General features: G+C 42.0%; 1 protein-coding gene across 1 annotated transcript; it reads right to left on the reverse strand.

Annotated features, from left to right (window-relative positions):
* Positions 1 to 11,602: 11,602 nt before the first annotated feature.
* Positions 11,603 to 58,160, reverse strand: slc2a15b (solute carrier family 2 member 15b). Its single transcript, XM_052126045.1, has 12 exons — positions 58,087 to 58,160; positions 38,887 to 38,985; positions 27,341 to 27,501; positions 26,567 to 26,691; positions 24,100 to 24,245; positions 23,815 to 23,947; positions 20,442 to 20,629; positions 19,848 to 19,958; positions 19,434 to 19,535; positions 17,489 to 17,564; positions 16,853 to 16,980; positions 11,603 to 12,775 (listed from the first exon to the last, which is right to left on the reverse strand). Exons 1-12 carry the CDS (start codon positions 58,129 to 58,131, stop codon positions 12,524 to 12,526), a joined length of 1,566 nt encoding a protein of 521 aa, XP_051982005.1. The 5' UTR covers positions 58,132 to 58,160; the 3' UTR covers positions 11,603 to 12,523.
* Positions 58,161 to 58,394: the final 234 nt, after the last annotated feature.

The following is a 58,394-nucleotide window of genomic DNA, read 5'->3' on the forward strand; positions in this document are numbered from 1 at the left end:
TTTATTTTTACATCAATCTCCACTTTCACTTTCACATTTTTCTTATGTTTCTGGCGATTTGCATGTTTTTTTCATATCGCCACCTACTGAGTAGGCGGGAGAATTTATGGACAAATGCACTTAAATATCATATCGCTTCTGAATATATGGATTTAACCACTGGAGTCTTATGGATTACTTATGCTGCCTTTATGTGCATTTTGGCACTTCAAAATGTAGGTACGCATTCACTTGAATTGTATGGACTTACAAAGCTGAAATATTTTTCTAAAAATCTTAGTTTGTGTTCAGCATAAGATAGAAAGTCATACACATTGGGAATGGCACGAAGGTGAGTAAATGATGAGAGATTTTACATTTTGGGTGAACCCCTTTAAAGGAAGACATTTTTTTTTGTTGATCTTTTATATAGATGTTGTAATCATAACATTATTTAACAGGCACAAAATCAATGAAGATCTCAATTAGAGTGATATTAAACAATTAGGCTGACAACTTTAAATTTAACATAGGCCTAAATACAACTTAAGTACAACTAAATACAAATTAAACATTGAATATAAATATACAGTATTTACACTCAGTTCTACAAACAAAAACTAGAAAAGACACTTTTTTATACAGTATAACTGAGATGAAAACAAATTGATAAACAGCCACAACTGACTAAACATTCCAAAAAAAGAAATAATATGCACTGACTTCAGCGCAAGGTATTCAGGTGAATAATTTATTTGAACTGGTTTGCTTCCATAAACTTTAAAAAAATATTGCAGATTACTGTAAGACTACTATAAAATGTAGGCCTTAAATAAGTATTGGCATGGCTATTTTTAGTTATTCCACAGAATGTAGAGTCTGCCATTGTAAATCTTACCTGGTAGTTCTGGTTAAAATTCCTTAAAAATGCTCCTTGATTGTCCAACATTAGTATGTGTATTCCTAGTCTTTTTACCTTAAAGAAGGCATTCTCTTTCCATTAAAGCATATGGTGATTCAAACAATTTTCATGTTTTTTTTTTTTTTTGCTCAAGCACACTTGTGAAGAGAAGAGGATGTTTGTGATGAGATACACTGAGATCTGACATTATAAATCTTACCTGGTGGCTTTAGTTGGTATTTGGTATGACATAGTTTGCTGGCATCCCTAGTCCTCCAGATATCCCATAGTGCATCAGCCTCACTGCAACTGTAAAAGTCACTGTAAAAGTCAGCTATTGCATCATGGAAACAGCACTCCTCTATTCCATGGCCAGCCTGGAGAACTAATCATCAGTCTGTCACTGAGGCAAAGCTGTACATGAGTCTGTGTGGCAAGGGGGTTAAATGTGACCCTAGCTTGGCTGAGACCTCCATCTGAGTGGGGGATAACCACAAGGGTGTTAGGGGACCACAAAACCTACAGAAGCATGTTCCTCTGACCCCCATCTTTTAAACTCCTTCACCTCTTGCCATCTGAGCGACCGCAGCTGTAGTGAGTGCAGTATATACAGTAATTATGAATCTTCTAAAGCTTACTAATGCAATCACCTGCAATATCTGGAAGTGGGTTTTAAATAAAACAGCCTCTGTCGTTTATTATACCATTCACATGTAAATATACAACACAATATTTTTTATATGTGCCGAGCTGGGTCAGAATGGTCTGGAATGCTTTTAAGAATGTTCTGTCGGACACATGAGTACATGAGATTGTTACATTCCAGGGGCATTTCTGCCTCTCTTCAGGCATCTATCAACCCCATTATCTGTACACACACACACACACACACACACACACACACACACACACACACACGCACACACACACACACACACACACGCGTGCACGCACATTGGTGCGGCTATCCTTATGAGGAATCTCCACAGACATATTTATTTTTGTACTGTACAAACATCATGGTTACTGTTGTAACCGCCGTTCCCTAATGGAGGGAACAAGACATTGTGTCGATTGTAGTGACACAATGGCTCTATCTTGAAAGCCTCGCGTACCTCTGGATTTGAGAAAAGGCCAATGAGAAATTGGCAGACAGAATTTGCATGTCCCGCCCCCGGACATACGGGTATAAAGGGATGCGGACGTGTGTCAGGTTTTTGCACTGAGGTGCAAAATAAGAGTAAGGTTCATCTGTTTACAGTGGTTGTTCTAGTGTCATGGCAAGGGGGACACAATGTCTTGTAGGATTATTTACATACACTCACCTAAAGGATTATTAGGAACACCTGTTCAATTTCTCATTAATGCAATTATCTAATCAACCAATCACATGGCAGTTGCTTCAATGCATTTAGGGGTGTGGTCCTGGTCAAGACAATCTCCTGAACTCCAAACTGAATGTCAGAATGGGAAAGAAAGGTGATTTAAGCAATTTTGAGCATGGCATGGTTGTTGGTGCCAGACGGGCCGGTCTGAGTATTTCACAATCTGCTCAGTTACTGGGATTTTCACTCACAACCATTTCTAGGGTTTACAAAGAATGGTGTGAAAAGGGAAAAACATCCAGTATGCGGCAGTCCTGTGGGCGAAAATGCCTTGGGTCAGAGGAGAATGGGCCGACTGATTCAAGCTGATAGAAGAGCAACTTTGCCTGAAATAACCACTCGTTACAACCGAGGTATGCAACAAAGCATTTGTGGGGCCACAACATGCACAACCTTGAGACGGATGGGCTACAACAGCAGAAGACCCCACCGGGTACCACTCATCTCCACTACAAATATGAAAAAGAGGCTACAATTTGCAAGAGCTCACCAAAATTGGACAGTTGAAGACTGGAAAAATGGTGCCTGGTCTGATGAGTCTCGATTTCTGTTGAGACATTCAGATGGTAGAGTCATAATTTGGCATAAACAGAATGAGAACATGGATCCATCATGCCTTGTTACCACTGTGCAGGCTGGTGGTGGTGGTGTAATGGTGTGGGGGATGTTTTCTTGGCACACTTTAGGCCCCTTAGTGCCAATTGGGCATCGTTTATATGCCACGGCCTACCTGAGCATTGTTTCTGACCATGTCCATCCCTTTATGGCCACCATGTACCCATCCTCTGATGGCTACTTCCAGCAGGAGATGGGTACCCATTTAAAAACGGCATGCACTAAACCGTGTTACGTGAGCTGCTGGCACAGGTGCAAGCAAGCTACTGCGTGTTAGAAGCAACTGTATCGGCCACACGTAACCCTCCCCAACACCCCAAAAAAGTAATATACAGTTCTTAGGTGGGGGAACAAGCGCCCTTGATGGGGGAACAAGCGGTATGAATATCTTGGGAGCAAACCGGCCAACCGCAGCCTTTTGTCTCTCTATGTTTCTCGTCATAGAGCATTAACGCTATAGAATGTGTCGGGGAAGGCATTCTTTTCCGTTCCTATTCTTTCAGGGGGAAAAGACATGTGGCCTTTTTCAGGGGGAGGTAACATGTGGCCAATACATCACAAATTCAGATTTCGCAGGCCAGAGGGCTAGGGAGTCGTCATCCAAGGAACTGAGTTATTAGGACATGTTCACCTCAGTGGAGGGGAAAGACGCAGAGTGCAAGCAGTGCACCCAGTCAGTTGTTCCGCGTTACAGAGTTCTACCGGCTCTGACCTGATAAAACACGGGACGAGACAGACTCAACCGTGATATTATAGAGTCTCACAAAGGTATTGGGTGTTGCCCAGCCCGCAGCTCTGCAGATGTCTGCTGGGGAGGTGCTGTTGGCCAGTGCCCAGGAGGATGCCCCACTTCTCGTTGAGTGTTCTCGAACCCGCAAGGGGGTGGACACGGCCTGGTCTGGTAGGCCAGGGCGATGGCGTTCACGACCCAGTGGGCTAACCTCTGTTTGGAGACAGCGTTCCCTTTCTGCTGTCCACCAAAGCAGACAAAGAGCTGCTCAGAACGTCTAAAGCTCTGCATGCGGTCCAAGTAGGTAGGCAAAGCACGTACCGAACACAGCAACGAAAAGGCTGGGTCTGCCTCTTCTTGGGGCAGCGCTTGCAGGTTCATGACCTGGTCCCTGAAGGGGGTCGTAGGAACCTTGGGCACGTAGCCCGGTCGTGGTCTTAGGATGACATGAGTATCTGCCGGACCGAACTCCAGGCAAGTGTCGCTGACAGAGAATGATTGCAGTTCCCCAACCCTCTTGATTGAAGCTAGCACTATCAGGAGGGCCATCTTCAAGGAGAGGGCCTTGAGCTCTACTGAGTCAAGTGGCTCGAAGGGGTTCTCTGAAGGCCCGAGAGGACCACTGAGAGATCCCAGAAGAGGAACAGGCTTGGCTGGGGAGGATTCAGTCTCTGGGTGCCTCTAAGGAACCTGATAACCCATTGTGCCTGTACCGAAGCAAGCCATAATCACTTGCTTAAATGACTGGCGTCCTGTTGCTCAGACCCCCATCATCAGCAAATGCTTTGAGAGGTTAATCAGAGATTACATCTGCTCTGTTCTGCCCCCCCTCTTTGGACCCATTGCAGTTTGCCTACCGCAACAACTGCTCCACTGATGATGCCATTGCATCTACAATACACACTGCTCTCTCCCATCTGGAAAAAAGGAACACATATGTGAGAATGCTGTTTGTAGACTACAGCTCAGCATTCAACACCATAGTGCCCTCCAAGCTTGATGAGAAACTCCGGGCTCTGGGCTTAAACAGCTCGCTGTGCAGCTGGATCCTGGATATCCTGTCAGGCAGACGTCAGGTGGTTAGAATGGGCAGCAACATCTCCTCATCACTGACCCTCAACACTGGAGCCCCGCAGGGCTGTGTTCTCAACCCACTCCTATATTCCCTATATACACATGACTGTGTGGCAACACATAGCTCCAATGCCATCATTAAGTTTGCTGACGATACGATGGTGGTAGGTCTGATCACTGACAATGATGAGAGAGGAGGTGCACACTCTGACACCCTGGTGTCAGGAGCACAACCTCTCCCTCAACGTCAGTAAGACCAAGCTTGTAGTGGACTTCAGGAGGAAAGACAGAGGACACAGCCCCATCACCATTAATGGAGCACCGGTGGAGAGAGTCAGCAGCTTCAAGTTCCTCGGTGTCCACATTACTGAGGAACTCACATGGTCCGTCCACACTGAGGCCGTTGTGAAGAAGGCTCACCAGCACCTCTTCTTCCTGAGACGGCTGAGGAAGTTTGGAATGAACCACCACATCCTCACATGGTTCTACACCAGCACCGTAGAGAGCATCCTGACTGGCTGCATCACCGCCTGGTACGGCAATAGCACCGCCAGAATGGGAAGAACACCAATTTGGAGTTAGAATCGCTGCTGACACCAAAGGAGGAGATTTTGGGCGAGTTGTGACATATGACGAGAGCGCACGCTGCCTTGACGATTTATGTCTGCTTTCGTCGCGATGCTGTCTGAACGGATCAAGACGTGCTTGCCCCGAATGGGAGAAAGCTCTACAGGGCAAGGAATACAGCCAGCAACTAGGTAGTTGATGTTCCAACGCAGTGGGGCCCTGTCCTCGCAAGCGGCTGCATGCCCATTGTACGCAGTGTCCCAGCCCAGTTGAGAGGCATCTGTGGTGACCACGACACGTCTGGACACCTGCTGTAGGGGGACTCCTATCCGCAGAAAACAGAGGTCTGTCAAAGGGTTGAAAGTCTGATGGGAGGAAGGGGTGATTAACACACGGTACTTGCCGTAGAGCTATGCCCATCTTGGGACTCGAGTCTGAAGCTAGTGCTGAAGCGGTCTCATATGCATCTACCCGTGCGCGCGACTGCGGCTGAGGATGCCATATGCCCCAGGAGCCTCTGGAAATGTTTTAGAGGAACTGATGTGCCGGGCTCGAAGAGAGCGAGGCACTTTAGCACCGACTGCGTGCTCTCGTTCGTGAGGCACACTGTCATTTAGACTGAGTCTCAATACTCTGAACCGGGGCGAGCTTGCTTGTTTCCCAGTTGACCTGAAGCCCTAGACCGCTGAGGTGCCTGAGCACCTGGTCCCTGTGAGCGCATAGTAACTCTTGAGAATGAGCTAGAATGAGCCAGTCATCAAGGTAATTGAGTATGCGGATGCCCACTTCCTGTAGCGGGGCAAAGGCTGCCTCTGCGACCTTGGTGAAGACACGAGGGGACAGGGACAGGCCATAGGGGAGGACTTTGTACTGATACGCCTGGCCGTCTAACTCGAACCATAGGAAGGGTCGATGTCGAGGCAAAATGGAGACGTAGAAGTACGCGTCCTTCATGTCTTCAGCAGCGAACCAATCTTGATGCCGGATGCAGGTTAGAATCTGTTTCTGCGTGACCATTTTGAACGGGAGTTTGTGTAAAGCCCGGTTGAGAACTTGCAAGTCCAAGATTGGCCGCAACCCACCACTTTTTTTGGGTACGATGAAGTAAGGGCTGTGGAAACCCTTCATCTCGGCTGGAGGGACAGGCTCTATCGCATCCTTGAGTAGCAGAGTTGTAATCTCTGCACGTAGGGTGCTGGCATTTTTGCCGCACATCGAGGTGGAGCGAATACCACTGAAACGAGGTGGGAGCCTGGCGAATTGAATTGCGTAGCCAGAACTTGTCAGCGGCGGACTGCCGCGGATTGACAGTCGCGGGTCCAGAGGCGAGGTAACTGCGTCAAGGAAACCGGGACTGTGGGATTTTGGTGCTGGGGTGCCGTGAGAATCCAGGAAGTGAGTAACTCGCTCTTTTATTGACAATGTGGGTACGGGGTGCGGCAAAAGAAAATAAGAAATTCCTCCAGCCCTCCACCGTGGGACGGAGTGGTCTTGGTACCAGCTCCGGAGTGGACATCTGACTGCCAGGGTCTTCCATCTCAGGAGTGCTTAGGAGCCTTCCTTGTCCTAGAGGGGGTCCTGGAGATGGGAGGCGTACGCCACCTGAGAGGCGCTCGAAGCTGGGGCTGAGATCTGGGCCCGGGTTGTGGTGGAGCTGCCTGTTGTTTGGATGAAGCTGCAGGGGGACACCCTCGGCGGGCAGACGGGGCGCGGGCTGCGCTGTGGTGGCGGTCTTAGGCACAGGTGGATCACAACCGCTCTATCCACCTGGGGGACCTCCATGTACCCATGGGCCACCCCACCGTCAAGGGTAGTGAGGGCGGACAAGTGATGAGGTCTGTTCTGGTTATTAAAATGTGCCCTCCACAACCTCGTCAGCTCGTCATGAAAAATAATTTCCTCGTAAACCACTCAAACCCGCCCACACACACACACACCCACACACAATCGCTCTGCAGCCCCAGATTGAGGCTGTCAATGTGTTAATCACCTAAGAATGTTTGCACATACACACACACACACACACACATACAGCAGACCCACTAATATATGGGTCACCAAAATTAAAACATTCATAACAATAAGCCCCCCCACCAATAATCAAAACAAGTACAACCCCCACCCACAATATTTATACAAGTAAATGCTTCATGCTGAAACCCCCAATGATCAAGCCAAATCTACGCCCTTTATAACAATAACAGCAATAACCTCCTAATAAGAATAATTATGCTTTTTTTTTTTATTAATTTTATTAAATACTGTGAATGGATTTTCAAAACTCTTCACAATCATCTGTACCAACATTTATACTAGCACAACAGTTAATATTTCATCCATAAAGCCCTACAACTATCACAATACTTCATACATCTCATTTCACCGAAACACTGGCAAACACTTGCTCCCAGTAGAAATACTTTGTCATTAAAAAACACATGACCTAAAAAACACAAACAACAGGAATCATTACAAGATGTTTCATTTTGGCTTACTGTAGGGTATGCTTGACTTTTTACATATGTAAACCAATATTCTGTTACATAGCAAGAGAGGCACTTCACTGAGTAGAATGTACTCCCTTCTACACTAACAGTATGGAATGAATCTCAAATGCTGCAATTTTCTTCTGTGTGCTTTACTGTATTTTCACATATTTGTGCATATGGCACAATAATTACAAAATAACAAAAAAGCTCAAAATGAAAAAAGTTACATAGTCACAGTCAGAAAAATACATGTAAGTAGTTCTGCAATCTCAATTTACAGTACATCATACTAATGTACATAGGTCTGTGAGGTTCACTTGCAGAATGCATAGCTTACCTGTTTATCTGTTGAAATATTTGCATAATGTATGCCACTGTTGAGTGTGTGAGATTTTTCTGCACTGTCAGGCCAGCCTCTCTCAAAGATAGACCATGGTTTATCACGATCACTAGTAGTAGCCCTGATCTCATCATAGGCTATAATTCTTGGTCTTCCCCTCATTGGTCTTCTACCACTTATATGCACTCCTCTCCTTTTCCTGCCAACTCCTCTTTCTCTGTTACATACTTGTTAATCCATGCTTGCAAAAAGAAACTGTTCCAAAAAATTTATTTTATAGAGATGGTAATGGCATAGAAGACAAAACACCTGGGTAGAGTGAGTGACAGAAGTTTTCATGATTTTTGATAGATGTGGTCATTGAATGGATTTTGTGTTAAAGCAATGAAATGAAGCAATGAATCCACAGTTTAGTCCACGTAGACTGATGTTGTGCTGATTGCTGAGTTTTGAAAATGCATTCTCAGTATTGAGAAATGTGTGAAAATGATTGTAAAAAACTGTAAGAGATTACTACAAGAAATAAAAACTAAAAAACATACAGTATATAAATATTTATCAGAGAAACAATGTCATCCTTAAAGGAATATTCCAGGTTCAATACAAGTTAAGATCAATTGACAGCATTTGTGGCATAATATTGATTAACACAAAAATTTATTTTTGACTAGTCCCTCATTTTCTTAAAACAAATAATAAAATAAATAAATAAATCAAATCTGGGTTCCAGTCAAAGTTTCCTATCAAGTCAGTCCACTGACGGCCATCTTTGGAATGCTCTCACAAAGCTATTTCCAGTCATGAAAGTGCAGCTCCTATCTACTTGAATGGGGGAACACCAAAATCTCAAAAACGGTTGGTCAAGATTACGTTCAAAGAACATACAGTATTTCAAATCAGCAGTAAAATCTGACAGCACTGGAATCATAAATTGTGCTTCTTTACCTCAGATTACGCTAGTGCATATGCATATTATAGCTAGTGCATATGCATGTTCTCGAGTTGATTGACAGACGATGACGCTGTATCTAAAAGGTAATTGGCTCTTTTACCTGTAAGGCAAGACCTCCTTTCTACATCTGTTGACCTTTGGAAGTACCAATTTCTCCCATTATTTCTTTATACTGTAAGTGTCATGTCTCTGCTAATTAGACTCAATAGAGTTTACAGTGAGGCACTTACAGGTGAATGAGGCCATCCATAAACATTAAAATACACACTATTTCAAATGTGTTGCCAAAAGACATAATCAATATGTGTTCACATGTGTGATAAAATCACTTTCAAAAATGTTTTGTGTAAAGTTATAGCCAATTTAACAATTTCTTTGCCATGACAACGTAATGTCAACAAAACCTAAAATGACTTTAAAATTACTATTTAAACAACTTTACAGCTCAAATAATACTGTACATAAGTTTTAACATGACCTTTTTTGCACCCTTTCATTTTTGGAACAGGAAAACAAAATCAGAATTGGCTCTGTTCTCCAAGGTTTCCTATGGATGAGATGTAGGATTGGAGATGTCTGCAGTCACAGGAAGCTTAGAGAGGTATGAAAAACATTCTGTGCCATACAGGAGAGATAAGAGAGAAAGAGCTGGAATTCCGTGGCAAGTTTTTCAGAGTGTTGAAAGCACCTGACTGGTATGTGCTGGTACTTTTTTTGACAGTGGAGGGGTGTGTGAGGGGATTTGTGGAGATGGTGTGTGTGTATGTCTGTGTGTGTTTATGGGACTGAAGGGCAGATGGATTGATGTAAGCGATAAGGGCTCAGTGGACACTCAACACAATCTGTCAGTGCATGAGTGTGTGCTTGCATGTCTTTGGAAGGACTGAGGGGAGTGTTCATCGATCAAACACTCTCTATATCTGCCGCTTTGTCACTCAAATCCCAGTAGGGGTTGTGATTGGACACTCTGGCCCAATCTGAGAGTAATGTCAATTGGACAAGGTGATCAGGTGACAACTGTACCACTCCTGTCATTGTATGTGCTGGTAGTTGATTCCACATTTTATTAAAGTTTGGCCTACTTTGTGCTAACTGGGTCAATTGTGAGTACTGTATTTACAATAGGTTCCAAATGTCTGAGACCACTAGTGAAAATGCTTCTATTTTGCATTATTTTTTTCAATTACAAACCATATTATCAGCACAAAACGTTTAGTGAAATGTACACCAATTTCTGAAATTCTCTGCACTCAAGCCATTGACTCTACAAGTTTATGCAAAACCTGATCCATGTTATGCCACCATGATATGAGAATATTCCAATAAGCATCTTGTGTGCAACAATGGATACAAGGATTTTTGACGTTTGTAAAAAGGAGTTAATATGGTCATTGTCACAAATTCATTTTCATTTGAAAAGTGAGCTAGGATACGTGCAGAATCCTAAATGTCTCTTGCTCATTTTACTGCGGAACTCAATGTGGTCTCAGACTTTTGGACCCCATTGTGTGTTTTAAACAAACCTTTCTTTCTTTATTTGGTCATATATATTTATTGCATGCCCTCAGCTATTTTGTCCTGCACATGTCAGACTGTGGTCTGTTATCAATACACATCAGCTATAAATAAATAAAGTCACATGAAATGAAACATGAAATTAACAGGTGCTGTATTAATAATCCAACACAACTTTTAGACAACAGCTTAAACACATTTCAGCTGTATCAGTACAGACAAGTACAGTACACAACATGTTTGTATATACAATGCAGTTTTACATTCATTTGTATATGTACATTGCTTTTCATTAACTTGCATTGTCCTATTGTGTATAATGAATATGTTAATTAAATATATAATAATGTAATCATTTATTTTTATGTGCACCTCATAAAGGCTAGTAGTCCTTAGGCTCTGGAATAATAATACTACTAATGTAGCCAAAAACACGCTCCCTCATTTAAAAGAGAGGAAAGGACAGTTTAAAACAATATGGCATAAAGGGATAGTTTGACCAAAAATTATCATAATTTTCTCACCCTCATGTCATCCCAGATGTGTATGACTATCTTTTTCTGCTGAACACAAACAAAAAAAAAAAAAATTATTTAGTTCTCAGCTCTGTAGGTCTTCAAAATGCAAGTGAATGGTGACCAAAAGTTTGAAGCTCCAAGAGCACATAAAGGCAGCATAAAAGTAATCCATAAAACTCCAGTGAATATACATCTTCAAAAGCAATATAAGTGTGGGTGAGAAAAAGATAAACAAGTAAGACATTTTTTTACTACCAATCTCCACTTTCACATTATTTTTCTTTTGTTTTTGGTGATTCACGTTCTTCATGCATATTGCCACCTAATGGGCAGGGAAGAGAATTAATAGTAAAAAAAAAAAGGCAATTATTGCTCTGTTCCTTACAAACACCTATCATCTCCCTTCTGAAGACATAGATTTTACCACTGGAGTCTTATGGATTACTTTTATGCAGCCTTTATATGCTTTTCGGAGCTTCAAAATTTTGGTCACATTCACTTACATTGTGAGGACCTAAAGAGCTGAAACATTTTTCATTTTTGTGTTCAGCAGATAAAAGAAAGTCATGCACATCTGGGAAAATGACACAATCTAATAAATTCTAGTCCATGTGTATGGTTTTGCATACAGTACATGTACGGTATGTACTTTTTTATATTGATTCAAGTATTGGAGACCACATGCTTTGGTACACTGTGAGAAATGCACCTTAAATGTACCTCACAGGATAGTGTGAGGTCTCAACATAAAAAAACAAAACAACAAACAAAAACTATTTGGATCCGCTCAGCTATGTCAGAATATGTCATAATGACTTATTTTACATGCTACATTTGATCTATGTTCTTCCCCCACATGAGGGGGCAGTTCACCAAATTTATACACTATAATACTTTTAGCCATTTTACACTTGCTGAGTCACAGATCCCCAGCAGGTAGGAGTCGTATATGTCCTCTTTTTCATCTAGAACAAACAAAATTACTCTAAGGGCACAATTGGTGAATATTTGATTGCTTACATCAGGGGTGTCAGAGACATGGATAAACTATTATTTTCTTGGGTTGCATGTTTTAGCTTTAAGAAGAGCAAAAGTTCCCTTTATGGGAACACCCAGGTTTAATAATTAATAAGACTGGCTCGCATGAGGTGACGTTTAGCCCAGTTTAGCGAACGATTATGAGATTGACACCCCTGAAAAAACTAAAATGAGTTGTACTCTCCCTACAAGCTTTGAACCTATAACCCAGCCCAGGTCCCTTAACACTAAACTACACCACCCTCAAAAATTTGCCTCAGCACAGCATATATATATATATATATATATATATATATTGCAGCTTGTAAAATGAAAATTCCTGAGGAATAATCAAAAAAGATCACATTCTCACAGCACTCAGACAATACTGATTTGTTACACCATGACACAGTATAACACAGCATCCCTCCGTCATTACCACTAGTTCTCTATCTTGTCAGTTTTGTCCACATCTACAGCAAGTGTTCCATACCCGTTCATCTTTTTGAGGCTGAGTTGATCAGTGATGGCTAGCGGCAGGTTTTCAATTTCACAACCGTTTCTTGAAGCAAACATATGACTGATCTCCACAAAGGTTTTGTTCTTGGTCTCAGGGATAATGAAGTAGACGTAAGCTGTCACCCCCACACAAACACCACAGAACACCAGGTAACAGAATGCACCAGCTGACATCTGAAAATATATTACAAAATGTTTCCCTTTGAGGTTGCATGATATTCTATGACATGCCAGGTAAAGTGAATTAAAGGTAGTTCACCCAAAAATGAAAATTCTCTCATCATTTACTTATCCTCATGCCATCGCAGATGTGTGTGACTCTCTATCTTCTGCTAAACACACAAATATTTTTAGAAGAATATTTCCTCTCTGAAGGTCCATACAATAAAAGTGAATGGTGGCCAGAATTTTGAAGATCCAAAAAGAATACAAATGCAGCTTAAAATATATCCATAAGACTCCAGTGGTTAAATATATCTCTTTAGAAGCTATATGAAAGGTGTGGGTGAGAAACAGCTTAATATGTAAGTCATTTTTACTATAAATTCTCCTTTCTGTGCAGTAGATGGCAAATAATTCAAATAACCAAAAACAAAAGAACAAGAAAATACAGATTTATAGTAAAAAAGAGCCTAAATACAGAGGTGAGAAGCTTTTCTTAAAATCTTTGTCAAGTCAAGTGGTTTTTATTGTCGTTTCAACCATATACAGTTAGTACAGTACACAGCAAAACGAGACAACGTTCCTTCAGGACCATGGTGCTACATAAAAACAACAAAGGACCAACACAGTACCACATGAGACAACACAACGAAATAAAATACCTATATAAAAAACCTATATATACCTATATAAAGTGCACGTGCAAACATGTGCAAAAAGTACGGGACAGTACAACAAATTTCTGACAATGAACAGGACAATAGACAGTGCAGCGCCGACCAGTACTCAGTAGTGCAAAAAGATGACAGTTTCTAAAAATGTAAACATAACATACTATGAGATAGTGTTCTATGCACATAGCAGTTATTGAGGTAGCAGACAGTTCTAAAGTGACAGTAATTAAAGTGCAACTCAGGACACGTGTGTGTGTGTGTGTCAAACCAGTCTCTGAGTATTGAGGAGTCTGATGGCTTGGGGGAAGAAGCTGTTACACAGTCTGGCCGTGAGGGCCCGAATGCTTCGGTACCTCTTGCCAGACGGGAGGAGGGTAAAGAGTTTGTGTGAGGGGTGTGTGGGGTCGTCCACAATGCTGGTTGCTTTGCGGATACAGTGTTTTTTGTAAATGTCTTTGATGGAGGGAAGAGAGACCCCAATGATCTTCTCAGCTGTCTTCACTATCCTCTGCAGGGCTTTGCGGTCCGAAATGGTGCAAGTCCCAAACCAGGCAGTGATGCAGCTGCTCAGGATGCTCTCAATAGTCCCTCTATAGAATGTAGTGAGGATGGGGGTTGGGAGATGTGCTTTCCTCAGCCTTCTTGGTGATAGAGCTGGTGTTGAGGGACCAGGTGAGGTTCTCCGCCAAGTGAACACCAAGGAATTTGGTGCTTTTGACGATCTCCACAGAGGAGCCGTCGATGTTCAGCGGAGTGTGTTCACCTTGTGCTCTCCTAAAGTCAACAACCATCTCTTTTGTTTTGTCGACATTCAGGGACAGGTTATTGGCTCTACACCAGTTCATCAGCCGCTGCACCTCCTCTCTGTATGCTGACTCGTCGTTCTTGCTGATGAGACCCACCACGGTCGTGTCATCGGCGAACTTGATGATGTGATTCGAGCTGTGCATTGCTGCACAGTCGTGAGTCAGCAGAGTGAACAGCAGTGGACTGAGCACACAGCCCTGGGGGCCCCAGTGCTCAGTGTGGTGGTGGTGGAGATGCTGTTCCCGATCCGGACTGACTGAGGTCTCCCAGTCAGGAAGTCCAGGATCCAGTTGCAGAGGGAGGTGTCCAGGCCCAGCAGGTTCAGCTTTCCAATCAGGTGCTGGGGAATTATTGTGTTGAATGCTGAGCTGAAATCTATGAACAGCATTCGAACGTATGAGTCCTTATTGTCTAGGTGGGTGAGGGCCAGATGGAGGGTTGTGGTGATGGCATCGTCCGCTGAACAGTTTGAACGATACGCAAACTGCAGTGGGTCTAGTGAGGGGGCAGCTGGGTCTTAATCTGCCTCATGACGAGCCTCTCGAAGCACTTCATGATGATGGGTGTAAGTGCGACGGGACGGTAGTCGCTGAGGCAGGACACTGAAGACTTCTTTGGCATGGGGATGATGGTGGTGGCCTTGAAGCACGTTGGAACGACGGCGCTGCTCAGAGAGATGTTGAAGATGTCGGTAAGAACATCTGCTAGCTGGTCTGCACATCCTCTGAGCACTCTGCCAGGAATGTTGTCTGGTCCAGCAGCCTTCCGTGGGTTGACTCTACGTAGAGTTTTCCTCACATCTGCCGTGGTAAGACAAAGCACCTGGTCGCTGGGAGGAGGGGTGGACTTCCTCGCCATCACGCCGTTCTGCACTTCAAACCGAGCGTAGAAGTCGTTCAGCGCATCTGGAAGGGAGGCATCTTTGTCACAGGCAACTGATGTTGTCCTGTAGTTGGTGATGGCCTGGATGCCCTGCCAAATGCGCCGCGTGTCACCGCTGTCCTGGAAGTGACTGTGGATTCTCTGGGCGTAGCGCGCTTTGCCTCTCTGATTGCCCGTGACAGTTTGGCCCTAGCTGTTCTTAGGGCTGCCTTATCGCCTGCTCTGAAGGCGGAGTCTCGGGACCTCAGCAGCGTGCGCACCTCCGCAGTCATCCACGGCTTCTGGTTGGAGCGTGTGGTGATGGTCTTGAGAAAGTGACATCATCAATGCACTTGCTGATGTAGCTGGTCACTGATGCTGTGTATTCCTCCAAGTTGGTAGAATCGCCATATGTTGCAGCCTCCCTGAACATGTGCCAGTCAGTACACTCAAAACAGTCCTGAAGAGCAGAGATGGCTCCTGCTGGCCAGGTTTTCACCTGCTTCTGAAGCGGTTTTGTGCGTCTGACGAGCGGTCTGTATGCTGGAATTAACATAACAGAGATGTGGTCTGAGTAGCCGAGGTGTGGGCGGGGCTCCGCCCGGTACGCGCCTGGGATGTTTGTGTAAACAAGATCAAGCGCGTTCGCCCCTCTCGTTGCAAAGTCCACATACTGATGAAGTTTAGGGAGCACTGTCTTGAGATTTGCATGGTTGAAATCTCCGGCGACAATAAACAGTCCGTCGGGGTGAGCGTTCTGCAGTTCGCTCATAGCCCCATACAGTTCACAGAGCGCTTCCTTAGCGTTAGCGCTGGGGGGAATGTAAACTCCGGTTATGCAAACAGTGGTGAATTCCCGTGGTAGATAAAAAGGTCTGCATCTAACAGTCACAAGCTCCAACAGCGATGAACAGTAACTAGAGACTAGCATAGAGTTCTTGCACCATTCCGTGTTGATGTAAACACACAAGCCACCACCGCGAGTCTTACCGCAGAGAGCTGTATTTCTGTCGGCACGAAACGAGGCGAGCCCGTCTAGCTGAATGGCGGCATCCGGAACTCTGTCGCTGAGCCACGTCTCCGTGAAAACAAAGACGCAGCAGTCTCTAAACTCACGCTGCGTAGCCTGCTGGAGTCGGATATAGTCCAGTTTATTGTCCAGGGAGCAAACATTTGAGAGCAGGATAGACGGGAGAGCCGGCCGGCTAGGGTTTGTTTTTAGCCTAGCATGGACCCCCGCCCTCTTTCCGCGCTTCCGCTTTCTCGCACACCGCTTACGACGTCCTCTCCCCTGGCCACCGGCATCAGGCGACGCCGAGGGCTGGAGGCCTGGTCTCCGCAGCAAGCCGAGTACGCGTAGCGCCTCCTGCAGGTCATCATGCAGCTTGGTTTTTGCACGAGTCTTATATTTCAGTAGTGTCTGGCGATGGTAGACACGAACACCGGTTGCTCCGATGTCCATGTGTTGCAAAAGTCGGGCTTTTTTTTAACAAAAATAGCACCAATAGCACAATTGTTTATGTTCAGCAGAAGAAAGAAAGTAATACACATCTTGGATGGCATGAGGGTGAGTAAATGATGAGAGAACTGTCATTTTGTGGTGAGCAAAATGACAGTTAATTAATAATAGTATTAATAATAATAATATTATAATATCCCTATAATTAATCTCACTGGTAGCATATAGTGCAGCAAATTTTCAGCATTTTCTGCTATATGCAATGTGTTCCTTGACAGACAGGCTTACCTGAAGGAATGGAAAGACAAAGCCCACAGTGAAGTTTGATATCCAGTTGAGAAATCCTCCTACAATGTAGGCAGCAGGTCGATGAGATTGTTTAAAGAGCTCTCCTGTCATGAGGAATGGGACTCCAGCTGTGCAGGAACACAAACATGACAACATCAGTGTATTTATTTAAAGCCATTTCATAATGCAATTGCTATAAATATTAATTAAATGTTATATTTTTAAATATTAAAATTTTTATAATTTCAATTAAAATTCAATTCAATTTTTTTTTCCCCAAAGAGAATTCAAGTGTACTGTTTCACCACCAGGGGGCACTAGTCTCTCATTTTAAATGCTTCATAGCCATACCAACCATAGGCTACATGTAAAAAGTATATAGTGTATTTTTTATTTTTTTAAATAAAGTATAAACTCCATTTACAAATAAAATAAATAAAAATACAAAGTCATATAATTATGCTTATATCATTCAATAAATATAATTTATTTTTATATAATTAACATACACAAAGATAAAGGGCCAGTTTTAAGAGGCAAGGGGCATATTTACATGAAGCACTGAATAATGAAGAGCTGGGTCATAAAGCATGAATGAAAAAGAAAAGAAATGCCTGTTCAGCGAGACATCCTCACCAGGCCCTATGCAGAATCCAGCGATGATTCCAACCACACAGGCCACACTGAAGTAACGCATGAATGCCACATGAGTCTAGAAATAGACAGAAGAACCAGAGACCAAGAGACCAATACATTATCTGATGAATCAATGAATGCTCTACCTGCCATTAGAACATCTTCCTTGAATTACTGCATATTGCACTATTTACTGACCCTCATGTCATTCCAAACCAAATTCCTTTTTTTAAATCTGTAAAACACAAGAGGAGATATTTTAAAGAATGTAACAATCACTGACTTCCATTCAATTGTGACTCACTTAAAGGGTTAGTTCACCCCAAATTTTTAATTTCTCTCATAATTTACACCCTCATGACATCCCAGATGTGTATGACTTTATTTCTTCTGCTGAACACAAACAAAGATTTTTGGAAGAATATCTCAGGTCTGCAGGTCCAAGTGAATGGCGACCAGAAATGTAAAGCTCCAAAAAGCACATAAATATATCACAAAAGTAATCTATAAGACTCCATTGGTTAAATCCATATCTTCAGAAGCTATAGAGGTGTGGGTGAGAAACAGATCAATATTTAAGTCATTTTGTCCTTAAAAAGTTGTATCCTCCTTGCCCATTAGGTGGCAGTACGCACAAAGAATTTAAATCGGCAAAAGCAAAAGAAGAAAAATGTGAAAGTGAAACTGAAAGTGGAGATTTACAAAAAAGGACTTAAATATCAATCTGTTTATCACCCACCCCATCATATCACTTCTTAAGATATGGATTTCACCACTGGAGTCATATGGATTACTTTTATGCTGACTTTATGTCCTTTTTGGACCTTCAAAGATCTTGCCACTATTCAATTGCATTGTATGGACCCACAGAGATGAGATATTCTTCTAAAAATATTCATAAGTCATACACATCTTGGATGGCATGAGAGTGAGTAAATTATTAGATAATTTTCATTTTAGGGTGTACTATTACTTCAAAGCTTTAAAAATCACCCAAAAGTAGTCTACGCAAATTGTGTGTCATATTATACCAAGTTTTCTTAGAGCATAAAATCACTTTGTATGATGAGTTGTTATTCACTCTCTTAAATCAAATATCAAATCATTAATCAACTAAAGTATACAGAGCCCAAACCAAATATGACAACACGTCAATAACATCAAACCTCATTGGTTTTGTGTCATGAAGTTTAGTCATGTGATGCGAAATAGCTAGTGAGTTTAGATATAATTGATGTGTCGCTTTCTTTGACTTGAGCTCTGTATACATTTTGATTGATTTGACAAAATAATGAGTTAAACTCTGATCAGTTCATCAATTCTGATTATACTGTAAATTATTGTATACCTTCGGAAGATTTGGAATAAGAAGCATTCTGCTATATGCAATATGAGTAATATAGACTAATTTTATGAGATTTCGGGTGCTTTTGAAATTTTAATGTGAGTCACTATCCACTGCTATTGTATGGAAAACAGCGTCCACAATTTTTTTTAAAGTATATCCTTTTACGTTTTGCAGAGAAAAGAAAGTCATATGGGATTGAAATGAGTATATAATGTCAGAATTTTCATTTTTGGGGGAATTATTCTTTGAAGTCTATAGTGTACACCTTCAAGACCATATGAATTCAAGATTGTAGTTATTTGTTATTTATGTCCAACCCCAAAAGTCAGCATCAACACAGAAAGAACATTGTAGCTCACATCTCAGCCAACATACAGTTAAAAGAGCAATTTTAGACTCACTCAAATCTATGGTAATAGAGAGTTTGCAGACTTTTAAAGAAACTAAGATTCAAGCTCCCTTGTTTAATTTAGTTCAGTGCTACCAAAATGCATTAAATGACTAATTCTTACTTAAGGGTCAATGATTCACTTGATTTTATTAAGACAAGGATAAGAAGATACTGGATCAGAGAGAAAATGCACAGGTCACACCTACCTGTAATATGAGGGAGAAAGTAATCCCAGCACAGCATATGCCCATGAAGGTAAAACCACCAATCATTAGAGGCCTCCTTCCCACACGCTCAATAGTGAAACACTGGATAAAATTCATAGGATTCATTTTGAATACAATTCTATTAGTAACAGAATGGTGGATTACTGTCTAAAGGGAAACCTTAGAGCATTCTTACAGACCAGTTCATTTTCATTTCAGAGATACTGTAGCAATTCACTTTGAAAGATGTAGTTTACAAACTGCAGCATCAAGAGTTACAGTAATTATAAGTGGGTTCCATTTAAAATTTTAAATGTTTAGTTTAAGAATCAAATATCAGATAGCCTTAGAAATCAGAAATGGATCTGAAACTTCCAAGTCTGTCTGGCTATGTAGCAGTCAATGTGTTCTCACCCCTATGAGTCCAGCGATGACCTCTATGGCTCCGGTGCCCACTGTAGTGTACTGAATCTGATGAGCAGCAATGCCAGCATTCTCGAAGATAGTGTTGGTGTAGAACCAAATCTAGAACAGGATTTCAAAAAACATTATGGCAATTTGAATGGTCACTGTCATTAATGAATGTCATTAATAGTTCACCCAAACATGGAAATTCTGTCTTCATTTACTCATCCTCGCCACCTGCCATATTTGATTTCCACCCTGTTTGTGGACTTTTATTATATGATTTTATTAGAGAGTGAATAATTACTTTAATTGCATTATGTTCTTCATACAAAGTGATTGTAGAATATTTGGCATGTGATGCACAAGTTGCATGTTCTACATTTATGACACTTTAGGTTGCTTTATTAAGCATGAAAGTAATTAGTATTTACTGCCATTGTATTAAATGCTGCCAACAGGACATTAATTAAATTATTTCCTTCTGTGTTCTGCAGAAGAAAGATAGTCATACAGGATTGGAACAACATGAGGGTAAGTACATGATGACAGAATTGTAATTTTTGGGTGAACAATTTCTGTAACTGTTAAAAACGTACACACCGCATCAATTCCAGACAGCTGCATCCCAGCATTAACAACAATGACCGTAACAAGCTGCCAGCGAACAGATGGATCCCTAAAGAGCTGCAGAACAGAGACAGACTCTACAGAGGACAAAGACTGCTGCTCTTCCTGTATCTCCTCCATCTCAGCCTGGATATTAGACTTAGTGCGGTACCACTTCAGTGCTTTAAATGGGAATCAGTTGCACAAAATTTGAGCATTAAAATATCAGAGTATCGGATCATCAGAGAATCATATGTTGGAACACCAGAATCACAGAATCAGCCAAACTAATGATTTATCTAATTCGTCCGGTCATCCTTCAAGATATGTTTAAAAAATAGGACCACAATATTGATGTTAAGCCTCATACTAAAACATTATGCTAGTGGACCGTTTTCACAGCCTGTGACGACACATTTCCACCTTATTTAGCAATGTAAATTAAGCAAACTTTTAATATTTTTTTTTTCTTATGTGGTGAAAATGTATAGTATTAAATTATTGTTGTTACAGTTATATTACCTTAGCATAAAAAAGAAATATATATATATATATATATATATATATATATATATATATATATATATATATATATATATATATATATATATACATACATATACATACACTCACCTAAAGGATTATTAGGAACACCTGTTCAATTTCTCATTAATGCAATTATCTAATCAACCAATCACATGGCAGTTGCTTCAATGCATTTAGGGGTGTGGTCCTGGTCAAGACAATCTCCTGAACTCCAAACTGAATGTCAGAATGGGAAAGAAAGGTGATTTAAGCAATTTTGAGCGTGGCATGGTTGTTGGTGCCAGACGGGCGGTCTGAGTATTTCACAATCTGCTCAGTTACTGGGATTTTCACGCACAACCATTTCTAGGGTTTACAAAGAATGGTGTGAAAAGGGAAAAACATCCAGTATGCGGCAGTCCTGTGGGCGAAAATGCCTTGTTGATGCTAGAGGTCAGAAGAGAACGGGCCGACTGATTCAAGCTGATAGAAGAGCAACTTTGCCTGAAATAACCACTTGTTACAGCCGAGGTATGCAGCAAAGCATTTGTGAAGCCACAACACGCACAACCTTGAGGCGGATGGGCTACAACAGCAGAAGACCCCACCGGGTACCACTCATCTCCACTACAAATAGGAAAAGGAGGCTACAATTTGCAAGAGCTCACCAAAATTGGACAGTTGAAGACTGGAAAAATGTTGCCTGGTCTGATGAGTCTCGATTTCTGTTGAGACATTCAGATGGTAGAGTCATAATTTGGCATAAACAGAATGAGAACATGGATCCATCATGCCTTGTTACCACTGTGCAGGCTGGTGGTGGTGGTGTAATGGTGTGGGGGATGTTTTCTTGGCACACTTTAGGCCCCTTAGTGCCAATTGGGCATCGTTTAAATGCCACGGCCTACCTGAGAATTGTTTCTGACCATGTCCATCCCTTTATGGCCACCATGTACCCATCCTCTGATGGCTACTTCCAGCAGGATAATGCACCATGTCACAAAGCTCGAATCATTTCAAATTGGTTTCTTGAACATGACAATGAGTTCACTGTACTAAAATGGCCCCCACAGTCACCAGATCTCAACCCAATAGAGCATCTTTGGGATGTGGTTCAACGGGAGCTTCGTGCCCTGGATGTGCATCCCACAAATCTCCATCAACTGCAAGATGCTATCCTATCAATATGGGCCAACATTTCTAAAGAATGCTTTCAGCACCTTGTTGAATCAATGCCACGTAGAATTAAGGCAGTTCTGAAGGCGAAAGGGGGTCAAACACAGTATTAGTATGGTGTTCCTAATAATCCTTTAGGTGAGTATATATATACACACATCACCACTGCTGCAATGGGGTTTCAAATACAGCTGCTAAGAAATTGACAGTAAACTTGACATCTTTCTCTCTTCTGATTGCCTTAAAGGTATAGTTCACCCAAAAATGTAAATTCTCTCATTATTTGCTCACCCTCATGCCATCCCAGATGTGCATGACCTTTTTTTTTTCTTCTGCTGAACACAAACAAAGATTTTTAGAAAAATATCTCAGCTCTGTCGGTCCATACAATGCATGTGAATAGTGACAAGAACTTTGAAGATCCATAAAGCAAATAAAAGCAGCATTAAAGTAATCCATATAACTCCATTGGTTAGTCATTTTTACTATAAATATCCACTTTCATTATAACATTCTTATTGTTTTGTTTTTGGCAATTCACATTCTTTGTGCATATCGCCACCTACTGAGCAGGGAAGACTTAAATATTGATCTGTTTCTCACCCACACCAACAGTATCATATTGCTTCTTATGAATTACGTTTATGCTGACTTTATGTGCTTTTAGGACCTTCAAAGTTCTGGCCACCATTCACTTGCATTACATGGACCTACAGAGCTGAGATATTTTTCTAAAAATCGTTGTTTGTGTTCAACAGAAGCAAGAGAGTCACACACTTCTGGGATGGCATGAGGATGAGTAAATGATGAGAGAATTTTAATTTTTGGGTGAACTATACCTTTAATCGACCGCTCTCTGTTTGTTCCCCTTTTGGAAAGTTGTCGAAGCATAATAGTGGATTCTTTTTCTTTTGCTGTAGGAGCAATTTGAAATGCAAAAATTATATTTGCCATGGTCTCCTATTCACCTCAAAAGAAGATTATCTGCTATTGTTTACTTCCCCGTTCCAAACCCAGAAATGTTAAAAGGGTCCATGGCATCATTTATTTGCACACAATACTGTCTGTGTTGTTTTAGCACCTGATTCACTAAAGGATATGTGCAAACAGCACAAACACAATTTGCATGCTAGAATTCCTCATTTAGCTGGCCAAAGTGCTAGGTTATGCAGGAAGTGAAAGATTACCATGGTCTGGGGCATACTTTGTTGGGAGTGTACATCATCGCTCCACCACTGCAATCGAGGCACCTAAATACTGCTACTATACTCTGATTACTGCCACTGCTACTCTCCTCTAATCCTATCACACATTCTTTTACATAGTCGGCATGTTTTCCTTTTATGTGGTCCTAGTAGCTGCTGTATGACTGCCAGGCCTTTGTAGTGTCAGCTAAGAGCTTCTATGAGAATCTGTCCACTAATCTCTCCACCACAGTCAATCAGTCTTAATGTAATTAAATGAGAGGTAAAAATCCTCTGGCATTCACTGAATTCTTTTTTGATGGAAGATTTTATTTAAGTTGCATAATTAACTTTTGCACACATGAACTTTGAATTCCCTTCCAGATAGTACTGTAACTGCCACATAAAAGGTTACAATGAAAATTAGCATTGGTATTTCCAAGTGACATACATTTGTTTTAAGTAGGAAAAAAAGTCTTTACCTGTGATAGTTGCATGAATGTTCCTCTTTTCTATCAACAGGTATCTTGGACTCTCTGGGAACCATGGCAACAACATGAGCTGTATAAATGCAGGCACCACAACTAGAGAGAGAAACAGAGGCCAGTACTCTTCCTGTGTGAGGGCACAAGATGATAAGATGACAAAGCATCCTTACAGAGACAGGCTTGACAACTATGTTGTAAAAAGACTGAGAGCAAATCTTTAAAGGATCTGTTTAACATGGCTAAACAATTATAGTGGAAAACTATATCTGTAAGCACTACCTTGCCCAAGAGCTCATGGAGCCCCAAAATCTGTGCGATAAACACTCCCAAACAGATAAAGATGCTTGGCATGAGTCCCAGGAAGCCTCGAAGATTCTTTGGAGCAATTTCTCCCAGGTACATGGGCACTACGCTGAGTGATATCCCTACAGGAGCACAAAACAGAGGAGCACATGTCAGTACCGCAGAAAAATGCATTGTAAGACATAATTAGTAATGGCACTAGAAATCCAAAGAGAAATTTGTTAGACAGGAAGGATTTTTTAAATTTAAACAAAAAAAGTGACATTAAAATAAAATGGCCATTATAATTCTTTATAATTCCTCGGTTACCATTCACTTGTATTGTATTGAAAAAAGATGCATTGGAAGTGAATGCTGACTGAGGCTAACATTCTGCCTAACATCTCCTTTTGAAAGTCATACGTGTATGGGTTTGGAATATAATGAGGGTGAGAAAACTATAGTTTCTTTTTGGCAGACCTATCCCTTTAAAAAGCCATGGAAATTTCTATAGTAAATATATATTTTTCTAATTATAATCAGCTCGGAAATATTTTATTGGCTAGATATTGCTCTTGTCACGTATTCCCTGTTGTCTTTTTTTTTTTTTTTGTGCTTTTATAAGTTCTTGTTTAGTTGCTGTTTCCTGTTAGGTTTTTGTAGTTCCTTGTAGTTTCATTTTATGATTGGTTTTCCCCTGATTATTTCTCATTCCCTGATTGTTTCCCCAGGTGTTCCTTGTTTTCCCTTGTGTATTTAAGCCCTTGTTTCCCCCAGTTCATTTGTCAGTTCTTCCATGTTTTGTTATGCTCTGTGCCAGGTTCCCTGTGTTTTGATTTATTCTGTGCTTTCTTGTTTACTTTAATAAAGCTGCGTATAGATCCATCTTGGGTCAGTTCTTCTGTGACGAGGCAGGCGAGGATCTATACGCAGCTTTATTAAAGTAAACAAGAAAGCACAGAATAAATCAAAACACAGGGAACCTAGCACAGAGCATAACAAAACATGCAAGAACTGACAAATTAACTGGGGGAAACAAGGGCTTAAATACACAAGGGAAAACAAGGAACACCTGGGGAAACAATCAGGGGAAAACCAATCATAAAATGAAACTACAAGGAACTACAAAAACCTAACAGGAAACAGGAACTAAACAAGAATTTCAACATAAAAGCACAAAAACAAAAGACAACAGGGAATATGTGACAGCTCTTATATAGAGTAAAACTTGCAAGCCATAGTGATGACCGATTTTTGAGTGAACTGAAGTGAATTGTCACTTATCCAACAAAAATAAATAAATAGATAAATACATTTTTTTTTTAGCTACTTGAGAATCGGTCCAACCAGTTAACAAATGGGTCTAAATGATTAATTTGAGAATTGGTTAGAATCTGAATGATTAAAAAAAATAAATAAATCACAAATGTCTGGAAGGAACTGGAAATTAATTTGTTAAAATTTGTGAGAACCATTGTATGAGCTTCACATCATCAATGGGTGAAATATCCCTTTAAGTGTGTTTTTAAAGGTTTCTTGTTTCAGTGGCATTCCCTAAAATTAAAGTCTTATAACTTTAATAAAAAAAGGAGGGTCAAGTGTTCTGTATCATAATATATATATATATATATATATATATATATATATATTTTTTTTTTTTTTTTTACTGATATAGATTATGATACAGCCTAAAAAATAGCTGAAAACCACTATTTATTTATTAGTTTTCCCCAAAAATAACTATTTTTTTATTATTATTTTTCTTATTTGACATTATATATCTCAGGGTGTAAATAAGGTAGCTCTCAGCATTTATTTTGTTCCATATCATGTCACCTGAGAATAACCAAAATATTTGTGTTGATACGACCAAGCAAACAAAAGATATTTCCTAGTGTCCAAAAATGTGTCCAAGTGTCTAAAAGCCTCTCTATACATATAAAAATATAATAATTGTACATAAGAACAAATACAACAATGACTAAAGATATGTTCTCTCTCCAAAGCATGCAGTCACTTGAGTCATCACTGTGTCTGTGTTATGTACTTGGCACCACATCCTGGTGGCCATATGTAATTAGAGTGAACGATCCTCTCTGCCTATATTTGGATGGACAACGTACTTCATTATTTCCGATTAAGTCATCTGATTCGGGAAAGCTAAAGGGTTTTTAGCCAGATACCACATTATGTGCTTTGTGCGTATTATACATTCGATTAATTTGTGTTGGGCTCGTTTTAAAGATAATCAGCTCCTATAAGTAATGGTATAAGATATTTTAAGTTCTCTTTATTTTTTTGTGAAGCTATAAATGAAAATGTGACATATAAGCAACACCTGCTAGCAAATTTCAAAACACCTTTTCAGTTTTGTTTATATTGTCTACATACATATAGACCCATATGAGCTTAAGGGCAAGGGTTAAGGGCAAACTTGTCTTCAATATAATATGAAATGAATTACCTGAATGTATCCCTGTAATAAAGCGACCAATGATGACCATCTCTGGAGATCCACATAACCGGCTGAAGCCCATCAGCCCTCCAGAAATAAACACCAGAATTGTGCTGCGCACCAGGGTCCCTTTTCTACAAATTACACACACACACACACACACACACACACACACACACACACACACACACACACACACACACACACACACACACCTTGAGCCTAATATAATGAGACGTAATTCCAGAAACAATTATTCCTTATTAGAGTATCTGTGTTAAAGGGTATATCCTACAGGGATGTTTCTTTTCACTTAATGTTGTAACTAATGAGCGTACAATCAAAAACATTATTAGGTCACACTTTATATTAGGTAGTCTTAACTACAATGTACTAAAATTAAATACATATAAGACTATGTATTTACTGTGTAACTACATGTTGTTCTGGAAAATTCCCACATTTTCTGCTACTGAGGTTGAGGTAAAGGTAGATTTAGAAGTATGGGTATAGTTAGGGATAGGATAAGGGGTTAGTGTTAATGTTAGGTTCTGGGGTAAGGGTTGGGTGAGAGGTAAATTTAACAGTGTAACTACAAATGTAATTCTGCAAGTACTTTAAATGTAATTACAATGCAACAACATGCATGTACATAATAAGTACATTGTATCAAATAGTTAAGTATTTAGTAGATAAGGCCATCTAATATAAAGTCCCATTATTAAAATGAACATTACAGAGAATTCACAAAAATTCTCCAAGAAGTTAAGGTGCATACTCTACCTCCCAAATTTGGTAACCTGTATTCCCACTGTGAGAGAGCCCAACAGGCCTCCGATGGCAAATATAGATACAGTGACTGAATACATAAGCGTGAGAGCCTCTTCATCCATTCCTGACCCATAACGCCTCAGGGTGGTTTGGTTATAAAAGTCCTTTATGTACTATGGGAAGTAGAAGAACAGAAAACATTAGCCTTTGTAGTACATAAGTAAAATACTGTATGTTTCAACTACCTTGAGTGGATGCAGGCACAAATTATCTTTGCAATATGATGAGATTCAATTACCTAAAACATTTTTGTTTCTACTACCTTGAAGCACACACTTAATGGAATTACAGTAAGTATGGATTGGACTTCAGAAATTCATCTGATAACATTTGAAAATAATCACAGGTGCTAAAAATGAAATAATGGCCATTGAGTCATGATGCAAAAAGGTCAGCAGAGGCTGCTATTCTCCTTTGAAACTTCAGAGGGAATATTATTTACAGTGAGAGTAACAATGATGGAAGGTGGTAAAAACTTGTTCCTTTTTGATAAATTAGAAAATAGGGTTGCAATCCTCTTGTTTTAATGTATGAACGGCAAAATTATTCTTGTGGGTGATTTTAATATGGCCACAGATGACAATTTAGATAGATGGCCTCCTAAGATAGCAAAAGATGGTGTGTCTAACAAGGTGGTTTTTGGGTTATTTTGATGTTTTCCAAAAATGTAACCCCAAACCACAGATATATACATGGCATAATAGTGACATGTTGAAGCAGTCTTGTATAGATTTGTGGTTTCTGTAGGAGGATATGATACACATATCTTTTGAAGAAAGTGTTTGTATTGATCCTCCAGTTCTTACAGGCAGTTCTTACTACATATTAATACTAATAACAGCATGACTAAAATGAGTAGAAGTGAATGCTGGATTTTAAACAATTCTTCATTATTTTAATGAATTATGTAAGAGTGATGATTTGGGGATGATAAAAAAATGACTTTATGCAGGGTTCAATTACCAACCAATACGGGTTGCATTGGGAATTCATGAAATAAACTCATTAATAAAGCTATTAAAATGAGTAAATTGATGGCCAAAGAGCAGTCCATCATCCAATACATTTTTGTCTCTGCTAAACTGGTTAATGGGTCATCTGGTAGATTTTCTCTTTTGAGGGGTATCAGACAAGGCTGTACAATTTCACAGTTTTTTCACACCGGTTCTTTCTTGTTTTGTGCATATGAATTTCTCCCAGGGCATTTTTGGGAACAAATAAAAAATGTGTCTGTTAGCCGATGACACCACTTTGTTTCTTAGAAATGCTGTGGTTAGTAAGGCAATTTGTACCTCAAATGAAATATTAGCAAGTGTGAGTTGTTTCTTCCAAAGAGTGCTAATTTAAATTCAATTTAAGGAATCTCTGTTAAGGAGGTTATTACATCAATCATTATGTCAGTGTGTTAATGGATGATAATAAAGCGCAATAAAGGATAGTGACAAAATAAAAGTGCTGCATAGTTTCTGTAAATTATACTTGCATTTAACATAAGTGCAATCATTATGTTTAAATTAACTTGTGCATGGATGTATGCACTTTAACCAGCAAAGTAAAAAAATATATTATATAGTCCTATCCACTGTAATTTACTCTCAATGACCACTTTATTAGGAACACCTGTACACCTATTATACAGAATGTGGGAAAAATATGATATCAGTAATTTCAGCTGTGGCATGATTGTTGGTGCCAGACAGGCTGGTTTGAGTATTTCTGCAACTGCTGATCTCCTGGGATTTTAATGCACAAAAGTGTCAAGAGTTTACTCAGAATGGTGCCAAAAACATCCAGTGATTGATAGTTCTGCAGATGGAAACACCTTGTTGATGAGAGAAGTCAACAGAGAATGGCCAGACTGGTTCGAGCTGAGAGAAAGGCAACAGTAACTCAGATAAACACTGTACAATTATGTGAGCAGAATAGTATCTCAGAATGCACAACACGTTGAACCTTGAGGCGAATGGGCTACAACAGCAAAAGAACACGTCCAGCACCTTATTAGGAGTATAGTTTTCCTAATAAAGTGCTCAGTGAGTGTATACGCCATTATAATGAATGCCTCTGCCCATCCATTATAATACAATTAAAACAAGTATGACCAATAAAAATAGATCATGATGGAAATTTTACAACAAGATTGATGGATAAAGATTTTTTCTAGTTCAACCTCTGAACATGATGCCTCACACAAACATCCCTAATAATTTAATATGAGCACAAAACACCACTAAAATGATCAATGTTAAAATGCTCAAGTGACCGTGAAAAGCAAACCAGATATATACAGGTGAAACTCGAAAAATTAGAATATCGTGCAAAAGTTCATTAATTTCAGTAATTCAACTTAAAAGGTGAAACTAATATATTATATAGACTCATTACAAGCAAAGTAAGATATTTCAAGCCTTTATTTGATATAATTTTGATGATTATGGCTTACAGCTTATGAAAACCCCAAATTCAGAATCTCAGAAAATTAGAATATTGTGAAAAGGTTCAGTATTGTAGGCTCAAAGTGTCACACTCTAATCAGCTAAACACCTGCAAAGGGTTCCTGAGCCTTTAAATGGTCTCTCAGTCTGGTTCAGTTGAATTCACAACCATGGGGAAGACTGCTGACCTGACAGTTGTGCAGAAAACCATCATTAACACCCTCCACAAGGAGGGAAAGCCTCAAAAGGTAATTGCAAAAGAAGTTGGATGTTCTCAAAGTGCTGTATCAAAGCACATTAATAGAAAGTTAAGTGGAAGGGAAAAGTGTGGAAGAAAAAGGTGCACAAGCAGCAGGGATGACCATAGCCTGGAGAGGATTGTCAGGAAAAGGCCATTCAAATGTGTGGGGGAGCTTCACAAGGAGTGAACTGAGGCTGGAGTTACTGCATCAAGAGCCACCACACACAGACGGGTCCTGGACATGGGCTTCAAATGTCAAACATCTTACCTGGGCTAAAGAAAAGAAGAACTGGTCTGTTGCTCAGTGGTCCAAAGTCTTCTTTTCTGATGAGAGCAAATTTTGCATCTCATTTGGAAACCAAGGTCCCAGAGTCTGGAGGAAGAATGGAGAGGCACACAATCCAAGATGCTTGAAGTCCAGTGTGAAGTTTCCACAGTCTGTGTTGGTTTGGGGAGCCATGTCATCGGCTGGTGTTGGTCCACTGTGCTTTATTAAGTCCAGAGTCAACGCAGCCGTCTACCAGGACATTTTAGAGCACTTCATGCTTCCTTCAGCAGACAAGCTTTATGGAGATGCTGACTTCATTTTCCAGCAGGACTTGGCACATGCCCACACTGCCAAAAGTACCAAAACCTGGTTCAATGACCATGGTATTACTGTGCTTGATTGGCCAGCAAACTCGCCTGACCTGAACCCCATAGAGAATCTATGGGGCATTGCCAAGAGAAAGATGAGAGACATGAGACCAAACAATGCAGAAGAGCTGAAGGCCGCTATTGAAGCATCTTGGCCTTCCATAACACCTCAGCAGTGCCACAGGCTGATAGCATCCATGCCACGCCGCATTGAGGCAGTAATTAATGCAAAAGGGGCCCAAACCAAGTACTGAGTACATATGCATGATTATAATTTTCAGAGGGCCGACATTTCTGTATTTAAAATCCTTTTTTTTATTGATTTCATGTAATATTCTAATTTTCTGAGATTCTGAATTTGGGGTTTTCATAAGCTGTAAGCCATAATCATCAAAATTATATCAAATAAAGGCTTGAAATATCTTACTTTGCTTGTAATGAGTCTATATAATGTATTAGTTTCACCTTTTAAGTTGAATTACTGAAATTAATGAACTTTTGCACGATATTCTAATTTTTCGAGTTTCACCTGTACAAATAGTCAAAGGCTGCAAAACAAACAAAAAAAAACCTTACAATTTTGCAGTTATTGTAATGTAATACAAACCTATGCATCAGCAACTCCTCAAAGAAATGGCCTACAACTCATTAAAATGATGAGCGGTGCACTTTAACTATAATCCAACCAGCAACACATTAGAATAAAATTAACTTTTAAAACTACCAATGAAGTTCCCTTTGCAGGTCTGCGCTCAAGAGTGGTAATGTCAGAGGACCATGTCAGCTTTTGATGGCTACAGGGCAAAGGCAAAGTGCCCCACAGGCTATAATGAAACACTTGTTGCACATGCGGATTACAGTCTCCAGATCTCCCTTGATTAACACAGAGGACGACGGACAACCCCTAAGCATAGCAAATGAGAACGATTAAATGGCTTTTTTGCAACAGAAAGTGGCATAGCTAGACCCTGGCTGAAAAGCCTGAAGCCCCAGATCTTTTGTTAATAGCCCCAAATATGTTTTTGCTTCTTGCAAAAGCAAGAGGGCAGGCTTCAATTCTGGCTTCAAACGTAAATGAATTCAGATCAGTGAGCCCAACTTGCATTAATTGACAGTTCGCACTTTGACTTACATACTGTTCGTGCTCAAGTTCATCATTCATCGTTATGAATGCCTTGTGTGGGAGATTTCTATTTTCTATATCGGGGGTGAAGCCTTTCTGTATCAGAGGCACTACGGTATTATTACGCAAGCCTTTTTTTTTTAATCCCCTTTTCTCCCCAATTTGGAATATCCAATTCCTACTACTTAGTAGGACCTTGTGGTGGCATGGTTACTCACCTTAATCCAGGTGGCAGAGGACATGTCTCAGTTGCCTCCACACCTGAGACTGTCAATCTGCGCATCTAATCACGTGGCTCATTGTGCATGACACTGTGGAGGTTCCCTGCATGTGGAGGCTCATGCTACTCTCCGTGATCCATGCACAACTTTCCATGCCCCCACTGAGAGCGAGAACCACTAATCGCGACCACGAGGAGGTTACCCCATGTGACTCTACCCGGGCCAATTTGGTTGCTATAGGAGACCAGGCTGGAGTGACTCAATACACCCTGGATTCGAACTCCAGGGCTGGTAATCAGCATCAATACTCACTAAGCTAGTGAGTATTGATGTCCTGGTGGTGAGCTTCCCTCTCTCCAGGACATATATACCAGGCGGTGTGTGAAAAAATCTCGGAGGATCATCAGAGACTCCAGCCACCCGAGTCATGGTCTGTTCTCACTGTTACCATCAGGCAGGCGGTATCGCAGCCTCAGGACCCGCACCAGCCGACTACATGACAGCTTCTTCCCCCAAGCAGTCAGACTGTTGAACACTTGATCTATCAGGATCAATAATTAGCACTGCACTTTATTCATCTATAATCTCACACTGGACTGTCAACATATTCTCCTCAATACAACTCGGAACTGCACACAAGAATTTCACCTACTGTTGCACTTGTGTACATGGTAGTGTGACAATAAAGTGATTTGATTTGATTGAGCTATCCAGGCCCCCATGCAAGCCTTATTTCTAAATATATAATCTATAAACCTCATTTCTAATCTTCATTTGTTTTTAACAATCCACACAACAAGTAGATTTTAATGCATGCATATACACTCACCTAAAGGATTATTAGGAACACCATACTAATACCATGTTTGACCCCCTTTCGCCTTCAGAACTGCCTTAATTCTACGTGGCATTGATTCAACAAGGTGCTGAAAGCATTCTTTAGAAATGTTGGCCCATATTGATAGGATAGCATCTTGCAGTTGATGGAGATTTGTGGGATGCACATCCAGGGCACGAAGCTCCCGTTGCACCACATCCCAAAGATGCTCTATTGGGTTGAGATCTGGTGACTGTGGGGGCCATTTTAGTACAGTGAACTCATTGTCATGTTCAAGAAACCAACAACCATGCCACGCTCAAAATTGCTTAAATCACCTTTCTTTCCCATTCTGACATTCAGTTTGGAGTTCAGGAGATTGTCTTGACCAGGACCACACCCCTAAATGCATTGAAGCAACTGCCATGTGATTGTTGATTAGATAATTGCATTAATGAGAAATTGAACAGGTGTTCCTAATAATCCTTTAGATGAGTGTATACAAAATAGCAGCATAGTGAGCAATAAGCATAAATAGCACAATACATAGGTCTTAAAATTATAAAACTGTCACTACCTGTACATGAGCTCTGCTAGTGCTGGTTCACATTTCCCTGTCATGTGTGTAGAGCTAGACTGCTGCGTTTAAATAGCCTCTTTGTGGTGCCTTGATTTTTAAATGGTTTAAAATCGAATGATTATTGTACTTAAGTCTGCACAGGGGAAAAAAAAAACACTCTCTTACCATTTCTCAAGCATTTAAACTTTGCTTTGTTAAAAACAACCTGGAATTATGTTTAATAACAGTCATGAAACCCAATGCAAGTGTTTTGCATTTATAAAAATTTAAGTTTTTATTTTGTAACTTTATTCTGTGATCCCACCATGTCGTTTTATTGCCACATTAAATAAAAAAAGATTTCGATAGTTAAGTCATAATATTTTGTGAATACAAATGACAAGAAAAAAGTTGTAGCATTATGAGATTAAAGTCATTATATTTAGAGAATAAAGTAGTATATTGTGTGAATAAAGTAGAAATATTAGAGAAACAAATCTCAATATTAGGCTAAACAGAGCGTCATTATCACAACGATAGAACGGACGCTGAGCCAGCAGCTTCATTAATACAAGAGATGGATGTGGTGGATGTAGTAAACTCATAATTTAGGATAGGATTATTAGTATCCACACTATGCAGTAAATTTTATTTATTCAGGAGAAAGAGCAGTCCGCTCGGCATTGTTTTGGGGTTTTCCTCTCTAAACAATACTGTAACAGAGGGGGGATATTACCACATATAATATCTTGATATAAACTTATATAATTCACAGCAGTTCCAATTATTTTTCGCTTCACTTGTGTGCGTGCCTATTTCTCGTGCCTCCCTTGACAGACGCACACATGTTGAAAACTCCTGTACTAATGCACACCTCATTCAAGACCCAGATTCTCCACTTTGCTGTTGGCCACCACATCACTTTGATGTTATTTTCTGTCACGATTCACTGTTGTCTGCCCTGTGATTTGCCTCTGTCATCTGTTCCCCATGGACTACACTTCCCATAATCCCCTGCCCTCATCACTGCCAGCTGTCTTCTATTGTCCTCACCTGTGTTTCATTTACTCATTAGTCTTTTTGTATATAATGCCCTGTTGGTTGCTTGTTCTTTGTCAGTTGTTGTATGTACCATGTCTTTTGACCACCTGTTCCCTATCCTTTCCTGTTTTTGCTGTTCCTGTGTTTTTTCCCCATTGTGGATGTTTCTTTTGTTCATTTTATTAAATACTTTAAGCTGCATTCAGATCCTGCTCCTGTGACCTCCTTCGATGTAACAGAAGAAACATCCACGATGGGGGAAAAACACAGGGCAGACAACAGTGAATCGTGATACTTTCCTTTCGATTTTTTCTCAAAATATTGCGACTTTAATCTCATAATTCTTTGACTTTCTTCTTGTTATTTTTACTTTATTCTAAAAATATTATGATAAATAAAAATGGCTAATTTAAATTGTTAAATTACTTTGATTTTATTGTTAGTATTAATTTCCACACAATGAACAAGGAGCCTACAAATTGTAATTCTCGCTTTGATCCTCCGCAATTTAAACTAACAAGTTTGATCCATTTAGTGTGCCTGACATTTGCTTATATAAAGTTCTGAAATGGTGTCAGTGTTGCACTTAATATAGTTATAATTTGACAGGTAGGGTGGTCATTTTTTAAGTCATGGAAGGAAGGATTCGTCTTATTTTTATATTAAAATATGGTCTGTGGGCTAAACCCTGGATTAAAGTCTAGCGACACCCACAGTAACAGACATGAATAATTATAGAATTTCTCAAAATAATTTCTACTTTTGTCTTTTATAATGGACATAAAACAAGTTAAAGATAAAGAAGATATATTGTTTGAAACATTTATTTATGATTATGCCAAGCATAATCGCCACATCTGGTGGGATGCAGCCCCACCCCTAAAGTAGAGATGCCACTGAGCCAGACTAAAGCCATCTTTGCACAGCAAAGGTTGCTCAAAAGCTGCATCTGAATTGTAATAAAGGAAATTTACGTAGATTATTTAATGCTGCCCAGAGGTGAGTCAGAGCAGACATAATTTTGTCTGCCTTTTATGCGGCATTGTGTCTTTACACATAATTTTGAGCAGGCACAGAACAGCCTTAACTCGCCTATGTAAAGACACCTTAAAATATGCCACCTTAGTCCCTAGTATCAAAGGCAGTTCTAATGCTGCTTTGGTTCTGTGTAAATAAAATGCAGTATCAGAGCAGAATTAAACTTTGTTATTGTCATACTAATCATAGATTTCCAAATTTTGTTTCATACTCATTTGATATTTCTGTAATCAAAATTGTATATACAAATCAATAATCTCATAACATTAATAAATTGCTGTGTAGATACACCTACATGCCACTTCAGGTGTTGCTTCTGATCCACCATTGCAGTGTAAAGATGGCCTTTAATATACAGTGGATTTAAAAACACAAATCTACCTGTGCTTTTTTGTTTAAAAAGTAGCTTTGGTAGAAAAACGCACACTCCCTTCAGTTAAAAAACTGCTCCAAAAATTTAAGATAAGTTGTCATTATAAAAAACAAAAAATAAACAGTAGATGAACACTGGAATGATGAAACCCAGCCAGGGAATAGACACAATGTTGAAAACCAGGCTGCGAGATGAGAATCTGACATGCTGCAGTGGGTTCAGAGAGCTGTAGTGCACAGCAGGAGTTTTGGCACTCGGGCGGGGAAGAGGTGAAGTCCAAGAAGGGAGGGGAGTAGTTTACTGGATTGAACATAATCCAGAAAAATCAAGAAAAAACAATAAAGTGGGTGATAAAATGGGCTAAAAAAACACACAGAGCCAGAAACAAGATGCGCCCAACATGGGCGAGACAGCATAAGCAGAACACACAAAATGATCTGGCAAACACACGAGATGGGAAAGCACATTACATAGGGTTACATGGGAAGAAAAACACACATGGAACACCAATTAACACAATGAGGAACAGCCAAAGACTAGATGAGGAGGCTGGTTGACGGCGCTGGAAACCTAGGGGACACCAGCGAATCAGACCCAGAGGGCACCCGTGGAGCAGGAAACGAGCAAAACAGGGTGTGGAGAGGGTCAGGGGTGGCCACATGGGGAAAGTCCAGAACTGCCAGAGGGGAGAGTTGATCGGCTGCAGAAGCAAGGGAAAGGGGTTGGTTGGCAGCGGTCACTGGGTAAAGGGCAGGATCGGCGGCGGCGGCAGGGAAAAAGGACAGGTAGGAGGAAGGACTGTCTCTAAAGCCGCTTAGGGGATAGGGCTGGATTAGCTGCAGGGGAAGAGACTGGCTCTGTGGCCACTTGGGAAAGGTCAGGAATTTGAGGAAACAGAACTGCAGCGGACTCGGGCCGCCTTCAAGGGCAGCTGCGGTGGGAGCAGAGGTCAGTTTCCTGCTCTTCTCTATCAGAGATTGAAGGGTAGGAGATACAAATAAGTTGCAAAAAAAAAAAAAACAGGGATTGTTTAATCAGGGGGTAGGTAAATGAGTGCTGAGGTAGGGCACTCTATGGCTGATAAAATTCCCCAAAAAGGATCCTTGCATATATCCCTGGTCTGTCCAGATGTTGCAGGATATGAAGCAATCCCATGTTGACTGCATCATCCACAGACCTGTTTGCTTGATAAGCAAATTGAAGGGGATCTAGAAAAGGTCCAATTTTGTCCTTCAGGTGGGCCAACACCAGTCTCTCAGATTATTTCATGACCACACACGTCAGAGCAATGGGTCTATTGTCATTAAGTCCTGTGTTTTTGGGTTTCTTTGGGACAGGAATGATGATTGAGCATTTGAAGCAGCATGAGACTTCACAATGCTCCAGTGATCTATTGAAGATCAGTGTGAAGATGTGGGCCAGCTGGTTAGCACAGGATTTTAGACAAGTGGGTGAAACACCATCTGTGCCAAGTGCTTTCCTTGTCTTTTGTTTTTGGAAGACACAGCTCCCATCCTCTTCATAGATCTTAAGTGCAGTTTGAATAGCAGGAGGGGGGAGGATGGGGGTTGCAGGAGGTGTTAATGTTTGTGTGACACTAGAAATATCCCCATAAACCACATTTAAAATCATAATACCATTGTAATTACCAGCTTGTAACCTAAGAAAATTCCTCATAAACCTGCCCACACACACAACAAAGACAAAGATCCCCCATTTAGCCTTAACAGACTGTAGGGGCAAGTGCTGTTAGCGAGCACCTATGAAGGCCAGAACAGTACACGAGGGGGTGGGTGGCCAGCACCACGCCCGACCGCCTTTGTCTCCCCAGTGGCGATGTTTACACACTGCACCAGGTACTCATTTTAGGCTGAGTCAACCTAGGGGAGGCCTGGGACCGGTTCAGATAATCATCACTGGTGTTGGCCATGAGAGGAAATCGAACTCAGGCACACACACACACACACACACACACACACACACACACACACACACACACACACACACACACACACACACACACACACACACACACACACACACACTCTATGTCTAGCCATTCTCCATTATTCTTCTATTAAGCTGTAGTTTATGTATGGTCATGAATGATTGACTCTGTGGCTGAAAATGTACCAATTCACATCTTCACATTTCTCATGAAATTAAAATAGACTTCATAAAAATGTAATGTCAGAGGGGACATTACAGGTACAAACCTAACATGCCACTAAAAGCTAAAAATGTATATGAATCCATATGAAAGTAAAGAAGTGAACACATTTTAGAGTAATTATACTGCATATACAGTATTCATAGTTTTCTTCTTAAATGAAAGTTAAAATAAATAAATAAATAAATAAATCTTGAAACGTTTTGTTGTGTACAATCAATCTTTTTTTTAAAAATAGAGCTTAATTTCCATGTATGTTGGGACAATTTAAATAATTTCTGTTGGCCATAACAAGATGCACATGTGATAAGTTCTCAGCATTGACTGCGTCATGAGTAAATATTTTTAATTAATGCCTTAAAATTAGCATGTATTGCAATATTTGCACTGGTGGTTTTGTGTTTGTGGTCCCTTTGAGTTTTGTGTCATGTGAGTGCATTTCTTTCCGTACACTGTATATGCGATGTTAAGTGCTGTGTGTAGCCATCATTATGTTTTGTGTGGTAGATGTTAATTACCCTGCATGTCTACATCTGCAAAATGTCTTTTCATATTTCTGAGATAACAAGATCGCAGCTTTTTACACTTGCAATAACAAATGTTTGGCAAAAAGTCGAAAAGAGTACAAATGAATTTTTCTCATTATAAATAGCTACAATTATGACTTGAGGACACATTTTTTCCTATTTCATACAGAAAGACTTGATCAAATCCATTAAAATCATTATTTTTTGGTGAAAAATTAGTTCATTGAACGTTTTTAGTTTTTAAGTGAATTAGTTCTCCACAACAAAGTGTTACGTGAGGCTATGTGAATTAACTTGAATTTGTTTATGTTACTCACCTCTGCAGGAGAATTAACTACAGCCAGGTTATAACCATAGAGCAAGGAGCTCCCAAAGGAGGAAAGAAATGCTACTGCTAACAGGGATGAGGTCAGGTGCTGTAGAGACAAGTGACAAACAGTCATGAGTCAGTAAACATTTAAAATATTATTTCTTCATAACAGTTTTTTTGGGGGATTTTAACCTTTTCAGAAGATATCTGGGTGGTAAATTATATACTGTTACTAAGTATGGAGGTTCTTTCATAAGGAAGCTAAATATCAGTATGACAGATCTAGTATGACACCATTCATTCCAGCCTGATGATTTAATGCAACAAACAATATTTTGATAATAGGTTTTTTCTGTTGATTTATTATTTGATTAACAAAATGAGAAAGCCAAATTTAATTTCCTGTATTTTACAACATTATTCTGCATTTTGCTGAATGTTGTCTTCAAACAATGTGCAAATTGAAGACTACAAATAAATCAAAATACAAAATCTTTCAATATAAATTCCATATGCTTTTCACATTATCAAAAAAAAAAAAAAAATATCAATAATAATAATCCACAGTTTTAATGTAGAGGGACATTTTAAACCACAAAATGAACTGATAATATAATTCCATTACAGCTACATGTAAAATTTCAGTTAAACATGGTTCAGTTTAGTGGTAAATTTGACGTTCAACATATCAACAATATTTTATTGTATTCGTAGCGGCATTGGCACACACTCAATAAATTAAGCCATTTTTACTTTATTTTTTTGCCTATTTGAAGAAATAATGACTCGCTTGCTGTTTTGGACAAATTGTTTTGAAAAATGGAAATGGAAACTTGCATGATTTTGATAAATAATAATGTTTACAAATAAGAATAAATCAGTCAAATGTAAGTTTAGAGCTAAGGTTAAACATCTCTCAAGCACATTAAACTCTAGAAGAAATCTGTCAAAGCACCTGACACCCCACACAAAACCATGAGCTTATTAAATGTTTTATATAGTGCTTGGGTTTGGTCTCTTTTCAGATGGAGCTTTGAACCATTTTTAAAATGTAATTTTTCTCATTTAAACATGTTTAAACAACAGTAAAGTGGTAACATTGATGGAGGGTGCAGTGCTAATGCAAAGATATTCAACTTATCATAATTAAATTAATTGTTGATTATTTTCATTTTAGTGGAATTTAGATTTTATTTATTAATTGTTGCATCAATCTGAAAGTTTAGGCATGTAGCTCATCAGATTTTCAAACACTTAATTCACAACAATGAGTTTCAATGTATTCAATGAAAAAAGTAAAACAATATGCTGCAATTAAATAAATATACAATATTTCATAATTATATATAAATTATATTAATTTTGCTCAACTATGAAACACAAATTCCACCACCATGTGTTCAACACATTGTTTCTTTGTTGTAGAGTGTGTTGTATCAGTGGAACACAGTCGTGATTTTAGGAAACCTCTCCAGCACTCTTAAACAATTTAGGAGCTGAGACCAAGTCTCAACACTTATGAAACTTTATGAAACATACTTATTCTTAAGTCTAGGAATAAGAGTAAAATTACTTAATTCTTAAAATTTTGACACACTTAAGACAAAAATGTAACTCTAAGTAGATTTATGCATATGGCCCCATGGCCCATATACCACTAGGAGTCTTTAAAGAGTTACTAGTTAGAAGTTCCCTTTTGTAGGAACTCAAGTTGTATTTGATCGCTATGGGACACTGTGTCACATGGTCTGAAGCCCTTGTACAATCACACCAATTTATTGGCCATTGAGTCATATTTTCTGTTTTTCAGTACACGAATGGTCTTAGCCCATGTTTGTTTCGAGAGACACACGTTGAAGCAAGGATTATTATTTCTCCCTTTTGAGAGGCAAACACATAGGACGTCATCTACACAGTGTAAATTTCAGAGCAATTTTATGTGTTTTTTTCCAAACATTAAAAGGGGCCAACGAGGATAAGGATGCTTTTCAAGGCTCACAATTTCTCATAATGAGGCGTTATCCCCACTTGTTCCAGTTCTATGGCCTCGAGATTTGGAGCTACTGGAGCCATTTGGGATTTCGGCTTTGTGTCTGAAAAGATAGGAGTGCAAACGGATACCGGAATCCTCCTCATGTTTGTCACCCTCCCCTTGAGTGAAAGTGTGAGTCTCATTGGACATACTCTGAGGCCTTGCTTGGCGGCCATTTTCTGACAAACAAAGCATGCATAAGAAATACCATGCGCATTGTGAGCTGTCACCATTAAAAAAATGCTGCATAAGAGAATTCGTCGTTGGAAGTAAGGAAACAAAATAGGCCCTTAGTCCCATTGTCTTTTTTGGTATCGTTCTGGGAGAATGCACATGAATAAGGCAATGGAGAAGCAGCCCTGACCTCTCTCTCCCCTCCCCGTTTGAAGTGAACTGCTCGTGGTGGAGGGGATCATGCACGGACTGGTAAGCCTGGCCACAGAACGAGGGGCTGGAATAAGAGATTATTTCCAAACCTTGGTCAGTATAGGGATGAGTTATACATGCCTCGAACCTCCGATAAATAGAATATGGTTCAGCTTGCTCTGGGGAGCGAACATAAAAAAAACACTTCCCAAATTCATCCTCTGTCTCTATGACCAAGGGTCTCAAGACATGCATAACATAATTCAATGTTCATCAAACACAAGTGTATATAAATCGCACAGTGAACATAAGCACCACACGTTGTTCCCCATAAAGAATGGTGGGGCCGTTTTGGCAAACCTTCTTGTTCTCAATTCCCTCCATGTTCACACATTCTTCCCCATTCTATGCTAGGGAAGATGGTTTATCTGGCGTCCTCTGCTGTAAATACATTTAGAGTGACCTCAATTTATAATTGCCTGATCAAATTTAGCCTGTCTCCATGACCAAATGTCTTGAGTAGGGCTGGGTATTGTTCCAAAAATGTTCGATATTGAAACCGATACCGATACCTTGACTTCGAAACCGGTTCCTAAACGATACTTTTTTCTATACCAATTTTATGAAATCCGTTTTAACAAGATTACAATCATTACACATTACTTGAAAAAAACTTTTGTTTTAATTTGTCAGTTTGTTGTATAACATTAATGTGAAGAGGAAAAAAAACCAAGAAAGCTAAACTGTTAATTCAGCCAACCCAAAGGATAACCCAATATCTAATGTTATATAGGTCCCAGTTTATAGGACTATGTCACCGCACACAGAAACGTTAATTTAACAAGTACACAAGCATGTACCACTACAAGTTAGCCGATTTTGTTTGTTGGATTGTTTGCTTAACGTTAACCTTACCTGTTGGTGACCCAGTCATAGCGCAGCTGCATTCATGAGAAGTTTTGGAGAAGGACTCGTTGTGGGCATGTTGAAGGTAGCTCTGTGGCAGGAGGACGCTGAGAGGATGACTGCACCTTCTCGGTCTTCTTGCAGTCAATGATGGAGCAACTTTCTGCTCTTAAGTTTATTCCATGCACTGTCAAGTGCTTCATCAGATTTGTCGTGTTGCTGGTATTGGCAGCAATAATCTTGTTGCAAACATTGCTTCTCTTTTTGATCTTGTCCACATCTTTTACATCTATGGGGGTTGGGACGCATACACACTACAGCCTCACATGTGAGCCGCGTCTCTGAGCATAACCCGTGTAAAATAATTTTTCCTTGATGCCTTTCACCGCCACTTTTAGATTTGGGCACATCTAGCATGCTAAATGCTTATCACTGATGTTGATGAGATTAACCCCTTAGGTGTCGAAATGTGGTACCGAACAACAAGACATTTTTAGAGGCAATTCAGTCAGTGCCTAAAATGTATCGAACTCGATACCCAGCCCTAGTCTTGAGACATGCGTAAGAGAATTCAAAGTTCATCAAGCACAAGTGTACACAAAACACACAGTGAACAAAAGCACCACATGTTGTCCCCCCATAAAATGCAAGAACCATGCATTTATTTAACTCTCTGCCCATCTATTGGCTTGGCAGCACAAAGGGACAACCACTGAAGGATGCACTTAATCCTTTCAGAGTGACGCATGGGTGCTACGCCATGGAAACAGACCCACCTTCTGATGTCGCGCATTCCATTGGGACAGGTGTGTCGCTGCAAAGTGATAACGACAGACGCCACCTACTCTAGTTGGGGCGCTGTACATAATGGTCATCCAGCATATGGAGTCTGGACAGGCCAGTGGCAATATTGGCACATAAACTAGCGGGAGATGCTCAGTGTTGTAGTCAATATCATCTAAACTGAGGCCAAGTCAAGACCAAGACCAGAGAGAATCGAGATAGAGACAAGACCAAGACCAGTGCGAGTCCCACACTGCATGACACACTAACGATAAAATGTGGAACACGCAAACCATAGGCACTCCTCAAATTTATCTGAAAGAACCACATTCCCATAAAAACACCCACAGAAAACAAATGAAGATTCCTCTTCATTCACCTCTTTTATTGTCATATGTGTGTTTGTGTATCAGTATACCACGAGAAATGTCTCGATAAAATAATCAAAAGGCATTGCAGAGGTGATTTTTATGTGTGTGCATTTTCCTTTGTTTTCTATGAGCAAACAAATATAAGAAAACACTAAGGATCTTTATTCAACACTCCTTTTCCAAGTTTTACCATCCACCTAAAACAATAACATTTTTGTACAAGTATCGCATCAGGTTTCTGGATGACACTTCCCCTAGAAACGTCTAGGTTACGAATGTAACCTCCGTCCCCCGATGTGTGTAAACAATACACACAATATATATATATGTGGCAGCGGGGGCGTGGTCAAGCGCCCGTCTGGGAGAGAAAAGCGGTAAGGGCGCTTACACCTGAGCTAGATTATGTCTAACACCTGTGTCTAATTGCAGTAGCGTGAGGAGAGCGGCATAAAAACAGCAAACGGAGAGCCTCGAGAGGGAGAGCCCGACACCAAGCCAAGAGAAACGAATTGTGTGATAATATTGTGTGAAAGTAAAAAAAGATTAAAAGAAGCCTTACCTTTGACGCTGTTTCCTGTCCCTTCCTTAGTGGAAAGTGTTACACTGGTGCCGAAACCCGGGAAAAATAGGATTTTTTTTTCCCAAGCTATGGAAAAGAGTCGCCCCATAGAGTCCTCCCAGCTGGCGGAAGTCCTCCAGTCTCTTGCTACACTCCATCAAAGCCACCAACAATCCCTGCTTGAGCTCCGGCAAGACCAGGATCGTCGGTTCTTCGAAATCATGCGGGCTCAAGCAGAGGACCGGCTGACCCTCCTCAGCCAGGAGGCCGCTCCAGCCGCAGCCGCAGCCACACTGCCCCCGCCCGCGTTACAGAAGATGGGGCCAGCAGATGATCCAGAGGCGTTTGTCGATTTATTTGAACGTACGGCAGAAATTTGGGGTTGGCCACAAGACCAGTGGGCAGCCCGCCTAGTCCCTCTCTTGTCCGGGGAAGCACAACTCGCGGCGCAACAACTGCCGGCAACAAGCCTCCTGGCCTATGCAGACCTGAGGAAAGCCATCCTGCAACGGGTTGGTCGGAGCCCGGAAGAAAATCGCCAGCTCTTCCGGGCTATGAAACTGGATAAGTCTGACCGCCCGTTTGCGTTCGCCCAGCGGCTCCGTGATGCCTGTCGGAGGTGGCTGCTTGCGGGGGACCGCGACGTCGAGGGACTTATCGATCAGGTAGTACTGGAGCAGTTTGTTCAGCGCTTGCCCAGGAGAACGGCGGAGTGGGTCCAGTGCCACCGCCCGGCATTGCTGGAGGAGGCCGTTCGTCTTGTGGAGGACCACATGGCGGCGATTCCGTGAGCGGATGAGCTCTCTCTCTCTCTCTCCCCTTCCCCTGTGTCTTCCCCTGTTTTTCCCCCCTCCCCTGTGCCCTCTCGCTCTGCTCTCTCCCCATGGCATGTTACTGCCCCGTGCAGGCAAGGAGGACGGTGGTACGGGTCTCCGATGTCCTGCAGGCTGCCCCCGATCGGGCTGGAGCGTACCGGATTCCGGTAAGGATCCAGGGGGGTACATACCAAGCACTGTTGGATACAGGCTGTAACCAGACCACCATCCACCAATGCTTGGTTCAACCCGGGGCTTTGGGCTCAGCTAAACGGGTGAGGGTGAGGTGTGTGCATGGGGATGTTCACAAGTATCCCATGGTGACTTTGGCGATCAAATTCCAGGGAGAAAAACATAGTGTGGAGGCAGCGGTTAGTTCCCGCCTCACCCATCCGCTAATCTTGAGTACTGATTGGCCGAATTTTAGAAATTTATTGGAGGGAATTTGTGTGGATGGGTCCTGCATGAAAGTGAAGAGATGTGTAATGTTTTGGTGGGGGAGGCGGAGCCGGGGCCATCCTCGGCTGCTCCAAATGACGAGGGGAGGTTGTCGCCCCTCCTCTCAAGGAATTCCTGGAGGGGGACTTCCCCTTGGAGCAGTCGCGGGATGAAACCCTTAAGCACGCTTTTGACCAAGTGAGAGTAATCGATGGTCAACAACTCCGGCCGGGCGCTGCCGTTTCATATCCATATTTTTCGGTTATTAAAGATCGGTTGTACAGAGTGACGCAGGACGCTCAAACAAAGGAGGAGGTGACACAATTGTTGATTCCATGGAGCCGCCGGGAAATGGTTTTCCAGGCGGCTCACTATAATCCTATGGCCGGTCACCTAGGGGAAAGGAAGACACTTCTCCGTCTAATAGCCCGTTTCTATTGGCCGGGCATTGGCGGCGACGTCCGCAGGTGGTGTGCGGCGTGCCGCGAATGTCAGCTGGTAAACCCACCGGCCACCCCAATAGCGCCTTTGCGCCCCCTTCCATTGATCGAGGTTCCCTTCGAGAGAATTGGATTGGACCTCGTCGGGCCATTAGAACGGACGGCACATGGACATCGCTTTGTGTTAGTCCTGGTGGATTACGCAACGCGATATCCGGAAGCAGTGCCTTTGAGCAACATCTCAGCACGTAGTGTTGCCGGGGCACTCTTCAAGATAATCTCCCGGGTGGGGGTTACGAAAGAAATCCTCACCGACCAAGGCACTACTTTTATTTCACGAACACTCCGCAAACTTTACGAACTCTTGGGCATTAAGTCGATTCGCACTAGCGTGTACCATCCTCAGACAGATGGACTGGTGGAACGATTTAATAAAACGCTCAAAAATATGATTTGTAAATTTGTACACAAAGACGCTAGGAATTGGGATAAGTGGCTGGACCCCCTGTTATTCGCAGTACGAGAGGTCCCGCAAGCCTCCACAGGGTTTTCCCCATTTGAGCTGCTGTACGGGCGACGCCCACACGGGGTCCTCGACGTCATCCGTGAAGCTTGGGAGGAGGGACCTTCTAATAGTAAAAATGAAATTCAATATGTTCTTGATCTTCGAGCAAAGCTCCACACACTGGGGCAATTAACACAGGAGAATTTGCTCCAGGCTCAAGAACGCCAATGCCGGCTGTATGACAGGGGTGCTCAGCTACGGGAATTTGCACCGGCAGATAAAGTCCTTGTATTACTCCCAACATCGAGCTCGAAATTACTCGCCAAGTGGCAAGGACCCTTTGAGGTCACACCACGAGTAGGGGATCTCGATTATGAGGTTAAACGTACTGATAGAGGGGGTGCGCGTCAAATATATCACCTCAACCTCCTGAAATTGTGGAGAGAAGAGGCGGCCTCTGTGACGTTGGCAACGGTAGTTCCGGAGAGGGCGGAGCTCGGACCGGAGGTAAACAAAGCCTGCAATCCTAACACCCCGGTTCCTTGTGGAGACCACCTCTCGGCGCGCCAACTCGCAGAGGTTTCCGAACTACAAAAGGAGTTTGCAGACGTGTTTTCTCCTCTACCGGGCCGCACAAACGTCATACAACACCACATCGAGACCGAGCCAGGTGTGGTGGTACGTTGCCGCCCCTATCGCTTGCCCGAACATAAAAAGAAAGTAGTTCGGGAAGAATTGAATGCGATGCTTGAGATGGGAGTAATAGAAGAATCCCACAGCGATTGGTCCAGCCCGGTCGTCCTTGTTCCCAAGAGCGACGGGTCTGTACGTTTCTGTGTGGATTATAGAAAGGTCAATGCGGTGTCCAAATTTGACGCGTACCCAATGCCCCGTGTTGATGAACTGCTCGATCGGTTAGGTACTGCTCGGTTTTACTCGACCTTGGATCTAACAAAGGGTTATTGGCAGATCCCCTTGACACCAATATCCCGCGAAAAAATGGCCTTCACCACGCCAAAAACGTTTCGATTACACCAATTCGTGACGCTTCCTTTCGGTTTGATCGGGGCACCAGCCACGTTTCAGCGTCTCATGGATAGGATCCTCAGACCGCATACTGCTTACGCCGCTGCCTATCTAGACGATATCATCATTTATAGCAATGATTGGCAGCGGCACATGCAACATCTGAGGGCCGTCCTGAGATCGCTGCGGCGGGCGGGGCTCACGGCCAACCCGAAAAAGTGCGCGGTTGGGCGTGTGGAGGTACGGTATCTGGTGTTCCACTTTGGTCATGGCCAAGTACGTCCCCAAATTGACAAGACCGCGGCGATTGCGACTTGCCCTAGACCCAAGACCAAAAAGGGGGTGAGGCAGTTCCTGGGGCTGGCAGGCTATTACAGAAGATTTGTGCCTAATTATTCGGATGTCACAGCCCGCTGACTGACCTCACTAAAAAGGGGGCTCCAGATCCGGTCCAATGGTCGGAACAGTGCCAACAGGCATTTACACAGATTAAAGCTGCACTTTGTGGGGGGCCGCTTTTGCATGCACCTGACTTCTCTCTCCCTTTTGTTTTGCAGACGGACGCTTCAGACAGAGGGCTGGGGGCCGTACTCTCGCAGGTGGTGGAGGGAGAGGAGCGCCCGGTGCTGTACATTAGCCGGAAGCTCTCCTTGAGGGAGACTAAGTACAGCACCGTAGAGAAGGAGTGTCTGGCAATCAAGTGGGCGGTCCTCACTCTCCAATACTACCTGCTGGGGCGGGCCTTCCCCACTGCAGTGGCTCCACCGCATGAAAGATACTAATGCCCGGATCACCCGTTGGTATCTGGCCCTCCAGCCTTTTAAGTTCAAGGTGGTCCACAGACCAGGGGTGCAGATGGCTGCCGCTGACTTCCTCTCCAGAAATGGGGGGGGGGAGTGGTAGGCAGGCCAGATGATGCCCCGGCCTGAGTAGGGCGGTGGGGGTTTGTGGCAGCGGGGGCGTGGTCAAGCGCCCGTCTGGGAGAGAAAAGCGGTAAGGGCACTTACACCTGAGCTAGATTATGTCTAACACCTGTGTCTACTTGCAGTAGCGTGAGGAGAGTGGCATAAAAAGCAACAAACGGAGAGCCTCGAGAGGGAGAGCCCGACACCAAGCCAAGAGAAACGAATTGTGTGATAATATTGTGTGAAAGTAAAAAAAGATTAAAAGAAGCCTTACCTTTGACGCTGTTTCCTGTCCCTTCCTTAGTGGAAAGTGTTACAATATATAAAGTAGTTGTATTGAGAAGAATATGATGACAGTCCAGTGTGAGATTATAGATTATAAAGTGCAGTGCTAATTATTGATCCTGATAGATCAAGTGTTCAACAGTCTGACTGCTTGGGGGAAGAAGCTGTCATGTAGTCGGCTGGTGCGGGTCCTGATGCTGCGATACCGCCTGCCTGATGGTAGCAGTGAGAACAGACCATGACTTGGGTGGCTGGAGTCTCTGATGATCCTCCGAGCTTTTTTCACACACCGCCTGTTATAGATGTCCTGGAGGGAGGGAAGCTCACCTCCGATGATGTTTCTGGCAGTTCGCACCACACTTTGCAGGGCTTTGCGGTTGTGGGCTGTGCTATTGCCGTACCAGGCGGTGATGCAGCCAGTCAGGATGCTCTCTACAGTACAAGTGTAGAACCGTGTGAGGATGTGTTGGTTCATTCCAAACTTCCTCAGCCATCTCAGGAAGAAGAGGCGCTGGTGAGCCTTCTTCACAATGGCCTAAGTGTGGACGGACCATGTGAGTTCCTCAGTAATGTGGACACCGAGGAACTTGAAACTGCTGACTCTCTCCACCAGTGCTCCATTGATGGTGATGGGGCTGTGTTCTCCGTCTTTCTTCCTGAAGTCCACTACAAGCTCCTTGGTCTTACTGACGCTGAGGGAGAGGTTGTGCTCCTGACACCAGCGTGTCAGAGTGTGCACCTCCTCTCTGTAGGCTATAGTTTCATCATTGTCAGTGATCAGACCTACCACCGTCGTATCGTCAGCAAACTTGATGATGGCATTGGAGCTATGTGTTGCCACACAGTCATGTGTGTATAGTGAACACAGGAGTGGGCTGAGAACACAGCCCTGAGGGGCTCCAGTGTTGAGGGTCAGTGATGAGGAGATGTTGCTGCCAATTCTAACCACCTGACGTCTGCCTGACAGGAAATCCAGGATCCAGCTGCACAGCGAGCTGTTTAAGCCCAGAGCCCGGAGTTTCATATCAAGCTTGGAGGGCACTATGGTGTTGAATGCTGAGCTGTAGTCTACGAACAGCATTCTCACATATGTGTTCCTTTTTTCCAGATGGGAGAGAGCAGTGTGTATTGTAGATGCAATGGCATCATCAATGGAGCGGTTGTTGCGGTAGGCAAACTGCATTGGGTCCAAAGAGGGGAGCAGAACAGACCAGATGTAATCTCTGATTAACCTCTCAAAGCATTTGGTGATGTTGGGGGTCAGAGCAACATGACGCCAGTCATTTAAGCAAGTGATTATGGCTTGCTTCGGTACAGGCACAATGGTTGATGTTTTGAAGCATGTGGGGAATACAGAAAGGGAGAGGGACAGGTTGAAAATGTCCGCAAAAACACCAGCCAGTTGATTTGCACACGCTCTGATGACGCGGCCCGGAATGCCGTCTGGACCCTCGGCTTTATGGATGTTCACCCGTAGGAAGGATCAGGTTACATCCGCAACTGAGACGGAGAGTGAACCAACCTCTGTAGGGTCAGCCACGAGTGCTCTCTACGCGAGGGCGGTGTTATTGTCCTCGAAACGAGCATAAAATGTATTAAGTTCATCCGGGAGAGATGCAGCAGTGTTCATGGCGGATTTTTATTCCGTTTGTAGTCCGTGATGGTGTTAATTCCCTGCCACATACTTCTAGAGTCAGTGGTGTTGAACTGACCTTCAATTTTGTGCCTGTACTGGCATTTGGCTGCACTGATAGAACTACGGAGAGCATAACTGGCTTGTTTACACTCCTCCGTGTTAGAAGAATTATAAGCATTGAGTGCCACGCGAACATCGCCGTTAACCCATGGTTTCTGGTTGGGGTATATCCGAATTGTTTTGGTTGGCACAATGTCCTCTACGCACTTCCTGATGAAACACGTTACGCTGTCAGCGTAAACCTCGATGTCGTCATCAGAGGCGGACCAGAACATCTCCCAGTCATCAAAACAGTCTTGTAGCGCTGAGTCTGATTGGTCCGACCAGCACTGGATCGTTCTGGCCAGTATGAGCCAGTCATCAATGTAGTTGAGTATGTGGATGCCGGCTTCTCGGAGCGGGGCAAGAGCTGCCTCTACGACTTAGCGAGGGGACAGAGACATGCCGAAGGGGAGGACTTTGTACTGAAACACCTGGCCGTAGAACGTGAACCGTAGGAAGGGTCGGTGTCGCGGCAGAATTGAGACGTGGAAGTACACGTCCTTCAGGTCTACCGCTGCAAACCAATCTAGGTGTCGGACGCATGTTAAGATACACTTTTGTGTGAGCATTTTCAACGGGAGTTTGAGCAGTGCTCGGTTGAAAACTCGCAGGTCCAAGATTGGTTGTAAGCTGCCGCCTTTCTTGGATACAACGAAGTAAGGGCTGTAGAAACCCTTCTTCATTTCGGTTGGAGGGACAGACTCTATCGCGTCTTTGAGGAGAAGAGTAGCGATCTCCGCACGCAGGGATTGGGCATGTTCGGCGTGCACTGCCGTAAAGCGTACACCCGCGAAGGGGGGCGGGGGCCTGGCAAACTGAATTGCGTAACCGAGTCGGATGGTCCGGGCCAGCCAGCGTGACGGGTTGGGAAGTGAAAGCCACGCATCCAATCTCCGTGCTAGGGGCACCAAGGGGATGAGTATTTTCGACGTACCCGGCGGGGCTTCGCAGCAGGGCGGAGCAGGTATTGTGCCGTCGGGAGGCGAGGGTGCGTCCCGAGGCTTTGGTGCTGAGAAAAGACTCAAAGCACTTACCTTGCACTGCGTACCCGGCAGGGGGCGGGTTAGTGACTGAGGAGGAGGTCCTATGGTGGTGTCCTCTGGACTTGTCAGAACCGGCCGGCCGGGGGTCAATCGTGGGGCTGAAGGCAGACCTGTGGCCGCGTCCAGCATGCCGGGACTGTTGAGATCTGGGGGCAGAGTGCTGTGAGAACGGCATTTGCGGGCCAGATGAACCAGAGGCAAAGGAAATAGCTCTTTTATTGAGAATTTGGGTACCGCTGCCCCGGTTAAGCGGAGTGGCAAATGAAATGTATTCAAAACAAAATTCTCCTCCCGGCCCTCCACCGGGGGATGGATCGGTCTTACCATCTCCGGAGCTAACGTCTTGGGCTCTGGGTCGTCCATCTCAGGAGTGCCTGGGAGCCTTCCGGGTCCTTGAGGGGGTCCGTGAGACGGGGGGCGTCTGCTTCCTGCGGGGCGCTCGACGCGTGGGCTGAGAGCTGGGCCCAGGTTGAGGCAGAGAAGCCTGTTTTTTCTTCGCAGGGGGACACCCTCGGAGAGCAGACGGGACATGGCCCAAGGCGGCAGGTTTGCGGCAGGGCAGGATCTGAGAGATTGCCTCCGTTTGTTTCTTCACCGCGGAGAACTGCTGGGTAACGTCCTCGATGGTGTCGCCGAAGAGGTCGAACTGGGAGACTGGGGCGTCGAGAAAGCGAGTCTTGTCGGTCTCACGCATCTCGACCAAGTTCAGCCACAGGTGTCGTTCCTGGACCACGAGGGTGGCCATTGCCTGCCCGAGTGACTGCGCTGTGACCTTCCTGGCTCTGAGGGCGAGGTCGGTTGCAGAGCGCAGTTTCTGCAGCACGTTCCTGCTACCCACCTGCAATTCTTTGAGCGCCTTGGCCTGGTGGACTTGCAGGAGGGCCATGGCGTGCAGGGCGGAAGCGGCCTGTCCGGCGGCACTGTAGGCCTTCGCTGTCAGCGAGGATGTTTTCCTACAGGCCTTGGAGGGGAGTACAGGGTGACCCCGCCAGGTGGTAGGGTTTCTGGGGCATAGGTGAAGCGCAACAGCCCTATCCACAGGGGGAATCACCGTGTATCCGTGGACCGCTCCGCCTTCGAGGGTAGCGAGAGCGGATGAGCGAGTGGCTTTGTGACGAGAGGTGAAAGGCGCTCTCCACAGCAACGTCAGCTCATCATGCACCTCCGGGAAAAACGGGATTGGGGGGGTGTGGCCGTGAGCGGCGCCCAGACCCCAGGAACCAGTCATCCAACCGTGATGGCTGTGGGGAGGATGGAGGGTTCCAGTCCAAGCCCAATGTTTGAAATTCGGCTATGCATAGGTATGCTGTATAATAACGTTACAGATGCCAAGAGCGCTAATTGGATAATGAAAAACCAACATATTTGTCTTTTTATAATTTTTTTATTATATTTTCCGGAAATAAAGTCGCACCTGACTATAAGTCGCACTGGGTCAAAATCGCATTGTTGCTAGAGAGAAAAAAAAACATAAGTTGCACTGAAAGAGGTTGGATCCAGCAGGCACCCAGCCTCCATCCACTGGTTCTGTAATGACGACTCAGGTAGGTTGGGATCCATGAGCAGTGTTTTAATGGAGAACTCAATAGTCGTACAGGCATTGGTCAAGCAATCGGCAAACAGAGAGATAGGAGGCAGGCAGAATCAGAGTGAGAGCAGGCAGAAGATCGGGGCAGGCAGCAAACAATGATAAACTAAGACAGGCAGAGGTAATACAGGGCAGGCGGCAATCAAACGAGGTCTCAAGAACAAAGCTGGGTTGGTACACGATAGACAGAATAACAGACTGGGAAAACGCTTAGAAATGTAGCCGGAGCAAAACAAGACTTCGCAATGAGTGAGTAAACAGAGTTCGTTTAAATAGCGAGTGGGAAACAGGGAACAGCTGTAGTGCAATCAGACCTAGGTATGCGGGCTTATGGGAAATGTAGTCTCTGAAGTCAGTATTCCGGTGAGTCTGATCTCCGACGGCTGGAGGGGGAGGCTTAATGTTTGTGACAGGTTCAGATGTTAAACGCACTCCGTGAAGATTACAGAACCTCAGAATCTACACATCGTATCACAGTGTTGTTGGACTTGTTTAAAAGAGGAGAATTTGCTTTTAATAATAGTATGTAACAGTTTCTTATATTCTTTATATGTTTCGTGAAAGAAACGTGAAAAGTGAGCCACATCTGCTCGTAGCATCTGTAACTCTATACTGTGCACAAATATACCGCTTTTAGTCTGTGAGTAACACAATATGCCTGTTGTATTCTATTTATTTATTCGGTTGACTGACTGAATGTTTTTACTACAAGTGTGATGATGAAGCATGACATGAGGAGTTGCGCTAGACAACAGACTAGATTTTGTTAGAACAATAATATTATGATATATAAAAATATTTAAACCGGTTGCATGAAATACTTTGTAATGGAAATTATACTGAATTGGCAACTGTAAAACTATTCTACCATCTCTATGCCTTCACTAAAATACTGGAAACAAATTGTATTTGTTTATTTTGAGGAATTTTCAAATTTTCCATGGCACACCTGACAATCTTTCATGGCACACTAGTGGGCACAGTGGTTTGGAAACACTGGTTTCAGTAGCCAAATATTTTTTATAGAAGATTTGTCTGACATCTCTCAGACAGCCACAGTTTCTTCTCCCGTCTCCCACATTCACTTTCTTGGAGTGGATGTGAAGGGGGTGGGGAAGGGTTACAGCCATTAACAGTAACAAATATGTAAAATTAGAAATTATTCAAGTTATTTCTTGCATGTGAAGCAGGACGTTTTACATCCAAGCAGCATTTGGCACCCCCAGCCAGACTTGGTATAGCCCCTCAACGGGGCGCTCTTTTGAATGATGGGCTATCTAAATGCTAGAGCGCCATCAACGTGGAGGCTTTATACATTTAATTGGCATATTTTTGCTTCTTTGTGTACAGCACATAGTGAAAATCCAGTTCACTGCCCTGTCGGTACAGTGCTGGAACATTAGAAGGAGCGTTTTTTTGCTGAGGTTGCTCCAGCAATGCTTAAAGTCTACATTGTCCCTATAGCAGCTAAACATGCACTTATCATTGGAGTCTCTTGTCTCTCGGTTTATGCCCGGGGTATGCAGGCTTAGAACTTTTCGTCCTGTCCGCGTTCCTTTATGGGATTTATCTGTTGTTTTAGTGGCAAACTCAGGTGCTCTGTTCAAGCCCTTGTTAACAGTTACTGATAAGATTTTGACTCTTAAAACGGCCCTGCTGGTGGCATTGTTCAAGAGTCTGTGATTTGCATGCCCTGTCGATCAATCCTTTGTGTATAGATTTTGCACCAGGGTGTTCAAGGGTTGTGTTAAGACCTCATTTGGGCTATTTGCCCAAGGTTATTTATACGCCATCCTAGCAAGTGGCGTAAGTCAGAACAGTTGTTTGTGTGCTTTGGTGGCCGAAACAGAGGTGTTTCGGTGCCAAAGCAAAGACAGTCTCATTGGCTTATTGATGCAATTTTTAGTGCATACGAAGTGCTCGGTTTACCTTCACTTTCGGGTATTCAAGCCCATTGTATGAGGAGCATAGCATCCTTATGGGCTTTGGCCAGAGGTGCGTCCTTGGAGGACATTTGTATGGTGACAGGGTGGTCCTCTCCACATACATTTGTTAGATTTTATAATCTGGACGAAGGATTGACTCCTGCTTCCCAGTTTCATACGTTGATCAATCTGCATGCTTATATTCAGCCAAAATAGTGTATCGCCATTGCATAAATTTAATTTGTTGATCAATTAGCATGCTTTTGTTCAGCCAATCGATCATTTAGGCATCTTTTGTATGTCCAACATAGAAAGTTCCGCATTTACCACACTGCAACCTGTACACTACATAAGAAGTATTGCAATTAGCAAAATGTCTCATATCATATGTAATACCCTTATGTACATTAGGGATGGTTTTTGTTTTTAATGTTAGGACAATGATTACAATGTTCACATGGGTATGTAGCTATAGGTTGTGTGAGTCAGTTTTGCGACAAAGGAGGAGGAAGATAATTACTTAACAATATGTCCCGAATGATAGGTGCTCATCTAAAACTGATTGTTGGTGGCTCAGGAAACACTTCCTCCTAATTTGGCTGCTGTTCGCATGGTGTGAATATATATCGTTTCCATAGCGACCATATGCAGCTCGAGTTCCTACGAAAGAACGTCTTGGTTATGTACGAGATACTGCGTAGCTGGACATACTCTCTAGCAGCTGCATGGTGCATTTTGCTGAAAATCTGACTCGATGGCATGAAGCGACGCCTTTATAGAGCCTGTGATATAGCTCCCAGAGGGCATAGCTTAAGCGCCATCAGCCAATAAATTGTCAGGATTGAATAAGGTACAGGTGTCAAACTCCTGGAGGGCCACATTTCAGCAGAGTTTAACTCTAACCCTAATTAAACACACCTGAAGCAGCTAATTAAGGTTTTCAGGAGTGCTTGAAGATTACAAGGATGCTTTTTCTGTCATCTTTTTAGCAAATACAAAAGCACACTCCTCAATTGTCAACATGTTGACTCTACCACATCCGGTTTCGTGGTGCCTAAAAAAACTCTTTCGCCCCTTGTGGTCCAAGGTTTGTAACCGCCAGAGCAACGCAAGGCCGCATGTAAAGTATATACAACTGGACCACACATTGGCCATGTGTTGGCGAAGCACTCGTGTCTGCGTTTGCATACTTGAGTGAAGTATGTTTGGGCCCTTAGGGAGTCAGAAGTCCTCAGGAGGACTACTAAGCTGTCATGGGTTTAGGATATACTTTTAGCATTAAAATGTTTCATGAATTACTCTTAGATGAAAATTTTACGCGTCCTAAAATTAGGAGTGATACGCCTCTAATTTTTAAGGGTTGCTCCTAAAATTTCACGTTAGGAGCTACTTTTAGTATTAAGATTTATTGTGAATAAATCTTAAGGGCCCTGTTTTCTAGACCTCAAAAACAAAATCAATATGAACAAATGTTTGGTCAGGAACAAATCAGCCTAATAAGCAGCTTTGTGTGTTTCGACAGAACATAATGCCCTTAACCTGAATGTAATATACAGCTTTTTATGCATATCAGCACTGTTGGCAAGATTGGTCTAGTTTGCAGCTTGAGATTACAGGGAAAAAATGGTTTCAATAAACACTGAACCATGCATCCATTCATTTCAGGAATTTTCCATCTGAGGTGCAGTTACACTTTAAAGTCAATTTTCCTGACATTATTATTGCAGGTTGCCTACAAACCTAAAACACTATGGATGAGTGTTAAATAGATTATAAAAGTGATATAAACATTTATAAACCATAAACTGAGTCTGAAGTATTAGACTCTGGCGCTGATCCATCTAGCACATGACTGCATTAGCGTAAAAGCAGACCATGACAAGTTCTGGCATGAGTGTTCACGACCCTGGTAAATAGAACCCTGCATATGAAAAGAAATAATAATAAATCCCCAAACTCTCAAAACTGGTAACCCTGTTGTATGGAGGAACATTCTCATCTGCTAGAAGTTCAACTATGAATATATGTACATATATAAACTCATGACATTCATATGCCTCAGTAAATAATTGTTAAAAAATACCCTTAATAAAATAAACATATTTAAATAATGAAATATAAATATTCCACAGCAGTCCATTTGAACTTAAAGAGAATCAGAGCTTTGCAGTTAGTCTACAACCACTAATCACATTATGTCTGTAGTGGGGGAGGCTCCCTTTAGATAGTCTGCTGTGACGGTCTGAGATGATAACGAAGCTGTCTTTGCAACTCTTAATCACTTGATGTTTCTACATTCAGTCGTTCGCTGTGCTGTGACTGTCACTGCATGTCTCAAAACCTTGTCAGTTGCCTAGCTTGTGATGTTTGCAGGCTTCTATATGAGAGATGCTATTAGGTTAACTCGCAAACACCACTGTAATTGAGTCCACAGTGCTACAAGTAACACATGATTATGAAACTGCACAACAGACCCTTTACATAAGAATCTAAACAGTGCTTATAAGAACATACTCTCTTACAGTGACACATTATGATAAGTTATTTATTTAATGTCGTCAGACTTTCTGTTAATAACTTAATTCTTTGTGATGACAAAATAACTTATCAAAAATAAGACATTTGATAAACTAGGATAAAAGCTTTGAGATTACTGTCATCTGAATTGAGTCAACCAAGTGTATGGGATTAAAAATCATGCAACACTTGAATATGATCAAAGGAACAATTACAAATAGTGATATATATATATATATATATATATATATATATATATATATATATATATATATATATATATATATATATATATATATATATATATATAAACAGCTAAAAGTTAATTATTATGCGATCACATGCTAGAGATCTCTAGCCTAGCAAAACCGGATATGATTTTAAATATATCAAACGATACACGTCCAATTATATGACTGTAAACAAATTATAAAGAGAGAGAGAGAGAGAGAGAGAGAGAGAGAGAGAGAGAGAGAGAGAGAGAGAGAATTAATTTTTCACTCGAAAAATATTTTAGCATAGTTTTAAGATTTACGCATGTCAATTTCAGAACACAATTCCATTCAATTCAATGGTGAGATAACAAAAAATGTCATTAATAAAACGCAAAATATTTTGTGTTTAATTTTATTAAAAGTAACTTAATTCAATTTGATAAATTAAATTTTTGATTTTTTTTTTTTGAAAGTGCTTTCAAATTTAATATTGCATAAAGCTCGGAAGGGCAGACGATCGTGGCCTTTAAAAACAGAATAAAAAAGAGAATAATTTCGTCATAAAGCTAGATTTTCTATGCAAATGAAAAAGAATTCCAAAGATAAGTGATCCCATCTAGAGAAACCATTATGTATCTAAATCTTTGGATGTTTTGTTCTCCGCATCCTCAGCCTCATTACAATAGACGTATTTACAAATAACAACAACAACAATAATAATAATATTAATTATAAATTATGTTTACTTACCCCTCTAGATTTCCCATTAGGATCTATCAAAACTTCCTCCGCCATCTATGAGTAAAAACGGCCCTTGAACTAAAACTGGAATGAGAGCATTAGTCTATAAAACTTTATACAACCCACAGCAGGTTATTTCGGGAAAGAAGGCGTGCTGTATTATGAATGAATTATGTCTATTAAACAAAGGGGAGGGTGCATGTCTGACGGTCAACCAATCATCGCTCGCTGACAAATCAAGCTCCTCCCATTATAATCTCCCTCTATTTTAAAATGTCAAATTGTGAAACTGGACTCTGTCACATGTTGACAAAGTG

This window comes from Xyrauchen texanus, chromosome 5 (genome assembly GCF_025860055.1).
Source record: "Xyrauchen texanus isolate HMW12.3.18 chromosome 5, RBS_HiC_50CHRs, whole genome shotgun sequence".
NCBI classification, from domain to species: domain Eukaryota; kingdom Metazoa; phylum Chordata; class Actinopteri; order Cypriniformes; family Catostomidae; genus Xyrauchen; species Xyrauchen texanus.

Bases quoted from the DNA above. Each gene is read 5' to 3' on its own strand.
- slc2a15b (XM_052126045.1), bottom strand. From the start codon at position 58,131: ATGGCGGAGGAAGTTTTGATAGATCCTAATGGGAAATCTAGAGGG. The intron at 27,502-38,886 runs GTGAGTAACATA...TACTTCCCATAG, and splicing joins TAGTTAATTCTCCTGCAGAG to TACATAAAGGACTTTTATAA. The intron at 19,959-20,441 runs GTGTGTACGTTT...ATCCTGTTCTAG, and splicing joins AGCTGTCTGGAATTGATGCG to ATTTGGTTCTACACCAACAC.